Source organism: Gossypium hirsutum, chromosome A04, assembly GCF_007990345.1.
Source record: "Gossypium hirsutum isolate 1008001.06 chromosome A04, Gossypium_hirsutum_v2.1, whole genome shotgun sequence".
Lineage (NCBI taxonomy): Eukaryota > Viridiplantae > Streptophyta > Magnoliopsida > Malvales > Malvaceae > Gossypium > Gossypium hirsutum.
The window spans coordinates 50-70,511 of record NC_053427.1 but is presented as its reverse complement, the minus strand read 5'-3'; the positions used below and the strand labels follow the sequence as shown (position 1 = coordinate 70,511).

General features: G+C 34.8%; 9 protein-coding genes and 2 long non-coding RNA genes across 18 annotated transcripts in view; 6 read left to right on the top strand and 5 right to left on the bottom strand.

Moving 5' to 3' along the window:
• The window catches only part of LOC107931167 (uncharacterized WD repeat-containing protein C2A9.03), a 4,566-nt gene extending 2,325 nt beyond the window's left edge, over window positions 1-2,241 (top strand). For all 3 annotated transcript variants that reach the window (XM_016862975.2, XM_016862976.2, XM_016862974.2), the window contains exons 4-10: window positions 1-38; window positions 253-387; window positions 506-616; window positions 1,060-1,151; window positions 1,232-1,337; window positions 1,488-1,574; window positions 1,656-2,241. The exon at window positions 1-38 is cut by the window's left edge and continues 49 nt beyond it. In XM_016862975.2, coding sequence (XP_016718464.2) covers window positions 1-38; window positions 253-387; window positions 506-616; window positions 1,060-1,151; window positions 1,232-1,337; window positions 1,488-1,574; window positions 1,656-2,069 — 983 coding nt within the window. In that variant the 3' untranslated portion in view covers window positions 2,070-2,241. The remainder of the gene's footprint in view (window positions 39-252; window positions 388-505; window positions 617-1,059; window positions 1,152-1,231; window positions 1,338-1,487; window positions 1,575-1,655) is intronic.
• A 2,842-nt stretch (window positions 2,242-5,083) lies between these two features.
• Window positions 5,084-5,563, bottom strand: LOC121227829 (uncharacterized). The gene has a single exon (XM_041110636.1). It carries the CDS (start codon window positions 5,526-5,528, stop codon window positions 5,115-5,117), a length of 414 nt encoding a protein of 137 aa, XP_040966570.1. The 5' UTR covers window positions 5,529-5,563; the 3' UTR covers window positions 5,084-5,114.
• Window positions 5,564-8,954: 3,391 nt separating this feature from the next.
• LOC107931181 (uncharacterized) lies at window positions 8,955-13,112 on the top strand. 2 transcript variants are annotated; one of them, XM_016862992.2, is made up of 2 exons: window positions 8,955-9,268; window positions 9,540-13,112. In XM_016862992.2, exon 2 carries the CDS (start codon window positions 9,861-9,863, stop codon window positions 12,816-12,818), a length of 2,958 nt encoding a protein of 985 aa, XP_016718481.2. In that variant the 5' UTR covers window positions 8,955-9,268; window positions 9,540-9,860; the 3' UTR covers window positions 12,819-13,112. The 2 variants fall into 2 exon arrangements, with proteins under 2 accessions (XP_016718481.2, XP_016718480.2); XM_016862991.2 differs by having other exon boundaries at window positions 9,412-13,112.
• An 8,268-nt stretch (window positions 13,113-21,380) lies between these two features.
• On the bottom strand, window positions 21,381-26,164 carry LOC107931150 (receptor-like protein kinase BRI1-like 3). 2 transcript variants are annotated; one of them, XM_016862933.2, is made up of 2 exons: window positions 25,726-26,164; window positions 21,381-25,601 (listed from the first exon to the last, which is right to left on the bottom strand). In XM_016862933.2, exon 2 carries the CDS (start codon window positions 25,318-25,320, stop codon window positions 21,685-21,687), a length of 3,636 nt encoding a protein of 1,211 aa, XP_016718422.2. In that variant the 5' UTR covers window positions 25,321-25,601; window positions 25,726-26,164; the 3' UTR covers window positions 21,381-21,684. The 2 variants fall into 2 exon arrangements, with proteins under 2 accessions (XP_016718422.2, XP_016718423.2); XM_016862934.2 differs by having other exon boundaries at window positions 21,381-25,595.
• Window positions 26,165-36,702: 10,538 nt separating this feature from the next.
• On the top strand, window positions 36,703-37,642 carry LOC107931185 (uncharacterized). Its single transcript, XR_001693167.2, has 2 exons — window positions 36,703-37,023; window positions 37,328-37,642. It is a non-coding gene; the product is annotated as an uncharacterized lncRNA (long non-coding RNA).
• A 4,566-nt stretch (window positions 37,643-42,208) lies between these two features.
• LOC107944451 (uncharacterized) lies at window positions 42,209-44,086 on the bottom strand. Its single transcript, XM_016878277.1, has one exon. The coding sequence runs from the start codon at window positions 44,084-44,086 to the stop codon at window positions 42,209-42,211; it is 1,878 nt and encodes a 625-aa protein (XP_016733766.1).
• Window positions 44,087-49,275: 5,189 nt separating this feature from the next.
• Window positions 49,276-50,282, top strand: LOC121228006 (uncharacterized). The gene is made up of 2 exons (XR_005925541.1): window positions 49,276-49,597; window positions 49,902-50,282. It is a non-coding gene; the product is annotated as an uncharacterized lncRNA (long non-coding RNA).
• A 2,135-nt stretch (window positions 50,283-52,417) lies between these two features.
• LOC107931102 (peroxisome biogenesis protein 5) lies at window positions 52,418-54,625 on the bottom strand. Its single transcript, XM_016862884.2, has 5 exons — window positions 54,581-54,625; window positions 53,728-53,921; window positions 53,400-53,646; window positions 52,557-52,565; window positions 52,418-52,486 (listed from the first exon to the last, which is right to left on the bottom strand). Exons 1-5 carry the CDS (start codon window positions 54,623-54,625, stop codon window positions 52,418-52,420), a joined length of 564 nt encoding a protein of 187 aa, XP_016718373.1.
• On the bottom strand, window positions 54,581-58,123 carry LOC107931183 (pentatricopeptide repeat-containing protein At4g39530). Its single transcript, XM_041111060.1, has 2 exons — window positions 54,877-58,123; window positions 54,581-54,703 (listed from the first exon to the last, which is right to left on the bottom strand). Exon 1 carries the CDS (start codon window positions 57,995-57,997, stop codon window positions 55,448-55,450), a length of 2,550 nt encoding a protein of 849 aa, XP_040966994.1. The 5' UTR covers window positions 57,998-58,123; the 3' UTR covers window positions 54,581-54,703; window positions 54,877-55,447.
• An 802-nt stretch (window positions 58,124-58,925) lies between these two features.
• Window positions 58,926-66,765, top strand: LOC107931126 (peroxisome biogenesis protein 5). 4 transcript variants are annotated; one of them, XM_041111359.1, is made up of 16 exons: window positions 58,926-59,129; window positions 59,254-59,392; window positions 59,476-59,607; window positions 59,690-59,831; window positions 60,064-60,257; window positions 60,362-60,613; window positions 61,051-61,173; window positions 61,294-61,449; window positions 62,279-62,472; window positions 62,554-62,800; window positions 63,737-63,821; window positions 63,904-64,013; window positions 64,346-64,570; window positions 65,566-65,631; window positions 66,097-66,191; window positions 66,280-66,765. In XM_041111359.1, exons 1-16 carry the CDS (start codon window positions 59,011-59,013, stop codon window positions 66,356-66,358), a joined length of 2,358 nt encoding a protein of 785 aa, XP_040967293.1. In that variant the 5' UTR covers window positions 58,926-59,010; the 3' UTR covers window positions 66,359-66,765. The 4 variants fall into 4 exon arrangements, with proteins under 4 accessions (XP_040967293.1, XP_040967292.1, XP_016718392.2 ...); XM_041111358.1 differs by having other exon boundaries at window positions 61,030-61,173; XM_016862903.2 differs by having other exon boundaries at window positions 59,054-59,145.
• Window positions 66,766-67,292: 527 nt separating this feature from the next.
• Window positions 67,293-68,072, top strand: LOC121202972 (uncharacterized). Its single transcript, XM_041111362.1, has one exon. It carries the CDS (start codon window positions 67,674-67,676, stop codon window positions 67,950-67,952), a length of 279 nt encoding a protein of 92 aa, XP_040967296.1. The 5' UTR covers window positions 67,293-67,673; the 3' UTR covers window positions 67,953-68,072.
• Window positions 68,073-70,462: the final 2,390 nt, after the last annotated feature.

Sequence of the window (70,462 nt, the reverse complement as noted above, 5' to 3'; positions counted from 1 at the left end):
ATTCAAGATCTGTGAAATCAACAATACTTCATTTTCAGGTTAGCTGAATGGGAATTTTCATTCAAGACCTGTGATGTCATAGAAGGATTTATCTTTTTCTTGTTAAAGTTGTCATAGAAGGATTTATATTTTTCTTGTTAAAGTTCTTTCTCATATCTTGTAGTTTTACGGCCAGTCCTTTCCTCGTTTACTGCTTGACTGTGGTGTGATCATTATTGTTAGTGATAGACATATCAATTTGTGGTGATGCAGTTGAGGAACCTGGTATGGGCTACATCAAAACATGATGTTTATCTCATGTCACAATTTTCTGTCATGCATTGGTCTTCATTGACACACAAGAAGCGTGAAATTCTTAATGTTTCTGGGCATGTGGCACCATCTGAGGTCTGTGTTCTGGCAGTGATTTGGCACTTTATCTGACTTGTTGGTCTTCTTCCTTCTCTTTTCTTGTTATCCCCCCATATTGTTTCCTCAGATTGATTTGCGTGTTTTTCCCTTTTAGAAACATCCTGGAAGTCTGATGGAAGGTTTTACGCAAACCTTAGTCAGTACTCTTGCAGTAAAGGATAAGCTGCTAGTTGCTGGAGGATTCCAGGGTGAACTAATATGCAAGGTAAGGAGAGCAACTTTTTTCCCTTCAATCCTTCATTGAGAAAAAAGAGGTCAGAAAGAGGGATAAGCCTTTGTGCAGTGATTGCGGAGCTGCTTTTCCATGCAATATAGCTACTTTTCAGTTTTTGCAAGTCACTTGGAGCCTAACATTTATATCTTAACTGTTATAGACAATCTATTGTTGGACATATCTGTGATCCTTTAAGATGGATGTGAGTAGAAGGTTCTATTATGCATTTTAGAGCTAATGATTTTGTGCTCATTCTGTTCCAAACCTTATCTACTTGTTTGTCTTGTTTTGAACTACTTACTGCTTAAAACTTTGTGAATGACAGGTAAAAAAATGTATTTGGATAGTTTCTCTTTTCCCCTTTGCTCTTGGTTGCTGTTTTCCTGATGCCAGTTATTTAAGACTTAATTAGTCGATTTTGATCTGTAATGTAGCATTTAGATCGACCTGGAATAAGCTTCTGCTCCAGGACAACTTATGATGACAATGCCATTACAAATGCTGTTGAGATTTATGTCACTCCAAGGTATTTCTTGTTTCCTGATCTGCTGTTGACATTGATCTCAGTCAACCTGAACCTAATTTGCTTTGTTCCTGAATTACCAGTGGTGCAGTTCACTTTACGGCCTCAAATAATGACTGTGGAGTCAGAGATTTTGATATGGAGAAATATCAGCTTTCCAAGCATTTTCATTTTCTTTGGCCTGTCAATGTAAGTTACATACATTGGGATTTCATTGTTTCAGATCTGTAAACATACACTAATGTTATTTTGTGTATTATTAATTCTGATTCTGTTAATCCAATAAAGGCAAATGGTGAGAAATACTTAAAAGCTATGCTTATAATGTTGCTTTTGCAGCATACTTCTCTGAGCCCTGATGGGAAACTTCTAATAATAGTTGGAGACAACCCTGATATTATGTTGGTAGACTCTGATACAGGGAAGGTACTTGTCATCCTGCTTTTGCAATATTGTTTACATTTTTGGAGATTGCAAAGCATCAGCTGATACTGAAATTAATTGCAGACTGTTATGCCCTTGCGTGGACACTTGGACTTTTCATTTGCGTCAGCATGGCATCCTGATGGTGTCACTTTTGCAACTGGGAACCAAGACAAAACATGCCGAATTTGGGATGTTCGAAACTTGTCAAAGTCAATTGCTGTTCTAAAGGGAAACCTTGGAGCAATACGGTCCATTCGCTACACATCTGATGGTAAGTACATGGCCATGGCTGAGCCTGCTGACTTTGTGCATGTGTATGACGTGAAAAGTGGGTACGAGAATGAGCAAGAAATCGATTTCTTTGGTGAGATATCCGGCCTATCCTTTAGTCCGGACACAGAGTCTCTCTTTATTGGTGTATGGGATCGTACATATGGCAGCCTTCTTGAGTATGGCCGGCAGAGGAACTACTTATATCTTGATTCCCTAATGTGAGTTGGTTGTGATGAAGGCAAAACAAGTATGTTGGTGTAGTTTATGATATTTGAGGAACTTGTACCATTTCAAGCTGTAGAAGAGGGTTTACTGTAGATGTAAATGTAAAATGGAACGAATTATGTAACTTTAGTTGATTGCTGTTGAATTAGAATTTAGTTTTCTGATGGTATAAGATGTTAATGGGAGAGGGGAATTAGGTAGTGTTCTTAATTTGAACAAGAGTGATAGACGTGTAAGGTTTCCTTTGGGGGGGAGCTACACACTTTACAGGTTTTAAATTTGAATTTATGAACAGTGGAATTGACTCAACTAAGATTCCTATACTAGTATACCCAAATATATTAACTAAAAAATAGTGATAAATACCCAAATATATTAAATAAAAATAGTGATAAATAGTCAAAGAAGTATTTTTTTAGATTTGTCTATGATTGAGGCTTTAGCTTGGCTCAGCATGTAACCTTAAGACACAACGCTTAAGTTCGACAACCGTTCAACAATCGACAATGATAAAGGAAAAACAAACAATGCCAAAAGCAAAAGGACACACAAGGTTAAAGGCAAGATAACACTTAAAAGAGAGGATGAAAGCAAACAAGGAAGATTATAGGAGAATGCTTTGAAATTGTATTAACTTAGTACGCCCTCAAGTACTTACACTATCCTTTCCAACACATTTTCCTAGTTTACTCTACTAGACTGTTTGTGCTCTACATATAGTTGGAAGGGTGCCTCTTTATTAATAGGCAACCTTAAAATGATCCTCCGACTATTGCTCACGGATTTGGACCGTTAGGAATCATTCCTAGGCAACCCAAAATGATCTTACTATTATTACTCACCGATTTGGATTTTGGGATTCATTCACACACAAGAATCCAAGTCAAAGGTGGTTAAGACCTCTTTAGGGTGGTTACTGACCGTCCCACAGTATACGAACGCCGATCAAAGAATCAACACAAAATTATAAAAAATTAAAGCAACTTATCTGCAAGTGTGACAAGCCAATTGTAGTATTTTTGTTACAATGAAAGATAAAGTATTCTAAGGATTTGAACCCAAGAGAGATTAAGTAATAAAGTAACTAACAATGAAAATGAATGCAAATATGAACTCCAGCTAGCTACTCACTAAGTATTATAGTGTGACAAATCATCATCAAATACTAACTACACTAACTTACACTTAGAAGGACTAAATTGCAAAACAGACAAAAATGCACAAATATAATTCAATGGACTAAAGAGGTTGGTTGATTTCCATGTTGCTAGTCAATTCTTGGATTAGGGTTCTAAATAGTTCAAACTCTTAATTGGTTCAATTTTACCTTTCGGTTACTATTTTACCCAATTAGACAATTTAGTCTAGTGTATCTCTCGATTTCACTAAACTAAATTGGGACAATCTAATTGGTTCTCAATAAGCTCTCTTCTTGGTTTCAGCTATCTAAATGTTTACCTAGAGGCGTCAATTCTAGGTTTTAAAATTTATTTAATTTAGTCTAATTTTTACGATTTAATCCTTGACCAAAAAACTAAACATGCAATATTTCCATCAAACAACCACAATAAGATTAGTGACTACCCATCATCAACACACAAACATTAGACATGTAACAACCCGATTTCTAGTGATGCCAAAAATTACAAATTTGGGACCTTGTTTCCCTAAACTGAGTCCGTAAATATTAAATAGCGATGTTTACAGAGTTAATATATGGATGGATTCAGATTCGATTAGTCAATTTAGCCAAAATTATGATTAATTTGGGGCCAATAACTAAATTGTAAAATGTTAATTGATATAGATTTCTAATTAGGAAAATGTTTGTGGACTTAACAGTTATCTAAAGGGCCAAAATGGTTAGTAAACCATATTTAATTATGTTCTAGTGGACGATAGATGTTTGTTAATTAGGACACAGCCTGTGACACAACCATGTGGCCCTAATTTGAATATCCACATGAGCAAACACACGGGCTAGGACAAGGCCGTGTGTCCAGACTTCTAATATCCACACGGTTTGGGCAATGTCACACGGTCTGGCTACACAGCCGTGTGACCCCTGTTTTCAAAATTTTTAATTTTTTCTGAAATTTTCTATTTTGTTTCAAAATGAACCCCGAACATTTTCAAACTATTTTTAGGGCCCAGGAGGCTTGGATTAAGGTCGTAATTGTATTTATTCATTAATTTTATTGATGTATTGATTGTTGTTATTGAAATTGCATTTTTGAAGTACTTGTTTAGTTTTGTATTGTAATACTCTATAACCTTAATCTAGTGATGGAGATGAGTTAGGAGTGTTATAGAATTTATTAGATATAGATGAAGTAAACCTAGAAACTGTTAGAGACTTATTAATGGATAAAATGTAAATATTTTAATTAAGCATGTGTAGTTAACTCTTGAGAGTTTGTGACTTATATTGGAAAAAAAGTTAATATTTTGTTTTGTATTCACTCATGTTGATACGATTTTGAGAATAAAATTTGAGTTCAATTAGAACTCGTGCATGTGTGAAGCATAAACAATTCAAGATCTTCACATTAAAGTTATCAATACCTAATATTTCATAAATGATAATCTGTAGTATTTATAAAATAATATGATTTCAAAATAATCAAATTATATAACGTGGAATTGGAACCAATTATTAGAATCAAAGAAAAAAATACAATGATATATTGATTTCTCTACCTTAAATCTTTTTTTTTTCTATTGTTACACAAACCCTTAATCACGGTCGCTATAATTCAGTGTTTCCACTCAAATACATTATCACCCCTCAGATTTATCCAATCTGCAATGCAAATAACCAAGATTTGGCCCCAGGAGTTTAAAGCATGTTGTGACATGGAAGGAACTAAAGATATCTGATCCAAAGGAAACCAATGAAACAAAGCCAAGTGGGCATCCAAAATCTTTCTCGCATATGTTCCCTCCTTCCTACCACCACTTGTTTTTCCTATATGATTTTTCCTACACCACTTCCCCCAATCCGTCTCATCCATTTTGTTTTTGTTTTTTGTTTTTTCACTTTCACACCACATTCTTCAGTGCAGGCACCATGGCAGCTTCCTCAGCTTTGTTCACCCCTATCTTCTCCACCGTCCAAAAGAAGAATGGCATTGTCACCCCCTTCAGCATCTCATTCCACGGCCTTAGACCCCTAAGCAAGAGCAAATCTTCATCCAACGCCATCTCCTTCTCAAGAAACTCAGCTGCTAGTGCTAGGCTTGCAATCAAAGCAGAGCTGAGCACCCAAGTTGTGATAAGCGTCAGCACTGCTCTCTCCCTTTTCTTGGGTAGATTTGTGTTCTTCAACTTCCAAAGAGAGAACGTTGCCAAGCAAGTGCCTGAGCAAAATGGGTTGACCCACTTTGAGGCTGGGGACACACGAGCCAAGGAGTATGTTAGCCTTCTCAAGTCCAACGACCCTGTGGGATTCAACATCGTTGATGTTCTTGCTTGGGGATCTATTGGCCATATTGTTGCTTACTACATCTTGGCCACCACAAGCAATGGCTATGATCCCAAATTCTTTGGCTGAACATCAGCTTCGTCTTCTTAATTATTCTCTATTTTGTAAACCCTTGTGTAGTTCCTCTCGTGTTAAAAGAAATTGTTGCTTTTCTCCTGCTTTAATTTCTGGGTTTCTTTTTTTTTTTTTTGGTATGCATTTGCTAATGACTTAGTTCACAATCTAATAAGAATTCATTAAGGCAGAAACTGAATAATATGCTCCACCAAAATCCCTGTTATATATTCTCCTATGCATGTGGTAAGTTGATCTGCAACCCTCCACATGGCAGAGGGCTGAACTTGCTTTCCAGTTATCGCTAATATTAAAAGAACAATCAGAAACATGCACTTTCATATGGTTTCTTGAAATTTTAAAATTAATTAAATGGAAAATTGTAATACTCACCTTTTTAAGGAACAAATTGAAATTAAGATAAACATTTTGATTTGTTATTTTTCTATTAAAAAAAAGATAAAAATAAGGTAAAATCACAATTTCTTATAATTTTTTCTCGATAGGAGAAACTTACACCTCATTGACTGTATTAAGCATACAATAAAACATTTAGATTAAATAATTAATAAAGATAAAAAAATGAAATTGAGTAATCTATTATTCAATATTGCAAACTAATATTTTAGATAATAAAATTAAACGAAATTTCGTAAAATTATAGCTTTTTGATTAGTTTTGAGACCGCACCTAGCTCTAGTGAAATAGGTTGATCACCACAAATATCTTTAATGAAAATAAGTGGGAAACTACTATTAATCCCAATGGCATGGGTTAGAAGGTAACCACTATCTCAACCAATGACACAAAACAATTTTTTTTATTTTTGGGGAGATTAAGGTATCATCTCTGTTAGTTTTATGATTTATAGAGTTAAGCCTTTTGAGATTCACGGTTACCCCTCTCAATAATATTGTCATTGATATTTGAACTTAAATTCTCCCATTAAGTTAATAATATGTCTTACTATTACATCCAACGCTAGTTAGTAATTTATTAGTTTCTTTCGAAACATTTTATATAACAAATTATAGTTATATATAAACAAATCATGAATGTCGTGACTTTAAGTGTTGAATGCTGCGACTTTAGCTTCCAATGTTGTGACTCCTAGCTTCTAATGTCGCGACCTTAGCCACAGTTTGTTTGCCTTGTCAATGTTGCTCGAAAATCCGTCCAATTGTGTGTGTAGTTTCAATTCCGCAACTTTATGTTCTCCTTTTCTATTTGGTTCAAGTCATTTCCTGCACCACTCCATAACTTAGTTAGAACTCATTAGGCTCGAGTTGGCCTAATTGGTCGATAAACATCATATAAATGCTTGTTTTATTCAATTAAGTATATATAATATATAATTCATAAAATTATGAAAATAACATAAAAATACTCAATTACAAGCTCCTTAAGTATAAAAAAGAATATAATTTACCATATCAAATTATGACAGATCAATGCATTGGTACGGAAAACAAAGAAAATATAATTGTAACTATATTCGCAACATCACCCTCCTTTCAATTGCAGACGACATAGGATTGAACAACAACCCTGGCCTCAAGTTAAGTAACAATAGAATCAACACCTTTTATCTGGTTACTTCCAATAGTAGCACCATCTCGAGCAAAAACTTGGCCTCATGTGTTGGAAAACCATTGGATTACCTATCAAATGCTCCTCTTATTAATACCAAATCGTCTTCCCAGTATGTTGTATGCTCATGATGCTCGGACCACCTATTAAATTACATAATGTCACTACAAATATAAGACATTTAGATTATAGATATTGACTTTTCGGCTAAAGGTTCTACTGTTACCTTCTAATTAGTGAGAAAATGAAAGGTTCAGAGGGTAAAATCCCAATGAATGAAAGTCGATACCACCCCCCAAAATTGTAAAATCACTAGGTAGGCATTCACTTCCTCGTTCCTTACTTTACACCCTTTGCGCAATGCCTTGTATAGGCAAGCCAAAATGGCGATGCCCTAACTATACGTACTAGGCTATTTGGAAATTAGATAATAATGTGAGGTACATAGATGAACTAAGTTGCCAAACTTGTATGGCATTAGCACACCTCCAATCAAACGAAGATTGTACAATCGAGCATGACAATCGATCTAAACAAGTGTTGGATTTTGTGGAGATTCTCGGAGTACCTCTTCAACCAATCAAACTTCACTCGTTGGCCTTTGAAATCCAACAAAATATTGGTTCCTATTCTAAACGTTGCATAAAGGAACTCTTGTAGATTAAATTCTCGTCCACTAGTAGCCCTATCAACAAAGCTACATATTCTATCATTATTGTCACTTCACTGCATGGGAAATGAAATGTATGGATCTCTGGTATCCATTGTTCAATCAGAGCAAATAACAATGTCAGAATGTAAATAACTCTCCTAATTTAACTTGCATGATAAAAATCGACGTAACTTAATTAGGGAACTATTCTCTTATTATGTAGATCCATACTCATATTGTCGTGAAGTTGAGCGACAAGAAAATACATAATAAAGTAACATCCAAAGACATGTCCTTCTTCAAATCTTAATAAGTTGGTAACCATGACGGTATGAATGAGAATTGTAATTTGGAGGCACTTAACTAGATAGGGTTTAGGGTAGAACGTAACAGATTATTTATTTTGGATGGTTATTAAAAATTAAAATCTAAAAACCTTATTTATATGTTTTAAAAATTTAGAGTTTATATGATAAGCTTGATACCCACAGGTATCAGCTTCAACTTAATTTTCCATTCTATTATTTTAAATTCCTGTTAACATGGCACTTGTGGATATGAAAATTAGAGTTTAGACTTATGCGCATCTTTTTCAAAATTAAATTATATTGTTATTGTATACTTTTAAATTTTAACCATGAACATCATTAACGATAGGGTGCAATAATCATATTATAATAATTACTAATATCACTGGAGGGTTGATAATTTGGCGGCATTAACATGCTAACCAAACTCAATACCTTCGAGATATTTGAAAAATAATTTTATCATAAACATATTAATAAATAATATTAAAATATAAAAAACGAAGAGAGTGGACAGTCCATTTTCTTCAAAAAGAAAAAATAATAATACAGTAGACAGTAGTAGTCAGTTCTGAGTTGGACTGGTCTTTGGTCCAATTTCCGGTGCAAATGGATTCAAATTGTGTCAGATGTGATGTGTACACTGCCACATAAATATGAAGACCTGGACTGCATCAACATATAATAAGTAAATGCTTAATTATCTAATATGCAGTATTAAACCCACTCCCAACGAGTTCTGAGTGAATGGTTCCCCTTCCAATGTCCTCTTCCCTCAGTTTTTCTCTCACCAATCTTTGGCTTCCGTGACAAGGTGAGGTGAGATGTAAGGATCCACTCCCCCATGTTACATACAACACATAAAACAAAAAGAAATGGCTAAGCCCAAGGCAATCACATAAATTAATTAACCTACACCATTAGGCATTAACCCTCCCCCTTTATCTGCATCTTCTTTTTAACCATTTTATCTAATATTTTATGTCCAAAACCCCACGCCTCCAGCCCAACATTAGATTCCCCCCCACCTTCTCCACAGCTTGGTTTTGTGGGATGGCCCTTCAGGATCTGCAGCACAGGGTTTCTCTTCTTTCTCGACAGAGCTGAGGTAAGTTAATTTATGTTGCATTGCGTAGTGTACATATATGAAATGAAACTAGGCACTGCTTTACAGGCTTGTTGTATCAGGCCGGTCCTAGTAAAGTAATGTAATTGCTTTTAATTGAATCAATCAACCATTTATTGTTCCAGTGTTTGTGAGCAAAGCCTGAATGATCCTACTAAATGAATGCTGATAGCAGTTTATGAAGGTTTAATCGACTATTGTCCTTTTTGTTTAATACTAAATGAATCTACTCCACCATGTCTATGGGCAAAAGGAAACAGGTGTAGTGTGATGGAAAGCGAGGCCCACTGAGATAAATAATCTCAGAATCACATGCAAATTTCTCATTTGACATCACTGTTGCATTCAACTTGTACTTGTACCGTAGCCGTTGGTCAGAGGCAGAGGCAGTGCCATTCACTCAATTATATTAGCTTCTGTCATAGATAATTGATGCTGGAGAATCCAGGAAGGGGTGGCTCAGAGTTTTTGTCTTTGTGAACTGATGATGATAACTTTCCAAGTAATAGCTCTATTATGGTATAGGATTTAGAGGAGAAACGTTGTACAAGTGAGATCTACTGTAATTAATAGCATGGTTGTGGGTATGGGTGAAGAAGAAGAAGCATCGGTATCAGGTAATATCAAGCTTTCTGAAGAGAACCACCCCAGTGGCGGCCTAACCATCAAGACAACTGGTAAAGATGCTTCAACTTTGGTGGCTAGGGATCTGCATTCTCCAAGCTTAAAATCATCAATGGAGTCATCTCCTTACAACTCTCCCTCCTTGGTGTCTCCACCATCGTCCGCATTCGTTTCAGCTTTGCAGTCACCATATATATCACCAAGAGCCACAATCCTGAAATCCCAAGACCAAGAGAACTCTAACCCTTGTCTTGTTTCGCATCCATCGCCACCAGTCTCATCATACAGAGGGGGTTCACAATCTGATGATATACCCAGTAGTTCCTACACTCCCCCGTCGGACCAGTATGAATACTCTGATGACCCCGCAGATCCCAAGTTGAAGTTTGTAACTTGTGTTCCAGTCCCAGATCCTGGTCCACGCATCTCATTCTCGTTTCCAGTGCCTCGAATTTCCTTTGCAAAAGCTCCTGTTTCTCCGGCATCTAATGCCAAACTCAGGAGTTGTGACGTTTTCATTGGCTTCCACGGTCAAAATCCTAACTTGGGTCGCTTCTGCAAGTGGGTGAAGTCAGAGCTGGAGCTTCAGGGAATTGCTTGCTTTGTTGCAGACAGGGCCAAGTATTCGGATGGTCAGAGCCATGAGATTGCGGACCGAATCATCTGCTCAGTCACATATGGAGTTGTGGTGGTCACTAGTTGTAGCTTTCTCAACCATCTCAGCTTGGAGGAAATTAGATTCTTTACTCAAAAGAAGAACTTGATTCCTGTCTTGTTTGACACGGGGCCTGCTGAGATCATGGGACTTCTCAATTGCAATTCAATTGATAAAGAATGCAAAGAAGCAATTGAAGTAATCAAGTGTCATGAGTTCAAACTGGAAGCCAATCAGGGTAACTGGAGAAGCTGTGTAGCTAAAGCTGCAGCAATATTGCGAGCAAAGCTTGGAAGGAAGAGTGTGGCAGAGCAAGACTTTGTTGCTGAGCTGCCCTTTCCCAGAAACAGGTTTTTTGTGGGAAGAGACAAGGAGATTGTGGAGATTGAGAGTGCCTTATTTGGAGTTGCTGAGCAAGATTATTATTGTTGCTCTATGCCCATTATCAAAGGTGAAGCAAGTGGTCAATCTGAAGGGCTTGCTGATGAAGAAAGTGATAATATTGTTTCTACCAGGGGGAGGTACATTAATTTGGAATTGGGCAAGAGCAAAGAGCCTTCGTCTGAACCAGTTATGGGAAGAAGTTCAACGAAAAGATCCAAATTCAACAAGTCAAAAAGTGGCAACTACAAGAGCTTAGGCAGCAGTGTGATCTGCATAAATGGCGTTGCTGGCATTGGAAAGACCGAGCTTGCTCTTGAGTTTGCCTATAGGTATGCCCAGAGATATAAGAGGGTTCTTTGGGTTGGTGGAGAGGCCAGATATTTCCGGCAGAATATACTGAATTTTTCGGTCAATTTGGGGTTGGATGTGAGTGCCCAAGATGAGAAGGAAAGAGGCCGGATTCGAAGCTTCGAGGAGCAGGAATTTGAAGCATTCAAGCGAGTGAAGAGGGAGCTTTTCCGGGACATGCCTTATCTGTTGATCATTGACAATCTTGAGACAGAGCGAGAGTGGTGGGAAGGAAAAGACCTGCATGACTTGATTCCTAGGAACACTGGAGGGACTCATGTGATCATCACAACTAGGCTACCAAAGGTGATGACTTTTGACATGATGCAGCTTCCTCCATTGCCTTTATCCGATGCTATGATTTTAGTACGAGGTAGAAAGAAAAAGGATTATCCGACCAAGGAGTTGGAGTTCTTGACAAAATTTGATGAGAAATTGGGAAGATTGAGCTTTGGTTTGTGGATTATTGGTTCATTACTTTCCGAGCTGTCCATTTCTCCATCTGCACTCTTTGAAGCTGTGAACCAAGTCTCTACCTCACTTGAAGATGCCTCTACTTCACCCACTGATGAGCAGTTCTTCAAACACAACCCTTTCCTGATGAAAATTCTATGTTTTTGCTTCGCGGTCTTGCATCAAGTTAATGGGCGAAGGAACAATATTCTAGCCTCACGAATGCTTCTTGTTGGAGCTTGGTTTGCCCCATCATCCATACCTGCAAATTTGCTAGCTACTGCAGCTAAGTATATGCCTGTTGCTGGAAACAGATTCAGAAGGTGGACTAAGTGTCTAAGTCTCGCATTGGGCTGCTGCGGCGGATGTGGTTTCACTACTCAAAGTGACGAAGATTGTGCCAATCTCCTAGTAAAGCTAGGATTGGCAAGAAGAGCTAATGGGCAGAATGGATGTTGGATTCAGTTCCATCCTATAACTCAAACATTTGCAAAGAGAAAAGAATGCTTATCGACTGCTAAAGCTGCAGTCCTAGGCATAAGAAAAACCGGGAATCCATTGATAAATTCTGATCATCTATGGGCCACTGCATTTCTTGTATTCGGGTTTAAGTCGGAACCTCCTATCGTGCAGTTAAAAGCAATAGATATGGTGATGTATATCAAGAAAACGGCACTACCATTGGCAATCAGAGCCTTCACAACATTCTCAAGATGCAATTCGGCATTGGAGTTATTGAAGGTGTGCACAAATGTGTTAGAGGAAGTGGAGAAGTCATTTGTATCTCAAATACAAGACTGGTGCCAGGGGTCGCTATGTTGGAGAAACAAGTTACAAGGGAAGCAAAGGGTGGACGAGTTCGTATGGCAAGATGTGACATTGTTGAAGGCTACCTTGTTGGAAACCAGAGCCAAGCTGCTGTTAAGAGGTGGGCATTTTGACAGTGGTGAAGAGCTGTGCAGAACTTGTATCAGTATTAGAACAGTCATGCTGGGGCACAATCATGCACAAACATTGGCTGCTCAAGAAACACTTGCAAACTTGGTGAGAATGAGGAGCAAGATATAATACATATAATATCTTTTATCTTTTATATATAGCCCAAGCCATTCTCAATGGGATACAAGTTCAGTTTTGTTGACCGTGTAAAATACGACTTCTGTTTTTTTTTTTTTTTCACGTGGATTGGATTTGATTGGATGGGATAGGAAATTTCACTACTTTGTTTCACTTGCTGCTTATATCAGTATTTCGCATAAGCTTATGCATGCTTATCATCGAAACGAAATTAGAAATCGTTTACTAGGGTTCAATCTATTGTAAATTTTGGAGGAGTCAATATGTAATTTTACTTTTTATAAAGTAATAATTTTATAATTTTTGAATCTTAAAAGAAATTTTATAAGTTTTTGAGTAGGAATGTGCATTTGGTCGGTTGAAATCGAAAATTTTCGGTTTGGCTTAGTCGATTTTTCGGTTTTTACTTTTTAAAATTTATTTATTTACAAAACAAAAGAAGAAAAAAGTTATCATTTAAATAAAATTTAGACTTCTATTCAAGTCTAACAAAATTTTTATATTATTATATTTATAATGAAATAAAAAGTAAAATAGAATTGTAAAATAAAATAATTATTACGAAATAATAAATAGAACAAAAGAAATAGAAGAAGCAAAACAACATAGGGGTTATTTATAATACTTTTTCAAAGTCTGTATTTATAGACCTGGAAGTATAAATAATATTTGTCTTGATCTTGATAGACATTAACTTAATAATAAAATACTTGAATGTTTATTGTGTTGGATCTGGTGCCCTAAATATAGTATTTTTGTCTATATATATTTGTATTTTTCGAATAAATTGGTTTAATAATAATATTCATTAATTACATTAATACCCTTTATATATTGTCCTTTATGTTTTTGCATGCAAAGCTAAATGGAAACAAATATTAACTCACTGGTTATCTAAACATGTCCTTGATCTTTTAGGAAATGAGCAACCAATTGAAAGACTACTATGTCATCTATCAAGTCCAATTGGGGAGATACTTTGTTTTATGCATTAAAGTGGATGACTCCCAAAGGATAGAGACATAGATGTGACAGACTGGACTGACAGTACATCAGACAGAACCCAAGTAAAATAGATCTAAGATCCGTTTATGGATTTATTCACTTATGACGTTCATAGTATGACATACCTTAATCCTAAATAAATGATGGACTATGTATCTGTGACTCGTATATTTTGATGTAAGTAAAACATTGAGTTCAAATAGATAAGGAACTGAAATCTGTTGCGCTAGGTATACAACTTCTGCAATATATAGCATCATTCTCAATAATGAAATTCATAGTCCAGCCAATGAGCAAATGATATACTTTCATCGGCATTACATGATAGATGAAAAGTAAATATGACCACGAGTCATTTGTCTTTATGATAAATGACTTGATTATTATTTGATAGTAATTAACTTTTCATGAAAGAATGTGTAATAATTATCATAAAATAAAATAGGATCATATTTGAAGAACGAATTTATCCCAAATAGATTAAGAATATCTTATGAGGGTAATACACTTATGATAAGATTATTGAACGAGCACTGATTAAGTAGCTTTCATAATGGTATGTAATAAGGGAGAGCTCAGTCAAAATATTATAGTGGAATAATTTCGTGGCTAAACAAATTTATAATTAATAAACAAAAAGCTAGAATTTTATTATAAATTATTTAAGACCTAATTTTATGTGTCCAATCATCCCATCCGTTAGCTCGTTGAAATAAGAAATGAATTACATGTAGAATCAAATAAATAGGAATGAATGGAAATGATGAAGTTAGAGAAATGGGTCACATTCATAAATGAATGTGTTTTCTCACTAAGTATAGAAATTACTTGAGAATTAATTTAAGATTTTCGATTTATTATTTAATTAAATAATTGAAGTTCAAAAATGGAATTAAATTAACTAGCCATTGTGAATTCATTGAATATGGAAATTAAATATATTTTCTCATAGATTTTTTTACAGTAAAGTTATCATGAGTTTAAAGGAATTAGAATTAGGTTGAGAAAATTATTTAATTGGAAACATTAATTTATCTAATTTAATTAATTAATATTTATTTTGGAAAATAGAAAACATTTACTGGATTGGATTAAATTATAAAGTACTGAATTAAAAGTTCAGAAAGCACATATAATTAGACCCAATATAGAAGAAGCTCAATTCTCTTATATTACATATGAGGGGCAACACTCCCTAGTTAAATAAATATTACACTAGGGTTGTCTCCCCCCTCTTCTAGTTAAACTAGAAAACTAGTCTTTTTATTAAATAAATATTATTTGTATTTTATTAATTCAACCAAGATTCTCCTATCTCTCCCTATAAATAAATGGCATTAGAGGAGTTATTAACACAACAGTTTTGTTACAGTCAGTTTTCAGTTATGCTAGAAACAGTGATTCGGGGACTACAATTCCGATGAGCGAATTGTTATTTTATTATTTATTTAGTGTCTACAAGATTATATAAAGGTCATATTAAAATTTTGTTAAGAAATTTTAATGTTTAAATGCTCAATTAGGTAAAAAAAAGTTGTAAAAGTTAGTTCTATTGGTTAAAAAGGCTAAATGGCTCTAGAAATGAAAGTTAATGGACTTGAATGGTAAATATACCATCTAAGGAATTAGTGGATGTTACTGGAAAGATTTTGTGGTAGTTTTAATGAAATAAAAAGGTTAAATTTGTAATTAATTAAAACAAGTAAAGGTTGTTAAAATAAGATGAATTAAAAATATCATCTTTATTATTTTACTAACCCTAAAATTGAATAGAAATTGTTAAAAGAGGGGAAGCTTTCGCTCATGGAGTTTCTTCATGCATGGTAGGTTTCCAAGCCCTGTTTCTATTGATTTTTATGTTTTTGAGTCTGTTTTAGATTAATCTAACTAAGCCCGAGGGGTAATTTGCAAAACTGTTAAAGGTTGAGGGACTTACCATGAATGCTTTTGAATGATTTTTTAATGTTAATTGTTAGATTATGAATCTTTGTTGAAAAATAAACAAGTTTTGTTAAGTGATTTTTGATTAATTTTGGAATTAGGGATTAAATTGTTAAAGGAGTAAATCTATAGATTTTATTGTGAAATTATGGTAAATATGGGTTGTGTCAAGGTTTCTTGCATCTATGGTTAACATGGATTTAGGTTAAAATGGTTAGATTTTAAGTTATGAGCTTAAGAACTAAATTGTGAAAAGTTAAAATGTTATAGAAAATTGGTAATTTTGCATAAATATGAACAATGGATTAAAATTCTAGAAGTACTTAATTGATTGAAATTATCCATTTAGATCAAGATAAACCACGTTCGGACTTAGATCGAGGAAAAGTTAAAGCTTTAGGTTAGTTCGATCTAACTATTAAACCCCTAATTATCGAGGTAAGTTCGTATGAACTGTAATCGCTTTAATGTTGTTTAAATTGAATGTTTATTATGTTGTTTTGATGTAAACGAATCAATATACAAATATATCAATGCTATGATGAATTGACGGATATCGAGTCACAATTGAACCTTAAGAATTCTTAAGATACAAATGACATGTTATTAGAGATTTTTAATGTTTCGGGTGTTGGTCTTGAATATCCTACCGATTATCGAAGTCCTGCATTTTGTTGCTGATTCTCTACAGCCGTGTGAACAACATCTTATAGCTTACATTCCAACCCACAGCTCGTATGAGTAGGCCCATTTCACAGCTCATGTGAGCATTGATGTAAAGGAAAGGTTACGATTTTATGTAAAGGCACACTTCGTGTAAACTTTCCCGAGTATCCGATGTAATTCTTGATGGTTCAATGGGTAAAAAAAGGAAAAGGAAATGGTAAGTATGCAAATGCAATGAATCATACATTATGGTAACATTGATGATGCAAAATGTTATGTTTATACATGGTAAACCACATATCTTAAGGTTGATTTCATATATATCATGAACAAGTATACTAACTTGTGAGTTTGATGGTGTTGTATAGGCTCACACTAAGCTTATGACATTGATTTTGGTTTATACTTATTCTATGAATTGTATTATAGAAATGGTAAGTTATGTTTAAGGTTTGTACTAACTTACTAAGCACTCGTTGCTTACGTAGTTGTTTTCTTTTGTTTTATATATCATCGGAAGCTCGATTTGGTTGGAAGCTCGTCAGAGACCTATCACACTATCCAGCAATCATTTTGGTATTTTTTGAGCGTTTTGGCAAAGGTTAATAATGGCATGCATAGGTCTTTTGTGTTGATGGTTTATGGATGTATAAAATGGTTGGTTTAGCATACTTATGTCTTTGAAGTTTATGTTTAGTTGATGAACTTATAAATCTTGCTGAGTAAGGTCTTGATGACTACTTTAGGGTAATTGAAATGTATGGGGTTTTGGTATGCTTGTAAATAAGGCTCTTTATGGTATGTTTCGAATGGTTTGAAAATAGTTATATGTGGTATGTTTTGGTACCTAGTTGGAATAGGTTATCATGCATGAAATGGGGCAATATTGACATGTTTGGTAGTTGTTGTTTTGATATAATTGTGGTGCCTTTGAATGGCATTTTGATTAGTTGAATTAGGGTCTTGAAATGACATCTTTATATGTGCTTGAATGATGTTTAGGTCCCTTGAAAGTGTGCACAAATGGATTAAATGTTTATCCATGGTTTGGTTTTAAAATGGTTTGATTTTAGGTGAATTTTGGGTTCACATGGGATGTCACACGACCGTGTGTCATCTGAGGATTTTCTTAGGGTTCAAGTCAGTGAGTTATATAGCCTAGCACATAGTCGTGTGTGGCAACTTAGAATGTTACACGGCCTGACACACGAGCGTATGACATGGCTGTGTGACCCTATTCAATGAGTTACACAAGTGAAGACACGAGCTAGGACATGGCCGTGTGTCCCTTGTTCGAAAGTTACACGCCCTAGGGCTATGTCGTACGGCCCTGTGACCTCTGTTTCCAAATTTTACAACTTTTTCATAAACTTTCCAATTTGTTTTAAATTAGTCTCGAATTGCTTCTAAGCTATTTTTAGGACCTCAAGGGCTCGATTTAGGGACGAAATGTATGAGAATGAATATTTTATGATATACTTAGATCATTTAATGTTATGATGTTTAAATATTTCTGATTGTGCGGTAATGCTCTGGAACCTTAATTAGGTGACGGAGACGAGTTAGGAGTGTTACAAGTTTCACATAAGTTTTCAATATTGTTATTATGTTAGAAAATAATGAGAATTTATTTTCTAAGTATAACTTTTATTTTCTGAGAATAACAATTTTACCAGTTTCTATTGAGAGATAATTACTTCCCCACCGAAAGTAATAAATCATGTTTGATTCTATGTTTGGTTCATGATTGTTCGAGTCCACACTTGAAGCAATTCGTGGTACGAGAATAGTGGAGAAGGGCATTTTGTTGAAAGTTGGGAACATCTAAGATCTATGTCGCTTAAAGCACGTGTGCTTTTCGAAAAAAGTTTATTGCTATAAAGATCCAAAATTCGCTCGATTTTCAAAATTTTAATTATTTGCTATGATTGAAAACTTTTTGTTTAAAGTCGAAATTTCCCTACACATTAGTATATAATGTGCCTCATTAAAACCTTACTAAGATAAAAACTTTGTGGGAAAAAATTTCTTAGTGAAGGAAAAAGAGTACACATATCTATAATACGCATAACATGTTGGCTTACTAAAAACCTTACCAGGAAAATCAAATGGGATAAAACCTCAATTAAGGCAAAAAGAATACAACGCGTATTTACTCCCCCTCATGACAATATCATATTATATCTCATATTCTACGTATTTAATCTTGAATACTAGTTTTCCAAATAATCACTTGAACGAATTTGCTAAACATTTATATTATCTTTCATCTAAATGTCATAAGTGAGGAAAAATTTTGATGAAATATATTTTGATCTTTTCAGAAGTTCTAACAATAATCTTAATATAACTTTGATCATGATCATTCTATACTAATACACATGTTCAAATCAATTCATATAAATATTTACACAATTGTATTGAACAATTTCCTGAGAATTTTTGTATAATATTGTGATTCATATAAAAGTCTAAAACAATAATGATTTGGCGCATGTCAAATCTTTCATAAACTGATAGACTAAATGTTATTACATCCACCATAAGGAATATCTTTTCAATTCCAAGACTTAGTGAAATTTTTATTTTTCTCATTTTGTTTTTTGCAGAATTACTCAATTAGTACCCTATTAACTTTATACTTTTAGATGTTTGGATTACTAGTTCAAAAATATCACGAATTTAATTCCATTTGAATTGTGTCTTTCTATTTTGGTCAAGCTTTTCCATGTCTATATTTCTTAATAGATTTCTTCAAGATCATTATTTTCTTTATTATCTCAATAATATTATTGCATACAAAACTGTTGCTGACAATTTTTCTATTTTTACACGGTTCCATATTTTCTCATATTAACATAACTTATCGAGATATCTTTCTTTTCATTATTTCCATATTCAAAAACATGAAACTCTTCTGGAGTTTTGATAATTAGTTATGCCTTAGGTCTTTTCAAGAACACTCGCATCCATTATATAACCATCTTGATTTATTATTTTCTTTTATGATAATTTTTTATCTTTGGAACCAATTGATCTACCATGCTTCAGACATGCATTACTTTCATTTATTCTAACAAATTGTCCTACTTCAATTCAAGTTAAAACATTAGTTGATATATAACACTTGATTATTCTCGTCAAAATATCAAGATACCATATTAAAATTGTCGAAATTATCACTAAACACATTATGTTGTAACTCATCCAAAAACTATATTTCACATCGAACAATCATTCAAGGCACAACCTTTTATCTCTTGACAAAATCCATTTCATACATCATTTATACACAGACAAGACATTTTCATTCTTTTGTTCAAACATATATCATATTAAAGCAACATACATAGTTTATACACATTCACTTTACATCCACTTAGGTTAATCGTGCATTTAACCATTTCATGCCATCCGTTTTCCATGCATTTCCATTCACAATTCTGCTATCCATTATCTTGACCATCATTCAAACATTTTACATCGGTATAAAAGCAACATCAACTCAACTTTATACCATTTCAACTATAATCTCAAACATATCAAATATATCAAAAGAAATGGATCTCAATTTCATCTTTTTATAATCCTCTATTATCTATAATTATAGAAATTTATCATCAATTTTAAAATATTTACACTTTAATCTTTATATTCAAAATTAACAAATTAATCTTTTTTTTCATATTTAAGCTTAAAATCTAACTATTTAACACAAAAAACTTCAAGCATCCATCAATGGAAACATTTCAAAACTTGAACAGTTTTGAAAAATAAAACATGGGTTAACTAAATCGAACTTCTACTATCTCAAAAATAAAAATAAAAATAAAAATACAAAAAACGGAACCTGAATCTTTAACATACATATGGCCGAACCTTTGAAGCATAAAACAATGGCTTCTTGGCTTTCTATTTTGCATTTTCACTGAAAGATAGAGAATGAAAAATTCTGGCTTTTCACTTTATGTTTTTAGCATATAAAAATAATTTAATTAAAACTTTAACATTAATGAAAAGAAACATCCACCAACAGTCCACTATACTTGAAAGTGGTATATTTTCCTTTTAAAACCTTGGTATATTTACCATATAAATTCTTTAAACTTTTGGTCAATTAAAAATTTATATTGATTAAAAATTTTTCACTTTTACAATTTAGTTCTTAAACCTTACTAAATTACTAATTCGAGAAAATTACTATCCAAAATTCAATTCACCTATATATTAACTCCATAAATATTTTATAATATATATTTTTATAAAATATTTAAAGATAAAAATATTTACGAGCTTGGTTTACGTAAACGTTGTCCCGAAACTATATTTTTCAATACCACTGACTTTAGAATCATTATATTTGTACATTAATTAACTATCAATTATTAACATTAAACATTAAACATATGATATCTAAATAAATGAAATTAAATAATGGCGATATTATGCTACCTAAAGTCAAAAACATCATTCATTACCTTAGTATTTGCTGCTGCTTTTCAAATAAATCAAACTTTAAATTTGATTTGCCACCAAAAAGAATCCATAAATAATCAGACAAAACAAGACATCGAAAACATTGAACATTTACAAATTAAATGATGACATAACATTGCTAGCTAAAGCCTACATCTCAAGAGACATAAATAAAGAGAGAATTTCTTTTCTTTTTGACTTTATTGCCTAAAGAAATATGCTATAATATATTGTCATTCCAAAGCCTTATTTTCAACACCAATAATGCCACTGCAGCAAAGTTTATTTTAATTTTTTATTTATGGGGTTAACAATGGTTATCCAGCTGCATAGCCATTTAATGAAATCTTACATTGAAATCATGGTTATAAATGGCATTTGTGAATCAATTTGGGATCCGGTTGCTGTTATCGTAATTCACTAAACTTTACATAATGCTCTTTAATGGACAACAAATAAAAGAAGTTAGCAAAATTGTGGCTGGAAATTGAAAATGGAGCAAAGTGTAGGTGACAGATGAAGTTTAAAGGAAAGAAATTGTAATGCAGTCCGGTTTTAGAATCTGAACTGAAGACCCCACCCCACCCCCACGTTTTCTTTCAACTTTCAGTGTGTTCTATTATTTACACTAAGCAAAAACTTATGAATGAAAGGCTATCTGCAAATATCAGACCTACATCATCTGCAGACTCAACCTCACCACATATGCAGGATGGCAGGAAGAAAGAAACATCTTTTCATTTACAACTCAAGCTGTATGCTCATTCCCTCATGATTCGTTGATAATGTCGTCTTTGAGTGAGAAACCATCAAGGATATCACTCTCTGAATCAACTTGAAGCTCTTTGAACATTGCCATCACCTGTATCATGGTCGGACGCCGGAAGGGCCTATCGTCGAGACACTCAAAGGCAATCCTCAAATAATGGTGTAACTCTGCCTCACCAGATTCCTTCATCATCAACTCAGGGTCCAATATCTCATCAACTCTCTTCTCTCTGTGAAGTTGCTTTGCCCACCCTACAAGGTTGTTGTCATCGCCAAACTGAGATGGGTCTATAGGCCTCTTGCCAGAAAGAAGCTCTAGCAATATGACACCATAACTATAGACGTCACCTTTTGTCGTACACCGGAAACTCTGATAGTACTCGGGGGGAACATATCCCGGAGTCCCTGCAAGTGTGCTGACACTAAGATGAGTATCAAGGGCATTAACTAATCTTGCCATGCCAAAATCAGAAACTCTAGCCTCAAAGTTTTCATCAAGGAGTACATTGCTCGATTTCATGTCCCGGTGGATAATGTGAGGAATACAGCTATGATGAAGGAATGCAAGACCTCGTGCTGATCCTATAGCTATCTTCTTTCTAGCTGCCCAGTCAAGCCTTGACCCTCTTCCTTTGGCCTTGTCATGAAGAACAGACTCCAGACTTCCCCATTTCATGTACTCATAAACCAGCAGCCTCTCCTCTCCAACCTTGCAGTAACCCAGCAAAGGAACCAAGTTCCGGTGCTTGATCTTCCCAATAGTTTCCATTTCTGCCATAAACTCTCTGTCTCCCTGCCCTGTGATATGTATCAGCTTCTTGATTGCAACTACGCAGCCATCTCTCAGCTGTGCTTTGTAGACCTCGCCAAACCCTCCAGACCCTATCAAACTTTCCGCACTGAAACCATTAGTTGCTTCAAGCAGATGGGCGAAGGTCAGCTTTCGTAGAGGCTTCTCAAAAGTGGCAATGTTGATGCTCAAAGGCTCAGGGACACTAGAGAGTTTCCAGATACTGCTGCCTGAAGTTGGTAGGCTTTCAACATACTTCTCTCTCATTTCCTCCTTTAGTTGGTTCTTCTTCACTCGATAAAGAGCTAATGTTAATCCAAGGATACACAAAAGGAAGAATGTGATGCCAACCACCATCACGACTGCCACAGGTGGCTTCTTATTCCGAGGGTGAAGGCTTGTCAAATGGCCTCCAGTGGCACAAGAAGGCAAGGGTACCCCGCAAAGTCCAGAGTTGTTCTCATATCTGGAGGCTGGGAAAGTGGTGAGCTGACCTCCAGTAGGGATGGAACCGGTTAGGTTGTTGTTGGATACATCAAGGTCACTAAGAAAAGAGAGAGTCCCTAATGAACCTGGCAGATATCCTTGGAGATTATTATGAGAGAGATCCAAGACACCAATCGCTTTCAAGCTTCCAAAACTTTCAGGAATGTTTCCCGTTAGCTTATTGTGTCCCAAATTCAAGACCTGGAGATAGCTCATTGTACCAAAATTCTCAGGAATACTACCTGACAGATTATTATAAGAGACATCAAGGTAGATCATGCTTCCATTATTGGTAAAGGTGTATACTGTCATACCAGAGTAAATTCTAGTCGATGAGCAAGAATGAACCATGGGAAAACTTTCAAGCCTTTCTGGCCTTATTCCCTCAAACTCAACTAAACCTCCAGCACCCCTACAAGCTGTTCCACCCTCATTTCTTACAAATGCGAATTTCTTCCCCGATACACCTCCGGGCATGACTAGGCCAGCTTGGTTTGCAAGCTCTGGTGGAAGGGCACCACTGATGTCATTGCTGTTTAAATCAAGCCAAATGAGGCTCTGGCATTTACCAAGCTCCGGTGGAATTTGCCCAGTCAGAGAATTGTTACCTAATTGCAGGATAGCAAGCTTCGGAAGATCTCCAAAACCAGAAGGGATTTCCCCAGTAAGATTGTTGCCAGAAAGTGACACCCATATCATATTGGTACACTTGCCAATGGACTGTGGTATGCTTCCACTGATGAGATTATTGTTAAGAATCAAGGTCTCCAGGTTTCCTCCACTGAGACAAATGCTCTCTGGGATCTCACCGGTGATGTTATTTGCCCACATAACCAAATCAGAAAGATATGGCAAATTCCAAATATTTATGGGAATGGGACCATTCAAGCCGTTAAAACTAAGGTCCAGTGTCCTCAATTTCTTGCAGTTTCCGAGCTCCATGGGCACACTTCCTGCGAGGTAATTGTTGGCTAAAAGAATCTTTTCCAAGGCTGAGTTTGAAGAGCAAAATCCTGGAGGGATACTCCCCTTAAAGGCGTTAGAACCAAGGTCAAGCACTTGAAGCTGAGTACAGTTGGTGAGTGACAAGGGCACAGAACCGGAAATATTGTTGTATGGTACATAAAGATATCTCAAGTTGGGGAGACTGCTCACAACTGCACTGAGGAAATCTCCTGAAAGTAGATTGTTTCCTAGGTTCAAAAGTTGCAAAGAAGAGCATGATGTAAAAGCTGAAGGCAATCCACCTGTGAGTTTGTTAGATGACAGATCAACCTCCTCGAGAGCTCCACAAGCCTGTCCCAACTCAGGAGGGATTTCACCAGTGAACAGATTATAAGCCAAAGATAGACGCTTCAATTTTTTAAAATTTCCCAACAAGCCCCCCGGAATCTTGCCCCGCAGCCCAATATGGGACAAGTCAAGTGCCTCTAGAAGGTGGCAGTTTCTGAGGTTAACTGGGAACCCAGAGTCAGAGAGGGTGTTATGAGACAAGCTAAGCTGAGTGAGGTTGCTGCACTGCCCAAAATTTAGGGTGGAGAACTTGCCAGAGAAGTTGTTGTGGGAGAGATCAAGAAGCTCCAGAGAATTTAGCATCAAACTCGGTGGTATGGGTCCGGAAAAGAGATTGCATGAGAGATCAAGAACTAATAAATTCTTGCAATACAGGGGAGAGAAACCAAGTGTTCCCGTAAACTTGTTATCAGAAAAGTTGAGCAGTTTCAAGTTCTGGCAGGTGGAAAGGGAGTAGTTCAATAGGGCAGAATTAGAAATCTGATTACGAGAGAGGTCAAGCTGCAGCAAAGAAGGACCAAACATAAGACTTCCCCCAGAGATAGAATTGCGAGACAGGTTAACAGAAGCCAGACGGTTACACGCGGAGAAAAATGATTGCGCAGGCAGATGGTTTGAGATGGCGTTGGAGGACAGGTCGAGAGTTTCGAGGTTGCATGAGACAGCAGAAAGATCAGCAGCAGAAAACGAGTTTCCTTGTAAGTAAAGATGACGGAGAGAGGACAAGGCTGTTAGGTTTGGGAGGTGGAGAGCACCGACAAGGCCGGAATAACTGAGGTTGAGGGCAGTAACACGGCCATCATCAGGAGAGCAGGAGACGCCACGCCATGAGCAGGGACTGGGAGAATCTTCAGTCCAGTTGGCTAAGAAACCGTGGGGGTCAGAGGAAACGGAGATGCGCTTGAAAGCCATCAACTTAATCACATCATCATTGCTTTGCTTTTGGGCTGAAACCAGTTGTCTGGCTTGGAGATGGTGGAATAGAAGCAACAACCACAAACCAAAGATCCCAGTCAGGCCTTGTTCTGGTGATGATAAACATACTATCACCCTCCATACTTTCTTCATTTTTTTTCCCTACTTTTCCTTCCTCTTCTAAGATTTACATCAAGAAATGGCGTGTCAGGCTGACACAAATATTAAAAAGCGGCTTGTACAAAGTATCTGTTGAGTGCAAGATTGGACATAGTAATTATAAGGGTGGTTGCGAAGGAAATGCTTTTGATGGGCTTCTAACTACTTCTCTCTCGGCCATGGATCTCTTTTCTGCAGACTCCTCTGTTAACCTCACTTTTAGATCTCTTGACAATCCAATTTCTCCAAGCAGATAGCAGCTTGGAGAGCTGAATCTTGAGAAATAACGATACAAGTTAAAAAAGTCTGGAGATAGAAACGCTAACAAATACCATTGGTATAAAGGGCATAAAAATATAGTATTATATATGGTCAATGGGTAGTGAGAGAGAGAAGTACCTGGTGTGATGTAAGGAGGATAGTGAGTGAGGTCGGGACGGTGGGTACGATGTGCAGAACTGAAAGCAGGCAAGTACAAGTTGGAGATTGGGACTCGGAGGGATATAATCCTGTATGCGGACATGCAGATAAGAGATAGGAAAGACAAGTGTGGTCTTCTTCTTGTGTGTTGGAGCCTAAAGACAGACAGACTATGAAAGAAGCAGTTGGAGTTGCAGTGGTGTCAGCATTCAGCAGGTGATGTTGAGGGAGAAATTTGGCATAATCTACGAACAATACCAACTTAGGTAAAGTGGTATTATTCGCAATAGTAGTAAAGCTACAAAGAATAGGAGAATAGAAAGAGAACAAGTTGAAAGAGTAGAGAGAGGGAAAAGAGTGATTTGTGGGAGCGGAGCGGTCAAACTTTTGATTCTCCCAAGCTCTACCCCTTTTTTTTCTGGGCCCCACCTCTTCTCTACTCTCTCAAATCTCAATTGCCCCGCACGTACGTCTTTCTTTGTCACTTTTTCTTTTTGGATTTATCCCACCTACTTCCATTTTAATTTTTTTTCCTACACTAGTTTATCTTGCTTACTCCCTATACTTTTTCAAATTTAGGATTTAGTCCTCCATTTTAATTTAATTAATTTTGGTCCTTTTATTTTTTCAAATTTTTAAATCCAATTACAAATCATATACTATGCGTACAAGTGTTGATTTAACCCATGTTCTCAAATCAAATCATTCAAGTCCTTATATTTTTCAAATTTTAAAATTTTAGTCTTGATGTAAATCACAACCATCAATCTATTAACTAGATTTTTAATGAATAATATGTGAAAATAACAAATTAACATAAAATTATACATATAATAATATATTTTCTGCATCAAATTTTAAAAATAACAAAACTTAACTTAATAAATATTACAATTTTAAAAGTATAGGAACTAAATCAAAAACTTTTATCCTTATATATAGTACAAATTCCTAAAACAACTAAACAGAAACACAAAAATGCAATTTACATTTTTCTTTCTTCAATGCAGCTCTTTAACCGAGCAGGACACTAACTGACCAGCAGGCCGTTTGGTTAATTAAAATTAGTTCATCTATCTTCTTTTCTTTAAAAAACGACAATTGGGTTTTAAATGGCAAGGACAGCAATGAATTAATTACAGCCAGCATAAAACCAAGAACCGTATTTTATCACATAAAATCATCTGTATATGCATACATGCATGTATAAAGTATAATGTCTTCTCCATTTGATGATGATTTAATTAATTGGTTCTAATTTCCTGATCAAGTGGGAGTTATGCTTGTTACTAAAGGGATGAAGTTATTGGTACCCCACCCACTCCTTCCCAAAACAATATATTTTAGTTTCATTAATTATTAAAAAAATAAATAAATTAGTCACTGTATATTAGATGAAAGAATAAACTGGTTCTTTTGTTAAAGGCTTTATCTATGAACATTAGCATGAGATATACGTGACACGTTACATGTGATTGTTTAATTATTCAGTCAACCACATCAATTTTTAATCATACAAATGAATAAAATTTTCAATAGAAATGACCAATTTGCTCTTTGAGTTGTGTTTACCAAACTATGATTTCAAATAAAAAGATTTAATAAATAAACATGTTTTCAAAAACCAAATTGGGATTTTAAGCAAGCCAAATTTTTTAACTTTTGACTTTTGAAAAAAGTATTTTTCAATAAAATCACTTTTCACCCGTTAAATCTTTTATTTTGCAACATCATATCTAAAATAGATATTTTAACACATCATATCTAAAATAGATATTTTAACTTCCAAAAATGCTTATGAACAACAATGGTAAACACAATTAAAATTTTTAAAGACACTTCTCCAAAATATTTTTTCGCAACACTTTTCAATTTAATGATTCTGACTTTTAATCTAATATAATATATTAATTTATTTTTTTATAAAAAAATAAAATATAACTGTTTTGATTAGAAGATAAATCTGATTAATTAAAAGAAAATGGTTGTTGAGGTCAATGTTTTTAGGAGCATATGAATTTATGAATCCGCCATGCACTATGTGATTCAATATTCTTACATCACTGATATTGAAAGAAATAGTATAAAAATCAATTATGGGAAACAAATTAAAAGGGAATAATATTTATATAAATAGGCAGAATCCATGGATGGATGCAATATATGTAAGGGGAAGAGGCAACAATTTTATTGGGAAACTAGTGGCTTTATTTTACAAATAATACTATGTTTCAAGACGAACTTAATAGTATAATGTAATAAAATAATCACACTTATTAAAAGATGGAGTAAGTTGTAAGAGGCAGGTCGCGGGGCCTTGGGGTGTGGGATTCCACCTCTTTCCTTTTCTTATCTGTCATTTTAAAATTATAATATATATTTTTTGTGTTTGAAGCTAAAGTTTTTTTTATTGAATTAATATAAAACTTAATCAGATATGAAAAATTATATATCTTTTTATTTTAAATGATAAAAGATATTATTATTATGATGCTCTTTTAATCTTTTTAAGATTTTATATAATTATTAAATAAAATAATTAAAAGTTTGAATTGACACAAATTATTTATCACTTCATAGATTATTCTTGATAATTTTTATAAAAATATTTTCAAGGATACATAATTTAATATATTATTATCATGGACACTTTATCACTTTTATATGCGCGGTTTCTACACCAATTTATGATTAATGTCTCATTTAATATTCTTAATTTGATGTATTTATATGCTTAAATTTCATTTTACTTATAAATTTTTATATTAATATCATACATATTTTATTTGTATTATTAATTAGTTTCAAATCATATATTTTATTATTTAATATATATTATTTTTAAGAGAATAAATTATATTAAGATGATCATCTACTTTTAAAAATATAAAAATTTTATTGTACATTCATCTATATTTAATATATTCTCTAACTTAATTTAACTTTAATTAAATTAGTTAGTAAGTTATAGATGTTAATAAACAAGCATGTTTTCTTATATTAAAAAAAAACTAATCATCTTTTTATTTCTTTACTTTCAAATCATACTTTATTTTTATGTATTTAATTTTTAGGGAAGAATTTTTTTCTTTTTCTTTTTAATTTTCTATTTCTATTTTTTTAATCTTTAACCAAATTTCAAATTTTGATAAAACCTCTAATGGTGGTTATAATTTTGACTCAGTTTGTGCTTTATGATTTTATAAGGGTTTTTTTTTATTTTAATCATTGATTTAAGCATTTTCAAATTATTTTTTTTATTTTTTTCGGCATATAGTTTGAGCGTCTCCAAAATTTTAATGAAAGTTAAATTAAATTAAAAATAATATGGTATGTAATTAAATATAGAATAATATTTATATATCTTTAAAAATTAATGATGTGACATTATTTTATTAATACTTACAAGCTATATATTCTTAATATAAAATTATCTTAATATAAAATTATTCTCTATTTTAAAACACATAATTTCCACACATATATAATATTTGTGAGTTAGCGAGGTCTCTATTTTCAAGGGTGAGTACTCTTTTATTATTTGTTTAGTAAAGAAAAAGGATGATGATGGAGAGGAGAGGAGAGGAGAGGGAGTGTGTTTCTATATTCTATAAAGTTTATTTTGATCATAGTGATGATGATAATTGCGAGAATTAATGGTTTCCCTTTTTCAAATGCAGCACTACCAAATTGATGAGCATGTGATTAGAATAAAGGTTTAAGGAGCAAATTTGTTTCACTAGAAAACAGCGGAATCCTCGCAAAGAAACCAGGCAAATTTTACTGTCTGGACCCTCCCTCCCTTCCTTTTCTCTTTTTTTATTCTTTTGTTGTTTTGTGATGAAAATGTTTTTGAACAAAGTGTAAGGGGCAGGGCCCATGGAAACCAACACCTTTTTATTTTATTCACTATAGGGAGAAGGCTTGAATTTTAACTTGAGTGAAACAGCCTTAACATTTTTCCCATCCCTACTACTACCTCTATGGGTTGATGGTTAAATTTGAAATTTGAAATTTGAAATTTAAAATTTAGAAAGTAAAAAAATTAAATTGTTAATTTTTGAAAAATATAATTTTTGAGTACATAAAAAGATTTACCAAAAGTCAAGATAAGTAGGTGACAAACAAAGCTGGATGAGTCAAGATGCTTGTGTTACGTCTTTGTATAAATATCTATCTATAATAACAATATATATATTATTTATATGAATCATGAAATTCAATGGATGATATAGATTGGTGTCCAATACTATTGATGTGTATAAATGGACCATACCGAAACTTTTGACTTTTGGACAAACAAAGTTTTGCGTTTTCTTTGCTCTCTTAAAACGTGTCATAAGCCTAGGTATATGCTAATAGTCAAGTTGTTGGAATTGCACGTTAGCTTCAAACACGTTTATATTTTCTTTCAATCTTTCCCACCTTAATTTAAACTTTCTTTTATGGAGACTAGAGTTAATTTGTATTTTATTATTTTTATTTAAATAATAAATAAATTTATTATTTTTATTCTTAAAAATTAATTTCTGTATGATATCACGAGATACATATAATATCTCATGTGTTATTATTTGATTATTTTGTTAACTAACTTTTAACAATATAAGTAGATAAAATTTTTAACAAAAAAATCAATTTACTTTTTGATATAAAGTATAGGGACTTATTTATTTTTTTGAGTAAATAAGACAAAATATAGTTTAACTCCTAATAAAAATACATTTATGATACTTTTATCTTTTTAGCTCACATATTTTATATAACATACATAAAATAAGATACATTAGCCAAATTAATTTTTAACATTATAAATAAATAAAATTTTAAACATAAAAATTTATTTTACTTTTTAATATATTATATAAAAATTAATTTACTTATTTTTAAAATAAAAAAAAAGTAAAATATAATCTACGCTAATATAACGTCCACACAAATTTTGCACCCTAACATATGTAGTCAGTGTAGCTACTTACATTATTAAACAGAACACCCATGAAAAGGACAAGATTTTGCCAATACCAAGGAAACATCCCATCTATCAATCTAATTTAAATTTTAGGCTTAGTTAACTTTTTCTTTATTGAATTTTTTTGCTTTTCTGTTTGTAATATTTTACTTTTTTTCTTTTCATTTTTATTTATAGAAATAAATTTTGTAATCACCTGGGTATTATTTATGTTTTAGTGTCAAAAAGCATTTTCAGAAAACATGAAATGATTTGTATGAAAAAGCACTTTCAAGATTTTCTCTCGAGCATAAAAGTAGAAATGTACTTGAACTTATATAATTTTATATAATTTTGTATTAGTAATAATACTTATCCAAATTAAATTAAGAATTAATTGACAATTATATTTTTTATAGTTTAATATCTAAATGTAGAAAATATTTTTTTCACTAGGATATTAGAAATTTTATTATTATTCCCCAGGAAAAATTTATTTACGAAAATACGTTTTCTAAAACCTACCTCAATATTAATTTTTTATGGTGTCAATAGATTTTGTATAATAATTAATCCTCGACATTTTTGCATATGTTAAGTTTGTGGTTAGTGTAGCGTTTAAGGTGTTTTTGCTGAAACTGTAAGTCCTAACCTTAATGCAAGGAAATACAATAAACTCAACACCTTGTGGTGTTAAGATTGCAATTGACCCGAAGTGAAACACAGTTACTGAGTTATATGAATAAAATTATTAGAAACTATTATGAATAACTTTATAGGAAATTATTGGTGGAAACATTAAGAGAACCCTGGGTATATGCTACTATTGGATAGTTATAAAGGCCTTGAAAATTTCCAGATTATGAAAGAGTGAAAGGAGGTCTTTACTGTAATTAGCAATTTGTATTAGGATGGATAACCTTCTTTCTTGTGTATGGTATTAAATAAACCTCAAATCTATTTAACTCCGTCATTTTTTTATACAAAATCTATTCAAAAGCTTAACATCAAGTGATATTATATATAAGGATAGTAAAAACTGACAACATAGAGAGCGTCAAGCATTGCAATTATGTGCATCATATATTATTATGCATTTAGAGGATGGAATGTCATAAACCAGATACTCAATTACATCGTATAATTCAACACGGCTAATGTTGATAATGGCATGTACCAATAATTTACTAACTAGTGACATTCGAATGCTAAATAACAATTGATTTCAAGCAGATAATATTCCCACCAAAAGCAATCCTATGATTGCTCGGAGCTATCTGAATACGCCATTAAGTATCATATATAATTCGTAGAAGAATGAAACTATTGTAAAAATGCTCCTACATTAGATCAAATTCGTAAAAATGGTTTTGGCGGACGAAAAGTATTTTTCATTTTTCCCATCCCTTAATGAGAATGAATTAATTGATGTTTTCGATGGAGGAAACATTGTAAAAAAAAAAAAACATAATATTTTCAGTTGTGTGCCATTTCAAAACAATGAAAATCATAAACCTCTGTAATAACAGTGTTATATGATAATTAATTACATGATTTATCAACTACTAACCCGTGACATATATTTATGCTGATGAAATTGTATAAGTCGACAACAATAAGAGGCAACTATATAACATTAAACTTAACAACTACCAATGTCGAGGTTCAATAGGATAGCTTGAGTGTTAGGGTTATTGGGAATATCAGAAAAAATATTGAACTCAACACTTGTTGTTGAGGTCTGTGGTAATTTTAGGGTTAAGGTTTAGGGAGATCAAGTTTATAGAGATCTCTAAGAAAGGTATTGAATTCGACACATATGGTTGTTGAGTTCATTAGGTTCAACAATTTGAAATGACTAGTCTTGATAATTTTTTCCATTGTTCGTGACTTTCAGCAAACTTAAACTTTATATCACCCTATAAATTGTGTTTATCAGGTTTAATGTGTAACTAGAAAAACATACAAAATTGTGATGCGTCTAAGAATATTTACATCCTTAAAATTATTACAAATACCCATAACTCAACATTATGGTGCATCAACTCTGTTAGCAATTAGGGTTTTTTTTTTCATACTAGATAAAGTATTGCTACAATTGTGTTATAAGAAAAAAGTGGAACACTAACTTCTGATATGTTAGTAAAGTTTTTGTAGTTGTTGGATATGTTGTATGCATGGTTATAAGTGAAACATTAATTTCAGATGAAATGATAAATTTAGATTTTCAGTATTATTACGGGTGATTAACTTATTTCAATTTTTAGATTAAGATTAATGTTTTAGATTAATTATAGAGAGGTTTCTAAGTTTTTTGTCAAAAGTTAAAAAAAAAATCTCACACGTCATCATTCAATTGGCTAATGACTACATCAGCAATCCATTTGGATTAACGGAATTTTTAACGGCAGTGATTAGTTTAAATAACTATTTTAATTAGAGTGACTAAATTGAGAAAAGAAACTTAGAGTGGCCCAAATTGAATAAACCTTATTTTAGAGTGACCTTAGATCTAGTTTTACCTTCTTCTTCTTTTTTTTTTTTACTATTATTGAGATTAATTAGATCAGAAATTATTTTAGGATTGACATGAAAGAAAGTGAAATAGTGAAATTAGAAGTTTTAATAGTAATTTAAACAATGGAAGATTAGGAAAGTTCTAAGTTAATTTTAAGCCAAAATCACGTCCACTCTTCTTCATCGTCGCTGCTTCAATCAAAATTTTCTTACCCAAAATAAGAATACTCTTCACTTCATCTCCTTCCCCACCATGCTCGATCACCAAGTACCCTTCTTTGCCGCACTTCCCTTTTTCTATGAATTGTTCTTTTTAATTTCTCCATTCTCATTCCACCGAACAACCCATGTATGTTGCGCGTTTCAATTTTTGAAGGCGAATGAAGCCGAGGATTCAACGTTTCTAAGCAATCTCTCAATTTCGATTGCCTTATATTATAGTTAATTTAATTGCTTCATGTTTTAAAATTATTTTGTGATTGCTTGTCTTCTAAATTTATCTTGTGAAGTAATTGATTTAATGTTAATTTTCTCAAATGATGCTTTATTTAAATTGTTATTTTTATTAAATGATAAAAATGCTTAGTAAAATTAGCATGAAATTATTTGAATATATTTGGCATGCCGTACAATGTAGGGGTCTCATCTTTACTTTTTGTTCATTATGCAAACTGCATTGAACGTCTAGGAGTGTCGTCATTATTGTGCATTGCGCATTTGATGTTTGGTTGATCATTAATTAAGTCAATAATGTGATTGCTGGTGCTTGCGTCATTTTCATTGATTGTTTGGTGCTCGGTTGGACACTCATGTGTCTGAATGTTTCTCCATCTTATGTTACTTAGACTAATTTTAAAATGTGAATTTGTATCAATGCATTGTGGAAGGTTAATGAATCGTTAGTAATGTTTATTGCGAAATGTTTTATGGAAGTGAACTTGCTATACTTGAAATATTTAAATTGTTTTTAAATTTTGTTATGAAATACTTATTTTAATTATTCTTGTTATACTTGAAATGTTTAAATGGATTAAAGATTTTGCTTATTGAAGTTAGGAGTGATAACGGTTCGGTTTGATTGGTTTTTTTTTTGGATATTTTGAACTATCCATCATAATTTGGTTTGATTCTCGATTTTTACATATTAATTTTTATTTTGGATTTTTAGACTTATTTTGACAAAATTAAATTTGTTTTATGACATTTAAATATTATTTAACAATATTTTAAAGCTCTTTTCATAAATATTTCTACTATAATTTTTCAAAAGAACTTTTAAATTATTTTTACTATTTTAAATATAATTTTTTTTATTTTTATAACATAAAAAATTAAAATTAATTATAAATTCAATAAAAATTGAATTAGGTTCGATTTTGGGTAATCGCGATTTTTAAACTTACATTTTATAAACCGTCCAAATATCTTAATTCAAGTCAGTTGAAGAAATAAATACAGTGGCAAAACTGGATTGAAGTTGCAACCAGGGGTGCGTGGGCGGAGCCCCCGCGGTACGGACCATATCGCACAAGTTGAGTCCGTATAGAACTATACTTCTACTATTTCACTTTGATTAGGACAGGGTTTTTCAATCCTTATGTTCTTATTTTCTTTTCTTACTACTCTACAATCGTTCTATTGCTATTATCAACATTTATTATAACATGCTTTAAAATTAAAGAATAATCCTATAATATAATATAAAAATAAATTTACAAAATGCCTCATAATATTAAATTTTTTTAATACATAATTTTATTATAAAATAAAATTTAAGCTTATAATATCATTTCTATTTAATTCTAATATAGTATATTTTGAATTTTATATCATTAAAAATATTTATATTCTTTTACAGTCATATTGCATTTTTTTATTTTTTATATCATTATTATTTTTTAATTATTATTAATTCATGAAATTCAAATAACTTAATTTTTTAAAGCAATGGTTTATCCAAGCATTATAAAAACAATTACTGATATTTAAAAAATTCAATAATCTTAAATATTACGTCTAAGCACATGTTTATTATTTAACAGGGGTTAGAAGTACTTAATTTTATTGGGGATAGATGGAGGTTCCAAATTGCAATAATAGTTGTCGAAACCATTTTTTGAAAAATGAGAAATCGACTTTTGAAAACGAAAAGTTGGGAGTCGCCACCAATCGTTTTTAATGGGGTGTGATTGGATCACCTCAAAACACGGTCATTTTTAATAACCGGTTCGGGAGTCAGTTACGTACGGAGAAGGATTGGCACCCTCGACACGCCCAAAATTGGTACTTGATTGATTATTTAGTGTCTTAATGCCGAAAAATAAAGATTTGGACAGAATTCAAAACGTGATCCTCCTTTTATTGGCTTTTAAAACATTTAGATAAGTCAAATGTGTATCAAAGACCATCTCACCTTGAGGTAAAACATTACATCCAGTACGTTAGGACACAATATTTTTGACCCTCAAATGTGATCTTGCCTTTAAAACGTGCGTTTTTAGCTTTAAGAGGGTATTCAAATATTCAAAGCAGACAAAGAAAGCGAAACCCAGTACGTTAGGGCACGATCCCTTGAATTCTTTAAATACCAAACATTGCCTATGTTTTGAAAATTTTTGAGAGTGAACCGATAAAGGGATATTCCGATATTCAAAACAAACAAAGAAAGCGAAAAAAAAGAAAAATAAATAAATAAATAATAATTTAGTATAAAAAATCGATAAAAAAAACTATGGTATATAAAAATAATAAAATAATATAGTAGGTTTATTAAAAATTAAAAAAACTTTAGCAAAAAATATATACATATAAAAATTATAAATAATAATAGTAAAATAGTAGTAATAAACGGTAGGAAAAAATAAATAAAATATAATAAGTATAATAAACTATATTTAAAATTATTATAAAATATATATAAAAGGAAATAAAAAAAATGATTATTAGCAAAAAAAATAATACAACAAATAATGTAATACATATAATGACCATTTATACATAAAATAATTAGTTTTACTTTAAAAATATATATATACGAAGCATATAACAAATATATAAATAAATAAATAATATAATAATGTGAAACATAACTCCAATTGATTAAATTAAATGGAAATAGATAAAAATAACGAAAATGATATAATAAGTATAATAAATAATATGATATAATAAGTATAATAAATAATAGTGGAAGAAAAAAAATAATACAGTAAATAACAGGAAAATAACTAAAAAATTAAATAAATAAAATAGCAATAATAAATTAATAATAATAGTACCCAAAAATTTTAATTTTGTGATAAAAGTGTTTAAAATAAACAAAATAGGGCTTAATTGGAATCAAAACGGAAGTTCGGGGGTAAAACACAAATAAAAGGGGAAAGGAGGACCTCATTGAAGCGTGCGTGGAACAAGGGGGGTTAAAAATGTAATTTACCCAAATTCCTAAACCTAGCATTTAATATGGACCAAATTAAAAGCTGCACAAAATTGCTGGGTGAAATTCAAAAACAAAAGTGAAACAGATTTGGGCAACAAGAAAATGTACGGGGACCTGATGCAGAAATTGACCCTTTAAGGGCAAAACACGTGGGCCCCACCACTTTAAAAACTATTGAATGGTTCTGCCATTTTTTAAGGACCCATTTTATTTTTTATTTCTATTGTTTTTCAAACAAAAAGAAGCAGAATGCTTTTCTTCCCTGCTCCCTCTCCATTTTTGCTAAGAATTCAACATAGTTTGTGCCACCATGGAGGATCATCGGTGCCACGCACCTCCACCCCATTGCTGGTTCACGGATCAAAACCAGGTAAGCCCTCATTTCTCTTTTAAAACTTTGTTTGTTTATTTTCAAAAGTAAGAAAAAGAAAGGGAAAAAAATGTAGATGCACAACAAAAGGCTAAAAACCTTGAAAAAGAAACTATAATCACCTTTGAATCTATTGGATGGTATTAAAAGTTTACTTAGAAATCTGGTATATTTCTCTGTATTTCTCTTGATTCCCACGTAAAAAAACTCTTTTTTCCCCCCATTTTTTCATTGTTTACAATGGCCTTTTATAGCCTAGAGATACAATGAAAATATTCTATTGTTGTGTCTTTTCTTGTTGTAGGTATAGCTGCGAAAATCTCGGAATCGAGAGGCGTGGCGGAGTGGGACGCTGGTGAGAGGCGTGCGGCGCGAGGACTGCTGTTGTTTAGGGTTTGCTGGTACCTGGGTCAACTGATTTGGGTGTTGGGTTATTTATGTACTAGGCCTAGAGTTTGGTTTAAGTGGTTAATGGGTTTGTTTTTATATTTTGGATTCTAAATATTTGGGTCTGGACCAGGAATGAATTGGGACCAACAGCTGCCCCTCTTTACTCATTATTATGTAACAAGAATAGAGCAAAGACTATAAGGGACCAATTTTGCCTGTGGCCGACTAAGTCCTGACTTCTTTGCCGCAACCCCCCGCACCTTATTACTTTAGAATGCTCCGTTGCTGCTTTACGGAGATGTGGTCTGCTGTAATTTGATCTGCTCTACTCCTAATCAGCGAAGATAAGATCTGTATGTTTAGCCTGCTTCACTCCTGCTCAGTGAAGATAAGGCTGGTGGCTAAAATCTGCTCCATTGCCGATACATGGAGATAAGACTTGCCAAAATTTGATCTGCTTCACTCCTGCTCAGTGAAGATAAGATCTGGTATGTTTAGCCTGTTCCACTCCTGCTCAGTGAAGATAAGGCTGGTGGCTGAAATCTGCTCTATTGCCGATACATGGAGATAAGACTTGCCAAAATTTGATCTGCTTCACTCCTGCTCAGTGAAGATAAGATCTGGTATGTTTAGCCTGCTCCACTCCTGCTCAGTGAAGATAAGGCTGATGATTGGAATCTGCTCCATCGTCGGTACGTGGAGATAAGATTCATCAAAATTCGATCTGCTTCACTCCTACACAGTGAAGATAAGATCTGGTTTTTAGCCTGCTCCACTCCTGCTCAGTGAAGATAAGGCTGATGATATCTGTAATCCTGCTACATTATCCACTGGGGAATCTATCTTTGAAGAGTGATATGCTTATGCTAGATGATTAGGATGCCATGATTAATATGAATCAAATGCTCCTAACTACATGTATCATGGATGTTAAATGTACAAAATGCAAAATGTCATGAGACTGATCCATTTTTAATTTTTGGGTTGTCATCGCTCGTTGTTTACTAAGGTAACATCCCTAACATATGCCTTCTTGTTCAGCTCGGTAGAAGAGGACTTGAAGATGCGGTTAATCCTTTATTTCTCATACGTTTCTAGCCCTTTTACACTCAGTGAGTTCTAAATAACTATCCTGTTTCAGGTTCTCGTATTGTTTAGAAACCTTTCAGAGTAATATGCAAAACCTTCTTTTGAAAGCATTATTAGTTCATTAATTATTATTTCAATAAAAATACTCGAAAAAGATTATAATAATAGGTAGAACTGAAATTTATTCGAGTCAGAATTTGCGAAAGATGTATCAACAAAGAAAGCAATCATTGTTTGAGATACAAAAATAGATGAAAAGGAACAGAATAGGTCCCCCAAATTTCGCAGTTTGAGCTTCTCTGTACGAACTCCTCGAGGACCTTTTTAAACTTGGCATGCGCTCAGAGGATCTATAGCATTTTGTTGATGCCCCAATATGTAGCTTATCCCCTCTTTGTCGATTCAAGTGTAGTGAGACAGCCGCTTGCCCCAATTTGGATCGAAATTTGAATTGCCCTTTGCGGGTTTTCAACTCAAAACCCATTTGGTTTCAAGGCGCCCTTTTACGGGTTTTCCCCTTGGCCTCTCTTTTTTTTTTGGCACCCTTACGGGTTTTTACCTCGAGTGCTTCAAGAAAAATATATTTTGACAGAATCTGAATTTATCGGGTTAGGCAAGCTCTTGCCATCCATCTCTGCTAGTATCAATGCCCCTCCAGAGAAAGCTTTTTTTACCACATAAGGTCCTTCCCAATTTGACATCCATTTCCCCCTGAAATCTTTTTGCATAGGGAGAATCTTTTTCAACACTAAGTCTCCCTCATGGAACACCCTAGGGCCAACTTTTTTGTTGTAGGCTCGCATCATTCTCCTTTGGTACATTTGGCCATGACGAATAGCCTTTAGCCTCTTCTCTTCAATCAAGTTTAGTTGATCGTAACGAGATTGGATCCATTCTGCTTCGTCTAACTTCAACTCTGATAAAACTCAGAGAGAAGGGATTTCGACATCAATAGGTAAAACTACCTCCATCCCATAAACCAATGAGAAAGGTGTTGCCCCGGTAGAAGTTCTGACAGATGTCCGATAAGCATAAAGGGCAAATGAGAGCTTTTCATGCCAATCTTTGTAGGTCTCCGCCATCTTCCCCACAATCTTCTTGATATTCTTATTAGCTGCCTCAACCGCCCCATTCATTTTCGGGCGGTATGGTGATGAGTTGTGATGTTTAATGTTGAACCAACTGCAGACTTTTGCTATCGCGCTGTTGTTTAGATTCAACGCGTTGTCGGATACAATTCTTTCTGGCATACCATAACGACATATGATCTCCTTCTTCAAGAACTTGCTGACCGCCGACTTTGTGACATTGGCGTACGAAGCAGCCTCTACCCATTTGGTAAAGTAATCAATGACCACAAAAATAAATCGATGTCCGTTGGAAGCCTTTGGCGAAATTGGCCCAATGACGTCCATGCCCCACATTGAGAATGGCCATGGGAAAGTCATAACATGGAAGGGTGAAGGAGGCACATGGATCTTGTCTCCATAAATTTGACACTTATGGCATTTCTTAGCGTAATTGATGCAATCTCCTTCCATTGTAGACTAGTAATATCTGAATCTCATGATTTTTCGAGCAATTGTGAAACCATTGGCATGTGTCCCACAGACACCATCATGGACTTCCTCTAGAATTTCTTTGCCTCAACAGCGTCAACACATCTTAACAACACCTGATCCTTTCTCTTCTTATATAGGACCTCACCGTCTAAGACATAGCCACTGGCTAACCTCCTCAATATTCTGTTATCATTTTCGGTTGCTTTATCTGGGTACGCACGGCTTTTCACATATTGTAAGATATCATGATACCAAGGATGATCATCTCTCTCTTCTTCTTCATCAACATTACAGCAGTGAGCTGGGGCCTCACAAATACTCATCTGAATTAGCTTCATATCCTCCTGTTCATTTACTTTGACCATGGAAGCTAGTGTAGCCAAGGCGTCAGCCATCTCATTCTCGTCTCACAGGAGGTAATGAAAGGTAATATCATCAAACTTTTCAATTAACTCCAGGATTAACTTTCAGTAACTGATCAATTTGGAATCTCTCGTTTCCCATTCGCCTTTAAGCTGATAAATTACCAATGCGGAGCCTCCGTACACTTCTAATACTTTGATTTCGTGGTCTATAGCTGCCCGAATTCCCATGATACATGCTTCGTATTCTGCCATGTTATTTGTGCAGTCAAAATCCAGCTTGCAAGTGAACGGATAATGATCTCCATTTGGGGATATTAGTACTGCCCCAACTCCATTTCCAACGGCATTTGATGCTCCGTCAAAATTTAATTTCTAGGAATGATTTTCAGGCATGTAAAATAAAAGAATGTAAAATAAAAGAATATTGCATTTATTTTCTGTAACTTACCTCGATACAAAATGTGACTAAACTTTACAATTTAGTCCTTTACTTTTTCTTTTCCCCGATCTACTCCCGAATTTCGCTCTTCTTGATCTATAATAGCAAATTTAGCTTATTTAATATCAGCATTTATCAAAACAACCCTTTACTCAAACTTTGGAAAAATTACATTTTGCCCCTAAACTTTCACATATTTGCACTTTTGCCCCAAGGCTCGTAAATTAAACTTCATCCTATTTTCTTATGTTTTATGACATGCTGATCATTTTTCCCTTCTATGACAACATCAAATTCACACACTAACATGTACTTATGACTATTAGGTATTTTTATCGATTAAGCCTTTTTACTCGTTTTCACTTAAAACCAAGTAGCACAAGTTGTCTAGCATAATTTAAAATCTCATATTCCATCATAAAACATCAAAATACACAAATTTCACCTATGGGTATTTTTCCAAATTTGATTCCTAACTTAAATTATTGGTAGCATAAGCTTTATCGAGCTATCGGGACTTCAAAAACATAAAGATTATTAAAAAAGGGGCTTGGAATCACTTTCTGTGAAGCTTGAAAGTTGAAGAAACCCCAGCTATGGAGAGAGGTAAGGTTCGGCTGGTAACTTGAAGAAGATGATACAATTTTATCATATTTTTACCTTTTTATTAATGTTAATAACCAAATGACCAAAATGCCCCTCCTTACTAAACTTTCAAAAATTCCTTCCATGTCCTAATTTTGTCCATGAACTTAAAATTGGTCAAATTACCATTTAAGATCTCCTAATTAATATTCCAAAATAATTTCATACTAAAAACTTCTAGAATGCAAGTTTTGCAAATTATTCGATTTAGTCCCTAACCTCAACTTAAGCACTTTATGCATAGAATTTTATCACGAAATTTTCGCACAATCATGTAATCATACCATGAACCTCAAAATAATAATAAAATAATTTTTTTACCCCGAATTTGTGGTTTCGCAACCACTATTCCGTTTAGGCCCTATTTCGGAATGTTACACTTTTCCACGAAGGTGCTTCCCGAGTCCTCTGCCAGGTAACGCGCCTTTCCCAACTGTCAACTGCAGGCTCATTTTTGTAGCCCTTGATATCCTAGGTATCGGGATCATGTTTCCTTCAGCTATAAACGTTGCGTTTACAAACTCTAATGATCGAAATGAACATTCAACTGCTTCGTTGTCATTCTCTACGTAGGGTGTATCACTGGTAACTGACGCAATAATGTCCTCCTCCGCATTTATTGTTATTAGCCGACCCTCAGTAACCATCTTTAGCTTCTGGTGCAGCGAGGATGGCACTGCCCCAGCTGAATGAATCTAAGGTCTTCCTAATAGACAGTTATAGGAAGGCTTAATATCCATCACGAGGAAATCTACCTCGTACGTGTTTGGGCCAATCTGAATAGGTACTTCTATCCTTCCCATTACTTTCCTTTCTGTGCCATCAAATGCTCTTACTATGTTCTGACACGTCTTCATATGGGAACTGTCTATAGGTAAACGGTTTAATGTAGCCCACGGCAACACGTTCAATGCGGACCCATTATCAACTAGTACTCCGGGTAGCGTATACCCCTTGCAACGTGTAGTGACATGTAGAGCCTTAATAGACCCCCTACCCCCAGGTGGTATCTCATCATCGCTGAAGGAGATGAAATTGTCAGCGCTTATGTTGCTGACGAGACGATCCAATTTGTTAACTGAAATGTCATCCGCAACATAGGTTTCGTTTAACACTTTGATCAATGCATTGCGGTGGACCTCCGAATTTAACAGCAGAGCCAATACCGATATGCGATCCGGTTGTTGGTGTAGTTGTTCCACAACATTATACTCGCTGTGTTTTAGGAACTTCAAGAACTCATTGGCTTCCTTTTCCATTACTGGCTCATTAACTAGTGGTTCTGATCTCTCTGCTTCTTGCCTAAACATGACGAGTTTCCCTTTTGCTGGTTCGGCTTCTATGTTTGGCGTGTTAATCGAACCCTCTTTCTTTGAAACTGCTATACTACAGTTATAATTCCAAGGCACCCTATGGCTATCTTTATAAGGGGAAGCTGTTGGCTTCTGGATTATAACTCTTGGTGTAATTCTTGCTTCTAGTTCACTAATTCTAGGCTTCGAAATAATTATCACTGGACGGCTGGCTCTGCCGCCTTCTTCACTCGACTCTCCTCCTAGCGAGCATACATCCCCCTCTTCGACAGACTTAAAGAACTCCAATTCCTTATTATCCATTAGACCTTGTACTAGGGCTCTGAACTCAATACAATTCTGGATCTTATGATCTTTCTCATGATGGAACTCACAGTAGTTTTGTGTATCTTGGATTTTATCTCCCAACCCTTGCGGGACTAAACCTCTCTTCTGCATTTCATTCCAAACTAGCATCAATGGGGTTCTCACCTCCGCGATATTCAGCTTGACTTTTCTCCCCACATTCTCAATTATCGCGTTTACCCCTTTATCAGTATGACTGGGCAACGGATTTCCTGTACTAGATGTATCATCAAATTTTAGAACACCTGCTTTGATAAGCCTTTCCACGCACCTTTTGAATGAGGTACAGTTTTCTATCGAGTGCCCCGTAATCCCTGCGTGGTATTCGCACTGAGCATTTGCATCGTACCACTTAGGGTATGGGGGCTGCAATGGCTCTAAGTGGAAAGGAGCCACTACATGTGCATCAAACAGACTTTTGTACAACTCCCTATATGTCACTGGTATGGGAGTAAATTGAAACTTCTCTGTATTCTGTCTCATGTTAGGCTCCCGCCTTGGTGAGGCCTGCTGGCCTGTGACTATCGCCCTTGACTGATTAACAGTGGTCGGTTTTGCGTAGCCTGAGCTCATATTACCTACTTCATTCTCTCTTTTCTTCGGGGCTGACCTTCTCGTGTTCTCCCCGACTTCTATCTTACCTGATCTTATGGCATTTTCTATCATTTCACCAGACATTACTATGTCTGCAAAGCTCTTGGTTGCGTTACCTAACATATGAGTAATGAAAGGCGCCTTCAATGTATTAATGAAGAGCATGGTTGTTTCTTTTTCTAGCAACGGTGGTTGGACCTGTGTAGCGACCTCTCTCCATCTCTGAGCATACTGCCGGAAGCTTTCGCTTGGCTTCTTCTCCATATTCTGGAGTGTGATCCGGTCCGGTGCTATATCTGTTATATGGCCGTACTGCTTCATGAAGGCCTGAGCTAGGTCCTTTTATGACTTAACTTGGGTACGACTCAACTGATTATACCATTTGGCCGCAGCCCCAGCCAAACTGTCATGAAAACAGTGAATCAACAACTGATCATTATTGACATGACCCGTCATTCTCCGACAAAACATCGTGATGTGAGCCTCAGGGCAACTAGTTCCGTTGTATCTTTCAAATTCTGGTATTTTGAACTTGGGAGATAATACCAAATCTGGGACTAGACTTAACTCTCTGGCATCCATTCCGCAGTAATTATCAACACTTTCCAACGCCTTGAACTTCTCCACCAACCATTTATATTGGTCCTCCATTTGTTTGAGCAGTTTTGTTTTTTCTTTTTCCACCTCTGCTGCGTCGTCGAAGTCAGGGACCTGAGGGTTTGCTAGATTATCCTTAGGGTTGGTGCTCGATCCCGCTGGGAAGTTTACTGGTGCCGAGGTACCAGTTTGATAAAGAGGTTGGACATTAACAGACACCTTTGGTGGTTGTGTTTGCATGTTTACTGGCGCAAAACTTGTAGGACAAGTGGAATCCTCATTGTCATTTCTCGTGTCAACCATAGGGCCTTTTCCTTTGTCAGACCCTCCTTTAAACAGTTGTGTCAGCTGGCTTATCATGCTATTTAGTGATTCTAGCATGTTTCTCTGGGACACCAGCATTTGGTCTCTCATTTCCTGCTGGATCTTAGCCAGCTGCTCTTGCATCTGAGCCTGCAGTTGCTCTTGCATCTCCTTTTGCATTTGCTCCAACCTCTGATCCATATTCTTTGTCTTCCTTCGTGTGTAGTACCGGTGTTCCAGGGTAACTAGATAAATGGCCACTAATTAATAAGGTTCTTTTGTTTATATGATGTTATGCGATGCAATGTAATGCAAATGCATGACATGAATGCAAAAAGGAGACGTCGATTCGAATTCAATTTCATTTAGAAAACTTCACTGAAAAACAAAATCTTTTACATAAAATGAATTACATATACGGCCTTGCCCTAACACCCAAAGCTTTTACTTTCCTAAGAAGACAGGCTAACTCTCGCCCCCGATCTGATTCTAACTCATATTTAACTCTTAGCACATCTGCTTGGACCGCCAAAGTCTGTAAGTGATCAGCCACCTCTCGTATCTGAGCTATAGCTTTACCCATTAAGTAATCCCTATCTCGGACCTGATCCTGAGATCGGTGAAGTTGCTCCCCTAGTTGCTCATTATTTGCTTCCAATAATTCAGTTTGATTCTCACAGTTCTGAAGTGTAGCTTCAAGTTCTTCTACTTTCCCCTTCAAATTCTCGATCTTGCTTAGACTAGCTCTTAATTCAATTACTGAGTTACGACACCAATGTTGCTGTAGTGCCGTTTCTAACTCCTCCACCTGAGCTCTTAACATCTTTTTTTCATTCTGGCTATCATCCAAACTCTTTTTACATGTGACTTCTCGAGCCTGAGCATCGTGGAACTTTCTTTCCCACCAATCAGCCCTAGCCTTTTCCTCTTGGATTTCCTGCCTCCACTGTTCAGACGTTTTACCCAAACCAGCATTTCTCATTGACTTATGCAGCTGCTTGTAATCAGTCTTCAGACTGTCTAGGTCCTCCTCAACTTCTCTCTTTCTCTTTCTCAAATTCTCAGCCTCAGATTTTTGAACATCAACATCCAACTTTAAGTATACTTTTTCCTCTTCCAACTGCTCTATTTTCCTTTCTAACTCTAAGGTTTTCTTTTCGAAGACTTGCTTTATGATTTTCAATTCAGAGGGAACCATTCGCAGATATTCCTCTATCGGTCGAGCTTCTTCTAAATTCGGCCTCGAGATATTATCGTTAACCCTTCTACTCCACCATTCGTTATATTCAGGAGTTACCATTGGATTCACAGCAACTCTCTTTTTCCGGCAAGTTTGGTTCCAGGCATTATAAATCTCACGACTCTTTTTCTTGGAGTCTTTCTCCCCATACGAGAACCCGCTCTGAGCTAGCCCTTGCGTCATCGGTATAAATTGTCTTGATCTATATTGCTTCAATACCAGTAGAGGGGCGTATCCAACGGCTCCCCAAATCCCCAACAAAGGGACCCAATCATAACTCCCACATCGGTAGAGAATCTCATCAGAAACCATCCAAGGGGCCTTCCATTCGATATCCTCTTCTTGGAGATTTTGAAGTATCGCCATCCATTTTTCCTCTGTTATGTCATCTTTCTCGATATGGCCACTATCTATTTCAAATGTGAGTAATCTCCAAAAAAAAGTCGGTAAGAGGCATTTTCTACCTTCCAAAAGTGGCTATGAAACCATACTAACAAGAGTTGTGCACACCCAATAAATCTGCCTTCACCTGACCTCCGACATACACTCAAAGATTTGAAAGTCTCAGCCAGGATTACAGGAACTAGAGTCACTCCTTTACCTAGTCTGTCAAATAGATCGGCGACTGCTTCATCTACATACCTTAAAGCCTTAGGGAAAATAACCAAACCATAAATGCTAAAGGCGAAGACATCAACTCTTTTCTTCATGTCAGGGTGAGTCAGGATCAGATCTCTCAGATTTTCCCAAGGGATACACTTTTCGTTGCCTTTCTGCTGGACCCGAGCCTCAACCCACTGTTCACTCATCCCCGTAATGTTCATCAACCTTTTTACAAAAGTTGGGGTATTGACAGCTCTAGAATAAATCTTATCAACTTGAAACCTCGGACAACGAAGCAAGGCTGTATATTCCTCAACAGTAGGTGCTAGATCCACCCTTCCGAAAGTAAAACAACTGTAGGCGGAATTCCAAAATTGAGCCATAGCGCGGAACAAATACCTATCTACCTTAACATCGAGGAGATAAGGAATATCACCATAATTACAGTAGAGTAGCTGCTTCATCTCATCATCCCAGAGACTCCATATTTTTTCCAACTCCTGAAGATCGTTTTGGACCACATTAATACGAGTAAAGTCCCATAACTCTGACGTGCACTCCTTTGTCAAACTGTCACCTTTCTCTAGCTGTGCATTCTCTGACCATCTTTGGACAAACGCGTTGTCTTTCACTTTATCAAGGAATTCGTTCTTCATGGCAAAACTTTCTATTAGTCACTGAACCGTATATCGACACCTCCTTTTATGATGAAAATGATATGCAAACACTATTAGAGAAAGAAGGAAAAGCACAAGTCAGAATCATGCATAAGAATATAAATCAAAGCAATCAATAAATTATCCAAAGCCTGTTCGGGAAACCACTAGGGCTAGGTGTAATTCTACCTAAGGCGGGTTCCTACAACTCACTATATGTGATTTAGTTCTAGTGTAAAGGTACCTGAACCAGCAGATTCCTCGACCCTCGCCCATTATAGGTTCATATGGATCAAGTTCGGTTCAGGGGAATACATTTCCTTATGCCCGTGCGGAGGTGAAAACCTCACGAAGACATAAGTACGGATGTATTCCGGAAGCGATCCCCTAGCCCATGCGGAGGTGAAAACCTCACGAAAGCATAGTTTCTCACTCCCTCTTAAAAGGTGCGACCACAACGGTCATGCAAAATGATGCAAGAATATATCGAAAGACTCGACAAATAAAGTAAAACCCACATAATAAAAACTGACAAAACACAGAAAATACAATGAGAGGATCGTAGATTTAAAAACCAAATTTCCAATTTTTGACAATAAGATAGAAAACAATCAATTTACAGCTCGACTCTCTGAAACTCCCCAGCGGAGTCGCCAAGCTGTCGAAACCATTTTTTGAAAAATGAGAAATTGACTTTTGAAAATGAAAAGTTGGGAGTCGCCACCAATCGTTTTTAATGGGGTGTGATTGGATCACCTCAAAACATGGTCATTTTTAATAAATAAATAAATTTTTTAAAACGACGATTTTGGTCTGCGAAAATAGAAAACCGGTTCGGGAGTCAGTTACGTACGAGGAAGGATTGGCACCCTCGACACGCCCAAAATTGGTACTTGATTGATTATTTAGTGTCTTAATGCCGAAAAATAAAGATTTAGACAGAATTCAAAACGCGATCCTCCTTTTATTGGCTTTTAAAACATTTAGATAAGTCAAATATGTATCAAAGACCATCTCACCTTGAGGTAAAACATTACATCCAGTACGTTAGGACACAATATTTTTGACCCTCAAATGTGATCTTGCCTTTAAAACGTGCGTTTTTAGCTTTAAGAGGGTATTCGAATATTCAAAGCAGACAAAGAAAGCGAAACCCAGTACGTTAGGGCACGATCCCTTGAATTCTTTAAATACCAAACATTGCCTATGTTTTGAAAAATTTTGAGAGTGAACCGATAAAGGGATATTCTGATATTCAAAACAAATAAAGAAAGCGAAAAAAAAGAAAAATAGATAAATAAATAATAATAATTTAGTATAAAAAATCGATAAAAAAAACTATGGTATATAGAAATAATAAAATAATATAGTAGGTTTATTAAAAATTAAAAAAACTTTAGCAAAAAATATATACATATAAAAATTATAAATAATAATAGTAAAATAGTAGTAATAAACGGTAGGAAAAAATAAATAAAATATAATAAATAAAATATAATAAGTATAATAAACTATATTTAAAATTATTATAAAATATATATAAAAGGAAATAAAAAAAATGATTATTAGCAAAAAAAATAATACAACAAATAATGTAATACATATAATGACCATTTATACATAAAATAATTAGTTTTACTTTAAAAATATATATATACGAAGCATATAACAAATATATAAATAAATAAATAATATAATAATGTGAAACATAACTCCAATTGATTAAATTAAATGGAAATAGATAAAAATAACGAAAATGATATAATAAGTATAATAAATAATATGATATAATAAGTATAATAAATAATAGTGGAAGAAAAAAAATAATACAGTAAATAACAGGAAAATAACTAAAAAATTAAATAAATAAAATAGCAATAATAAATTAATAATAATAGTACCCAAAAATTTTAATTTTGTGATAAAAGTGTTTAAAATAAACAAAATAGGGCTTAATTGGAATCAAAACGGAAGTTCGGGGGTAAAACACAAATAAAAGGGGAAAGGAGGACCTCATTGAAGCGTGCGTGGAACAAGGGGGGTTAAAAATGTAATTTACCCAAATTCCTAAACCTAGCATTTAATATGGACCAAATTAAAAGCTGCACAAAATTGCTGGGTGAAATTCAAAAACAAAAGTGAAACAGATTTGGGCAACAAGAAAATGTACGGGGACCTGATGCAGAAATTGACCCTTTAAGGGCAAAACACGTGGGCCCCACCACTTTAAAAACTATTGAATGGTTCTGCCATTTTTTAAGGACCCATTTTATTTTTTATTTCTATTGTTTTTCAAACAAAAAGAAGCAGAATGCTTCTTCTTCCCTGCTCCCTCTCCATTTTTGCTAGGAATTCAACCTAGTTTGTGCCACCATGGAGGATCATCGGTGCCATGCACCTCCACCCCACCGCTGGTTCACGGATCAAAACCAGGTAAGCCCTCATTTCTCTTTTAAAACTTTGTTTGTTTATTTTTGAAAGTAAGAAAAAGAAAGGGAAAAAAATGTAGATGCACAACAAAGGGCTAAAAACCTTGAAAAAGAAACTATAATCACCTTTGAATCTATTGGATGGTATTAAAAGTTTACTCAGAAATCTGGTATATTTCTCTGTATTTCTCTTGATTCCCACGTAAAAAAACTCTTTCCCCCCCCCATTTTTTCATTGTTTACAATGGCCTTTTATAGCCTAGAGATACAATGAAAATATTCTATTGTTGTGTCTTTTCTTGTTGTAGGTATAGCTGCGAAAATCTCAGAATCGAGAGGCGTGGCGGAGTGGGACGTTGGTGAGAGGCGTGCGGCGCGAGGACTGCTGTTGTTTGGGGTTTGCTAGTACCTGGGTCAACTGATTTGGGTGTTGGGTTATTTATGTACTGGGCCTAGAGTTTGGTTTAAGTGGTTAATGGGTTTGTTTTTATATTTTGGATTCTAAATATTTGGGTCTGGACCAGGAATGAATTGGGACCAACAATAGTGATGAAGTGGTGCACTTTGTATGCATTTTCTTTTCTTCTGGTTAGTATCATATTTTTTGTTTTATATAATATAGATGGTGTCACGTGAAGGTGTAAATGAATACATCATTTAATCAACAATTCATAAGAGTTTGGTTTTTATTTATTTAAACTAATAAATAAAAAATAACAAAATTTTGCTTGCTTGTTGATACGGCTAGACTCTTTCAAGAGAAATTTTCGAAGTATCGTTTGTCAGGCAGTAGACACGACCCTCAACAATAAAAGTTATTGTCCTTGTGATCTTGTTAAAACCCCGACCACAGGAACAAGACTTTCGGTTGTTGAGGGCAACGCTGACTGCTTGGTGGACAACATTTCGAAGACTTCTTTCGAAAAAGTCGGGCCCTCTCAAAACTTGTTTATTAAACAAACCAAATACGAAAATAACAAGATTTCCTGGCTACCCGTTTACTTCTTTGGAAAGCACCCACGACGAGAGGATTAGTCATTGCTGTAGGCAGTGGATACTTGACTGCCGCTCAACATGCGAGTGTTTGGCTTAGAAAATACTGCAACTAAATATATGAATTAGGCGGTGTCCACAAGTATACGGTTTAGGTTGTAATATAGTTTTACAACGGAATATAGGAGTACTCTGAGGATCGTATCCAAGGGAGGTTTGATTAAATAGCAATTAACTTCTACACCAATAAATCTAAATAGTACTTAATTGAAATCATTGTATGACAAATCATAAATAAATATATTCAGAAGTAAAACACGCAAAATAAGAAAATAACAGAACAATCGTAAATCACTCGAATAAGCAAACAAAAGACTAACTCGTTTCAGTGTTCATAATTAACTATCAATTTAGGGTTTTAATTAATTAGCTAGTAAATAACCTAGTTATTACCTTCCAGCCTCTAACTAAATTAACTAGTCGATACGAACTACTTATTTCTCGATCTCACAGTTCAAACTGGGACAAGTTGAGAGATGCGTAATAGACTTATTCTCTCGACCTCATCTACCTAAATGACTTCCCAAGGTCATTAATCCTAGGGTTTAATTTCACTTAACCTGATCCAACTAATTCTAAAATAAACCTAAAATGTTCGTTAATTAATCTCACTACCACTCGTTAATCTCCCTAGGGTTTTAGTTACACATGAATCTAAATATAAACATCTATAATTTAATTCCAAATATTAACAACAATATTTAAAAGAGTAAAAGAGAGGAGAAGACTTCGATCCCGAGATATCAATTGCACGCAAGTGGATTAATTGGGTTCCATGGACTAAGTATTGCTACATCACCTCTTATCACACTACCCTAGGTGCCACCCCTTTCCAATTAGTATACGGCAAGGATCCACCTTGGCTGGATAAGACTCCACAAGATAGGGATGGACTTTTACAAAATGCTCAGGATAGGTTCTTGCAAGCTCAACAACGAATGAAGAACACTAATGATTTGGGGCATAGAGAGTTGAATTTTGGAGTCGAAGATTGGGCTTGGCTATGGCTTCAACCGTATTGACAGTTGATGATAACTAAATAGAAGCATCACAAGCTGCTGCCGAAGTATTTTGGTCCTTTTAAGGTCTTAAACAAGATAGGAACAGTGGCCTATTAGCTTGAGTTACCTACGAGTAGCAGGATATATGATATGTTCCATGTTTCTTTGTTCAAAGAATACAAGTAACCTCAACCAAATACTGTAAAAGACTTTCCCTTAGTATGTAATGGCAAGGCCTTACCCACTCCACAAGTTATTATTCGTAGCAGGCTCAATCGAGGCCGACAAGAACTGTTAGTGCAATGGTCAAGTTGCCCTCAAGAAGATGCCACCTTGGAACTGTTTGATTTTTTTCAAAAAGCTTATCTTGAATTTGAGCTTGAGGAAAGCACAACTCTGAGAGGGAGAATGCCTTTATTGGAAAACAATATCAGAGAAGGAAGGAATAGAAATGGAGACGGCAACAAATTAAAGTTTTATTTATTTCCTCTATTATATTAGATTTTTATTTTTGTTTCCTTTATAAACTTTAGTCTTGGTAGTCAAGATCCTCTAAGTTATTGATCTTTATTTTACATCAATCAAGACTCTTTTCTTTGTCATTAACCGTATATAAAAGGTTACCAATATTGAATAAAGAGGAACAAACAATTATTTTATTATAATGTTATTCTTGAAGGGGGTTCAGTCAAGGACAAATCTGCTTCTTTCATTAACTATAAGTCAGAGCAAGAATTCTCTCACGTCTAGACCTATGACTAGATCCTATGTCAAGGCTCATAACATTCTTCCAGGTTGGTAGGATCGGCCTCCTGAGCACGCATCATTGCTACAATAGCCTGTACAGAGATATCTAATCAGTGCATTACATTTTTCTACAAAGTCAAATATTCGGACCCCAATAAGTACCACATAAAACTGCAGATGCATTAATCAAGAATATCAGAAGTATAAAAAGGTCTTGCATAATCCATTTAAGTCTCTAGATAATGACAAGCAGATACATTAATCATACAAAACAATTTGCAATAAATGTGAAACATTACACTTCATAGGCTTGATATGAACATAGTTTAAGATGGAGCCTCATCCATTCAAATTAATCTTAATTAAGCCCAAAAGGTTTTGACATGGTTCAAGAATAAATAGAAGCGATGAGAAGTAAAAAGTAATGCACTACTAGTTCATGTGACAACAAATGATAATAGGTTAGGTCCAGAAAATTAGCAGCCAGGCAAAGACTGCGGCCTTATCCTCAGGCCACTAAGATAAACATGATACCAATCATATTGCAAACTAAAGCGTTTAAACCAAAAATATCTCCTCCTATCCCTTTCCAGTAAAAGTTTTCATATATAAGAAATGAACATTGCATGGTACACCAAAGTGGCTATATCAAGCCAGCAAATAAAACACAATGTAGCAGTACAAGAAAATAGATCCTTCGTGTTGAAAGGTTTTCTTGCTTGCTAAATCAATAGGTTGTTCTCTTTCCTAAAATATGATGGCATTCACAGGGCATTAGACAAGATTCAAAATGATTTAGATTCAGGTGGAATAGAAAGGTAAATGGTCAACCTAGCCAGGCAAAGAATCATAACCAAAGATGCTGAACAGATGGCTGAACTAGATAAGCAGTCACTTCTCTTAGTAGAAATTCTTGTAGTATTAAAGAACACAAAAACAATGTCCTTTGGTGTAAGAATACACATGAACTATCCAACTCTGACAAACTAGAGCAAAGTGGATTACCTGTTGGTCATCATCATTTTCAGCATGGGTTATTCCTAGCAATCTCCAACCTTCAGCATTCTCAGGATTTTTCATAACTTCAGCCTCTAGGGCAAGCACTGCTTCACTCAAAAGCCCTTTCCTGAATGGCTCTTGACCTTGTTTTAAAGGATTTTGATGATCAACATATGGATTCATACCAGAAAATACATAGACACCCCTTGAAGCGTCCAACCGCTGCTTAGCAGCTAATTGCTCATTAAGGAACCTACAAGTTTTCACAACCAAAACATTCATGTAGAATTAAAAGAGGTTATGAAGTGAACTTCTTCAAGGCTACCAAACTTACTCATCATATGAATTTGCCCAGTTATCAGACGAACTATCCCCCAAAGCCCCCTCACCAACTTGGCGACCAAGTTCTTCTGCCCAGTCATCAACATGCAACTTTGAGAATATATTGACCCATTGATCATCAACCGACTCTTGTTGCAATCTTTCGGCACCAAATTCATTGGCCCAATGGTCAGGTCCACGGAAAACCTATTAATCATCAAGTCAAGAACATTTAATGAAATGAAGAAAATTAGAATATTTCAAATAAGAATAAGAGCTTCGCATGGTTTAAGAGTCTCAAAATAATACATAACATGCAGAACCATTAGTTGCAGTTTGTATCCAGAATAAACAAATCAAAAGACCCTAGTTGTTCTCATACAGTAGCAAACTCCTCACCCCACTGGGCAGGTTGAAGAAAATCAAAGAGCCACCAACTTATCTAGCATCTGAAAAACAGTTGGCGGATGTTTTTACTAAAGGGCTCAACCGTAAGACTTATCATAATCTTCTTTGCAAGTTGGGCATGCAAGACATATATGCACCAACTTGAGGGGGAGTGTTGAGAAATTTTTGATTATTTGATAGCATTAATTAGTATCTTTAGAGATTACAACTGATTTTTAGAGATTTTAATTAAGAGATATTCTTTCCTTAAGTTGATTCAATCTTCATGTATATATAGTTGTACATATTTCTAAGAAATACATACTTTTGAGTGAGTTTTTCCTCAATACATTAAAGTATTCATCTCTAATTTCATCACAGCACATCAGTGCATATATTAGCTCATGCATAGTAACAATTATATCATTAAGAGCTACCTTGACACATTGCAAGTATTTAGCCAAACAGTTTTAAATAACCTGAAACTTAAGATCACTGTTTTGAGAGAGTGTATGTGCAAGCATCCTGGTCTGCTAAATTGCAGCCAAACTTTCTCTATTTCCCCTTCTCATTTGATCTACAGATGTTAACTGAGCTTGTTCCTGTATGTTGTAAATACTTCTTATTTATGGCAAAGGATACATTGCACATACGGAAAACATAAATCAAACAAATCTAAATTCAGATACAATATTTTCATGTTTTTCAGCGCCCCCCCCCCCCCACAAAAGAAAAAAAAAAAGGTCAAGTAGCAAGAAAGAGGGACAACTTTTACCTCTTATAAAAGGTTATAACGTTGAAATAGACCTGATAATGACCTAAATGGATTCCTTTAAAGCAACCCCGGGCTTAGCAATTGAACCTTGATTAGCTAGTAAAACCTTGGAAGGAATAAGAAAAAAAATGAAAGTCAATGCCTAATATGCTCTTAGCAAGATCTTCCAACTTACCAATTACTAACTCCTTAAATTCTATCTCAAATACTAAATCCATCAGCTAGTAATAATTTCAGCATCTTTGCATTCATACTACTCCAACAATATCCTGATGGTTTTGGCTACAAAGCAAGAAAGCAAAACAGCCTTTATAGCAAAACGTAAAATATTAACAAAATCCACCAGCTTATATCTCCAAACATCAACTCTCAATGGCAAAAAGATGCTAAACTCAGGTTGTCTGCACCAAATCATCTGAATTCTGTATCAGGAGTTAAGCAATATAGAAGCACATACCCAGCAGCCTTAATATGCACAATATATCCCTTTAAGCTCAAAGTTTTAGGATGAGCTGCATAAGAAAGAACTTAGAATAATCCATTGTCAATTACACAATTGCCACATCTCATCTCAATCATCTACAGGAATGGCAATATCAGGCACATATCCAGCGCCCTTAATATGCATAATCAAATTGTCCAAAACTAAACATATTAAACCAGAATCATGATGAGTTCTATCCCTTGCAATAAAGACATTATTTTCATTATTAACTTCAATCCAACTACAGCCAGGTTCTTTAAGTACACCTTCTAAGTCCATTTTCTCCCTCACCCTCTTAACATCTGCCCACATTCCCTTTGATGCAAAAATATTTGAAAGTAGAGTATATGAACCACTATCCATTGGGTCAATTGAAATTGCCCTTTCTGCTGCATATCTCCCTAATTCGACATTACCAACAATCCTACATGAACTAAGTAAGGTCCTCCATAACACTGCAGCTGGTTTTATTGGCACTGATTCAATTAAGGCCTTTGCTTCATATAATTTACCAGCATGGCCCAAGAGAGAGACCACACAAGCATAATGTTCTATCCCAGGTTCAACTCCAAATGTAGGCATTGACTCAAAGTGCTGAAGTCCAAGCTCAACAAACCCTGCATGTACACATGCTGAGAGAAGACCAACAAATGTCACATAATTTGGTTTCATTCCTTCTTTCAGCATTCTTTTAAATATCTGAAGGGCACCTTCAGCTTCTCCATGATGAGCATATGTTGAGATCATGGAATTCCAACACACGATATCCCTCCAAGTAGTGGTATTAAATGTTTTGCAAGCATCTTCAAAGCTTCCACATTTGGCATACATATCAATGATAGCATTTGTAACAAAGGGATCAGAGTCCAGACCATGTTTTATCAGCTGAGTGTGGAACTGTTGACCATGTTGGAGACTTGCTAGGTTACTCGAAGCAGTCATTAAGGCAGCAAAAGTGAATTCGTTAGGTTTTTGTCTTGATAGTTGTAATTTTGAGAAGAGTTTCAGTGCCTCCTCATTTTCCAACTGTTGTGTATAGCCAAAAAACAACGCATTCCAAACAACAATATCTTTCTCCTTCATCTCCTCAAATAAAAGTCTTGCTTCTTTAACATGTGAACACTTTGAATAAACATCTATCAGAGAACTTCTAACAAACAAGTCCAGAGATACCCCAAACCTGATGATAAGTGTATGGATCTGCCGGCTCAGTTCTATGGTACATAGTGCAGCTGACACCCCAAGAAGGCTAACAAAAGTTAAAAGGCTTGGTTGGAGTGACTGTCGCCTCATGTTGTGGAAAAGCTCCAATGCTTCAGAGAGCCTCTCTAGACTTGAGTATCCTTCAATCATCGCATTATATGAGACTACATTCTGATCACCCATAATGTCAAAAGCTCTTCTTGCGTCAATCAGAGAACTGCATTTTGCATACATATCAATCAAACCATTTGCCACAAAATCATCAGACTCAAGATTGTCTTTGATAGTATAAGCATGCACTTGTCTCCCCTGATCCAGAGCATTGAGTGAACCACATGATGTGAGAACACTAGTGCAAGCAAAGGCATCAGCTTTCCAACCCAATCTGGTCATCTCAGAAAACAGATTCACAGCTTCCCTGTTAAATGAGTTTTGCATGTAGCCAGCAATCATTGTAGTCCAAGAAATAACATTTCTAGCCGTCATCTCATCAAAAAGCCTGCGTGCAGCTTTGACCTTACCACATTTACAATAAAAATCTATTAGCACATTAATGACGGAAACGTCCATTTCATCTCCCCTCCTTAAAACATGGCAGTGAACTTGCTTTCCTCCTCGAATAAAATTAAGCACTGAACATGCACTCAAAACACTAGACAGTACATATCGATCTGGCATCACATCAGTTGCTTTCCTTTGTCTAAACAATTGTAGTGCCACCTCAGCCTTCCCGCTTTTCATGTACCCTGTTATCATTGTCGTCCAAGTCACCGCATTTTTCCCTTTTAAACCATCAAAAACCAACCTTGCTTCATCTATGCACCCACTTTTCATGTAAAAATCAACCAAACAAGTCCCCACATAAACATCTTGATCAAAACCACATTTGAAAACGAAATCATGAATCTGAACTCCCAGTTCACCTCCATCCCCCATCTGCATACAAGCTCGAATAACACTAGCCAAAATATACTCATTTGGACCCTTAGAACAATTTCTTCGAAACTCCAAGAACAAAGCCAACGCCTTCTCAACATACCCATGTCGGGTATACATAGAAACCATTGTGGACCAAGAAACCAAGTTTTTTTTAGGCATTTCATCGAACAGTTTACTCGCGTCACCTAACTTATCATACCTAGAGTAAAGATTCAAGAGAATGTTTATCAGAAAAGTGTCAGACTGGAAACCGGACACAACAATTTGTGCCTGGATTCTTTTGTAGTGTGCAATGGGAGTGGGGTAGGAAGGCAGTTTCCGAAGGAGGTTAGCGAATAAGCACCTTTTGAGTTGGGGATCTGGAGGGAAAATATATGGGTCTTTTGAAGGAAGAAGATCTAAGGCTAATGTGGATAAATTAAAGGCTTGTTTATTAGTCGATTTCTGAATGTTTTTGAGATGTATTTTTAACAGGTAGCAGTAATTGTTTCTCATTTTTCTGAGAGGGAGAATAGAGTGACATTCCAACCGGCTGATAAAAGGTCTAATTCAGCAGGGCTAGAGGCACGAAATGCCGGTCAAACCCGTTAAAGGAAGCCCAATCAAAGCATGCAAACAACAAGATCAGTTAAGAAATGGCGTATCGAGTCGAATTGAATTAAAAAAATAATTTAAAAAATAAATTTGAAAAACACAAGTAATTAAATAGGCCATGGATAATATATATTAGATTAGATTTTATAATGTATTATCTATAAAAATTTTATATACGATAAATAATTCAAACTTATCATATAAAATAAATTAATAAATTTTTTTATCATATAAATAAAAATTAATTTCATAAAAAGTTAATAGTTTTTATTTGTTATCATATAAATTCATCTAATAGAACTCTTTTAATAGAATTAAAATTATTATTTAAAGTATTATAAATTTTCTTACCAAGTAAATTTATTTAATAAAATATTTTAATAATTCTTATTACAAGTGTGATAAAATTTATTATCAAGTAAATTTATTTAAGCAAATATCCTACTAAAATTAAAATTCTTATTTATAAATCTTATACATAATAAAAAATAAAAAATTAAAATGGCAAATGCGAAATGTCATGAACAATAAAATATATATTTGTCCAAAGCTTATATAAATACTAAAAATTAAATATAATATATTATACATAACATGATACATCGTCGAAAATAACAAAAAGAAACAATATTTTGAAAAAATATCGAAGAAAACAACAATAAATGAATAAAAACCCTCATAATATATTTTAACATTTTCTGAAAGGATAATAAGAATTTTGGCAATCGTGAGAGGTCCTATCCCATTGCATCACCCGCACCACACGCAGCTGGTTTTTTTTTTTTACTTTGCACTATTATTTAAGCGAAAATTATAAACATGTTATTTTATTTTAAAATAAGTTATTTTATCTGAGAATATTTTAATATTTTTATTTTTAAAAAATACGCGACAATTGTATTTTTAATTTTATTATGAATATTTTATTATTAAAAGTTTGTAGTTATTATTATTATTATTTCCAACAATTATTAAACATAAGAAGAAACAAGAGAAGAGGGGAGAGGATAAAACAGAAGAAGAGGCAGGCAAGGTAAGGCAAGACCCAGGTCAGGCATTTTCTCTCATCCTAACCCTTTCTATTCCTTCCTTGTTTTTAGAAATTTAATTTACTTTAATTTCATTAATTCTTCCTCACTTCTCAATCAATCAATCAGAGAAAAGGAAATAAAAATGTCGATGCGTGAACTGGTTACGGGAGGAGCTGCTTGTGCCGTTCCTGGTTCTTCTTCCTCTTCCTCCAATCCTGTAGGTGCTTTCGCCAACGCTCTCATCGGTTCTTCTTCCAAGACCCAGGTCCCCTTTTCTTTTATCTTTATTATGATTATAATATCCCTTCTTTAGCACCTGCTAATATGGATGTTTTGTCTTGTGAGCAGGGGGTGTTGAAGGAGATTCCAAACGCAGCAGCTGCTTCTCCCCACGCCCAATTCTACCCCCACGCCGATGATCCCGTTGCTGCTCTTCCTGGCTCTGAGCTCGACCGCCCCTTTCTCCAATCTAATCCCCAGGTTCCTTTTAAATCTTTTTAGTATGTTTTAATAAAAATAGTAATTTCCGTTTACTATTAACAAAAAAAAAAACACCCTTCAGGGCTCCGAGTTCATCAGAGGCTTCCGCACTGCCGATGCCAATGGACTCGCAGATGCATGGGAAGAGATACAGCGCCAACCTCACTTTGACCGCGTTTACGAGGGTGCCACGCCAGCACCACCAATTCAACCCTCTCTTGATGGTATTCGGCCTTTTGATCCTCGTTACTGGGTTTTACTTTCTTTTCCTTTTGTTTAGAGGGAATAAAAGAACAAAAAACTGATTCTAGTATTCTCTGTAAACTGTGCAACATATGCTTAAAAAAGCACTTCTATTAAGGATATCAACTTCTCTACTCTTATATGTCAAGAAAATTCATCTTTCTACGTACTACTCCTTACCAGTACCCTTCTCACTCTTTGACTCTACTTCAGGACCACCTCAAAGGGTGCTGTCAAGCTTTTTGCACTCCTTTGTTGACAGTAGCCGAAGTGGAATTCCTTTACACCCCACCCCACTTCCTCTGTTAGGATTGTCTCAAGGTGATAAACAGTGCATACGTGATCGTAGCAGCATAATGGCCCGACACATTTTTGCTGATAAGAGTGAAGAATTTATCAATGCTCAGGTTGGGTGTTCTTTATTTGGTTGGTGCTACATGGTGTAATCGGTGCAAAATTACACTCTTGATTTGACACCCCATTTCATGTTTTGCTCATAACATGTTTCCAGGTAAATGCACTCTTGAGTTCATTGGAAATAGAAAATGATATCCATGCCAGGGGACCCATGCCTGGGAGATTTAGAGAACTGGAGGACTACTGGAATGAATCCCAAGGTGTCCTGAAGCCTGGTGCTCATGCTGCTGATGGATGGGTTACTGAATTCAGCCAAAATAGACCACACCATGGTGATCTGGAAGCTTGGGCTCACTCATTTGAACAAAAGCATGGTGCTGGTGGTTGGGCCTCTGAATTTGAGCAGGTAGGAAAGCAGTAATCCTTTACATTAAATGAAAACTGGTTATCAAATTTTTGGAGTGAGTGGATGATATTGTAGCTTCCTTGACTGCATGGATCCGTTTTGTAGCAACATAAAACTTGGTGCTTCTAGGTGAAGTTGATAGGTAGGTTCTTTAATTAACCAGATTGAAACTTGTGTTCTCTTCCTAAAGTGGTATATTGTCAGTTGTCTATTACTATCAAACACTTGATGGTCTTCATCCACATAGCCATCCTATTTCTATCTCCTGGACTATATTTCTGTCTTCTTGTGTTATTGCAGATGGATATACATTCCCATTTGGCTTTATCTTTCCTTTTCTTTCTGCTACAATCTCGTGCTTTGAGTAGTCTTTTCGTGAATGTCATCTTTTAGCCTGCTTTTCTTGTATAACACAGTTAATGAGCTACAACATACAGGAACAAGCTCAGTTAACATCTGTAGATCAAATGAGAGGGGGAAATATAGAAAGTTTGGCTGCAATTCAGCAGACTAGGATGCTTGCACATACACTCTCTCAAAACAGTGATCCTAAATTTCAGGTTACTTAAAACTGTTTGGCTAAATACTTGCAATGTGTCAAAATAGCCCTTAATGATATAATCGTTACTATGCATGAGTTAATATATGCACTTATGTGCTGTATGTTTTGGGGCATGCAGAATTCAAAATTTCTTCAATTTGTATCAAAGATGAGTCGTGGTGAACTTATCATTGACGATAATCAGGTCAAACCAGCATCAGAGAACTGGGCAACAGAATATCAGCAACAGTACAATGGAGGTGCTTCTTGGGCTGATGAATTTGTTCATGATGAGGCAAGTAGAGATCTTGTGGAAGCTAAAGAAGCTTATAGATTAATATGTCCTGATAATCAGTCATAAATTCCTTTTAGCAGTTTCCTCCTTTTTTTCTTCTGCCTTGCCTACATAGACTAAAATGGAACTAACATCACTGACCTTAGGTAGTAATCTCATTCACCAACCCGAGGTGGTTGAAACAAGGTTTGATGATTTGAGAATGTCCCAAATGGTAATGATGGTTTGGTTAGTGCTATTATCTATATATCTACTATAATTTAACAAATAAAGTGTGGATGACTGATGATTCTGTATTATTACATCTTCAGTTGAACTTTTAAATCAACTAAACCTGTAAATCTTATATGAGATTATCTATATTTGTTATTTATAAAATATGCTACTCACCGTTTTGATGGTTCTTAGGTTTTTTATGGGCCCAATCAATGAGTCATGGCGTTTGCTACTAAATTGAGCAGTGAGAGCTTATTGATTATAATAAGTTAGAAGATAACCTGTCACTGATGATTCTTCTAATTTTATACCTCTGTTTGGTGTTAAACCAGCTAAAAACATTGTAATATGTATAAATGTTCTTATTATACAGAATCTGCTACTCTGGTTGGTGGTTCTTTGATTTTCTTCAACCTGATCAATGGGCTGAGGAGTTTGCTACTGTATAAGAACAACTAGGGTCTTTTGATTTGTTTATTCAGGATACAAACTGCAACTAATGATTCTGCGTGTTATGTATTATTTTGAGACACTTAAACTGTGTGAAGCTCTTATTCTTATTTGAAATATTCTAATTTTTTTCATTTTGTTAAATTTACTTGATGGTTAATAGGTTTTCCGTGGACCTGACCATTGGGCCAATGAATTTGGTGCTGAAAGATTGCAACAAGAGTCTGTTGATGATCAATGGGTCAATGAATTCTCAAAGTTGCATGTTGATGACTGGGCAGAAGAATTTGGTCGTCAAGTTGGTGAGGGGGCTTTGGGAGATAGTTCGTCTGATAACTGGGCAAATTCATATGATGAGTAAGTCTGGTAGCCTTGAAGAAGTTTACTTTATAACCTCTCTTAATTCTACATGAATGTTTTGGTTGTGAAAACTTGTAGGTTCCTTAACGAGCAATTAGCTGCTAAGCAGCGGTCGGACGCTTCAAGGGGTGTTTATGTATTTTCTGATATGAATCCATATGTTGGTCATCAAAATCCTTTAAAAGAAGGTCAAGAGCTATTCAGGAAAGGGCTTTTGAGTGAAGCAGTGCTTGCCCTAGAGGCTGAAGTTATGAAAAACCCTGAGAATGCTGAAGGTTGGAGATTGCTAGGAATAACCCATGCTGAAAATGATGATGACCAACAGGTAATACACTTTGCTCTAGTTTGTCAGAGTTGGATAGTTCATGTATATTCTTACACCAAAAGACATTGTTTTTGTTTTCTTTAATACTACAAGAATTTCTATTAAGAGATGTGACTGCTTGTCTAGTTCAGCCATCTGTTCAGGACCTTTGGTTATGATTCTTTGCCTGGCAAGGTTGACCATTTACCTTTCTATTTGACCTGAATCTAAATAATTTTGAATCATGTCTAATGCCCTGTGAATACTATCATGTTTTAGGAAAGAGAACAACCTATTGATTTAGCAAGCAAGAAAACCTTTCAACACAAAGGATCTATTTTCTTGTACTGCTACATTTTGTGTTTTATTTGCTGGCTTGATATAGCCACTTTGGTGTACCATGCAATGTTCATTTCTTATATATGAAAACTTTTACTGGAAAGGGATAGAAGGAGCTATTTTTCGTTTAAACATTGAAATTTGCAATATGATTGATGTCATGTTTATCTTAGTGGCCTGAGGCTTCAGTCAGTGTACCAGATCTAAGGCCGCAGTCTTTGCCTGGCTGTTAATGTTCTGGATCTAACCTATTATCATTTGTTGTGACATGAACTAGTAGTGCATTACATTTCACTTATCATCCGCTTCTATTTATTCTTGAACCGTGTCAAAACCTTTTGGCTTAATTAAAATTAATTTGAATGGATAAGGTTCCATCTTAAACTATGTTTATATCAAGCCTATGAAGTGTAATGTTTCACATTTATTGCAAATTGTTTTGGATGATTAATGTGTCTGCTTGTCATTATCTTGAGACTTTCATGGATTATGCAAGATCTTTTTATACTTCTGTTATTCTTGATTAATGCATCTGCAGTTTTATGTGGTCTTTATTGGGGTCCAAATATTTGACTTTGTAGAAAAAATGTAATTCACTGATTAGATATCTCTGTACAGGCTATTGCAGCAATGATGCGTGCTCAGGAGGCCGATCCTACCAATCTGGAAGTACTTCTTGCTCTTGGTGTGAGTCATACAAATGGTTAGTGAATGCTTATCCCTTTAATCAAGATGAGATTAAAATTTTGGAGTGTCTAACAAATAATACTGTTTGAAAAGTTCAGAATTGGAACAGACTGCTGCTTTAAAGTATCTGTATGGATGGTTACGTCATCATCCAAAGTATGGTACTCTTGCGCCACCAGAGCTTGCTAATTCTTTGTATTATGCTGATGTAAGTATACTAGGGTATAATTCTTTCTTTTTTTGGTTGGTTTTTGTCTTTTGGAACAATGCCTTGATACTGCAATCTTGGTTTGAGTGTAAGCCGCTTCCTCTAATGTTACTGTGGGATTGTTTGCTTATGTTGTGAATGCTGTGATTACAAGAGTGTCTTTTTGCATATGATTTCCATGACTGCAGTGATTATATTTTGGACTTAGAGTTTTACATATGGTGACAGGAAATAATTTTCCTTAAGATTACTAGAAGCTTATCCCTAACATTACATTTTGGAAATGTTATTGTTATATTCTGGTGTTAATCAAAGTGTTTTCTGCCATGCAGGTTGCTAGATTATTCAATGAAGCTGCTCAGATGTCTCCTGAGGATGCTGATGTACACATTGTCCTCGGTGTTCTGTATAATTTGTCGAGAGAATATGATAAGGCCATTGCATCTTTCAAAACTGCTTTGAAACTTAAACCTAATGATTATTCTCTTTGGAACAAGCTTGGTGCAACACAAGCCAACAGTGTGCAGAGTGCTGATGCAATATTAGCTTATCAACAGGTAGCCTCTTCATGATTCCCCCTTGAATAGTGGTGGTCTATCTGTATACCACATGATATGCTAATTTCATAGTTACTTTTTTTATAAATTAAAATTTATTTTCCCTATCCTAAAATTTTGGGGTTCTTTTTACCAAGTTGGAGTACCTATAATGTGTGAAATTCAAAATATATGAGTACTAGGATTTTACTAAGGATCAATTTGTATGGCGTGTTGCTCACTATTTTGCATGTTAGGCCAGAATAAAAAAAAATGAATTATGAAGGTGTTGACAATGTTGGCAAGGCTGCTGTAACTACCTGAACCATTTGAAGTCCAAGATGTAAAAAAACCACTTTTTTGAGTAAATTAAGGTGAATATGTAAATTTGTGCTTCTTGTATCAAGGGGGTTTTGTCGCTTCTATACAAAAAAGTGTGCCTAGGACTTGGCTTGTGCTTAATCAATTGAAAGGATGGCATAAAGAAATGCAAAACATGTGATAACCCAACATGTCAATCTTTTGTGTGCCAAACTCATATGGGTTGCATCATGTTTTCCTCTATTTCTCTTCTTTCTTATCTTTCAATGGTAAAGTGATGCATTGGTGTGTTATACAGCTCTCTGATAGGGTTGAATTATTTACTTGCTCCATCGTTGTAACCTTAGGCTGCTAAAAAGATTCTCCAAATAACATGTTGCACCTAGTTGGACCTTAGAAGACAAACTAGCTCTTCTATCAAGCTCCATGTAATTAGTTATTTGATTTGTTGAAGCTATTGGTTAATTTAGATGATTTGATCATGCACTTCCTCAATTTACATATACCCTTGATCATCTCTTTCAAAATGCCTTTTTTAATGCATTCAGATCTTGCATATGCAGTTTGATTTGTTTAGCCTCTGTTTCTGAGATTGTCCATTTGAAATTATTTGATGATAAACTTCCCTTTGCCTGTGGTGGCCATATTTTCAGCACTATTGAATTTAGTCTTTTGGTCTATGTCTGGATCTTTAGGCACTAGATTTGAAGCCAAACTATGTTCGTGCTTGGGCAAACATGGGTATCAGTTACGCCAACCAGGTTTGTTAAATCCTGCACTGTTCTCTCGTTGTCTTGACATTCATGAAAAGGGAACTGCATTTCGTACTTTATGTCTTCATTTCCTTTTGCATATTTCTGAGATGGTCAATCCTTCTAAATGAAAATTTACTAGCATACTCAGGTTCCACAAATTTACTACGCCATATTAAAAGGGGAAAAATAAATATTCAGTAACTAGTTCTTTGGAAAATATGCTCTGCAAGAAATCTTTGTTCTGTATGAACCATTGTTCTTGGTTGGAGTTTTGAAGTGCTGCATGGAATTGAATGGCTTCAGGAAATCTTTAATTGTTAAGAGTATTGTTGTGAATCACTAAATTTTTCCCATTGAGAAAAAAAGAAAAAGAAAAAGATTTGGATATCATCCGTCTGAGTATTCCTTTTCTCAATTGAGGGCTGCAATGCAGTTCAATCTGATTGAGCATGTAAACAAATTTGCTTCCAGGGTATGTATGAGGAGTCGATCCGATATTATGTTCGAGCACTGGCAATGAATCCCAAGGCTGATAATGCATGGCAATATCTAAGAATATCTTTAAGGTATCATCCTGAAGTAGAGAATATGTCTTCTAATCATGCGAACTAGTTCCACTTACGTATCTTCCATTTTTCGTTTTCATTGTTGCAGCTGTGTCTCGCGGAATGATATGGTGGAAGCTTGTGATTCCAGGAATCTTGAGCTTTTACAGAAGGAGTTTCCTCTATGAATAGAATATGATTTCGAATTTTTAAGTAGGATGGGTATCATGACTAACTGAAACAGGGGCAAAATGTTACTGTCAAAAATCAATTCAAAAAGCTGTAGATGCTGATGTACCCCTGACAGTTTGCAGCTAGGGCCATGCTGGTAGATGGTATCTGGGGGGAACGAATAATGTTTTGTATATTTTATTTATGTCTCAACGCCATGAAGCATGTAATTTTGTTAAACGGGGTATGGGATGGTTGATAGCGAAAGATAATGTTTGTTAGGTGAGAGGAAAGCAGAAAAAGAAATTATGGACTAGTGATTAGCTGCAATAAGCTACTTTTTCTCTCACTTAAATGTAATTGCTGATTGTTGAAAATGGTACGGAATGACGAACAACTGGTCTACCAAGTGCAATTTGCATCATCTTTGACTTGATTCAGCATCTCCACATCCACCCTACTTGGGTTAGGGTATTAAAAACTGCATAACCAAAATTACAAAAATACTGTCTGCTGCCGTAACGGTTATGGACACATTGTAGTTTATCTTTTATAGCCTTTTGGATTGAAAATATTTGGAGAAAATTCAAGCAAAATCGAAGTGTTCCGTATGAGGTGATCATTCAAAAAATTAAGATGGGTATGTGATTAGGGATTAAACCTTGTTTTCAATTTATAGGTCTGAACAAATTTTGAAAAAAGAATTCGTTCGAAATAACACTAATCTCGATGGAAAGTTGAAAGCTTATTTGATTGGTCAGTAATAAGTTTTTATGGTCTAAAATGAAATTAATTTATTTTTGGTAAGGATACTCCCTTATTTGACACACTCTTTACCATGTACATACCTCACAAATCATCTTGTAAAAGTTGACGTGAGATATGTATTTGTATCAAGAAAAAGCAGGTTGGGATTGAATTGAATAAAATGAAAACTACAAAAACAAAAAATTATCATCTCCTATTTCCTTATTCCATGGAGAAAGCTGTCCGTTTTAAATAATTATACACTATTTTAACATATAAATAATTATATATTATTTATATATTAACTCATATAATATCAATAATTATTATGTTAATATAAATAATAATGTTAAAAATCTCTTAGGAGAAAGCTGTCCGTTTAGGAGAAAGCTGTTCGTTTTCTTCAGCCTTTTCATATCCCGCTTCCTTCCCATTCTCTCTCTCTGGGTCTCATTTCAGTATTTCCTCTCATTCTTTTTCGTGAGAGGGAGAAACCCAAAGATTTTGTCTGCCGTTTCTAAATAAAACCTTCTTCAATTTCCTTTCTCCAAAAAGTAAAACCCTAGAAGTTCGCAAAACCAAACCATGGGTCTTTTCTCTTGGTTCACTGGCAACTCCAAACCTCAAACCCTAACCGTACCCAAGCCCAACGACAACCCAAAACCCGTTCCAGGAATGAACGGAGCCGTTGAAGTGCCCCGACCGGAGAGTGTTACGGTGTTTGAATTCGGGTCCGTAGCTGCTACTGCAGATAAGGTTACTTTAGCCGGATATTGCCCTGTGTCTGACGACCTCGAGCCATGCCGCTGGGAAATTCTGCCTGCCAATGGATCCGATGCTCCTCAGTTTCGCGTCGTCTTTTGACAACGAAAAAAAGTGGATTGTAAGTGGGTAAAAACAAAATTGGCTTCAAGGAAGTTGAGCGAGACACTTTGCTGAGATTATTGTAATTTTAGTTAATGTGAAACGCGTTATTCTTATGAATTTTGATTGATTGGTCTATTAGATTTATGAGAAGGGAAATTTAGAGTCGAAGAAAACGCCCAATAATGAGACTGCATGAAATGGAATTCAAAATTAATCAGGTTAGGTTTTGGATTCATTAACTTTGAATTCCATTTCATGCAGTGTCATTATGACCATTTCATACGGAAGACTTTGATTTTGCTTGAGTTTTCTCCAAATATTTTCAATCCAAAAGACTATTAAGGGGATATCCCGCTAGAGGTATATCCCATTCTTTGGATATCCCAACTTCGGTTTAGGGTTTTTTTTTGAAGAAAAATATTGGTCTATTATTAAGACAAACCCAAAAATGAAACAGGCACAAAGGGAAACAAAAGCCCCGAAAAAGCAGACCCATAAATATTTAAGAAAAGATTGTATTTTCAATCCATAATGATTGAATGGAACTTTTCCATAGCTTAAACGTAGTTTAAAAATTTATTTAAAAATTTAAAACAAGTTCCAATCTTCCATAACTGGATAAATATCATAAAAAATTTATGAGTCTTGCCCGACCCGGCACCGAATTAAATGCCTAATGACCTACCCTTTGTTTTCTTTTTCTTTTCAAGTCACTGCGTCCAATTTCTAACAGCTAATGCTTATATCCCTAACCCTAACAGAATAACTTTGCCTTCTCCACTCCAACACCCTACGGCCACCACCATTGCCGTTCACGAGTCAGGCAGTCACCACCGGTCCACCATCATCGTTCATCAGTCAGGTAGTCACCATCGGTTCACCCGTCAATCTCTTTCAAGTAAGAGCAAAATTAAAATTGTATTCCTTTTTTTTTTCAAGAGCGAGCAAACCTGTTACCACTCAACTATAATTCGGTAGAGTTTTTGGCATGCAAGTGGCTCATAAAACCCAATAGATTTATATGATAGGAACATATATGATGTTCTAATCAACCCAATAGACTTGGTCTTATTGACTTTACTCAACTTGACTTGGCATAGGAATATAGCTAATGAAAAAAAAGATTAACTTAGCTAGATATTGGAAAGGTCTAGTTAATGCCATTAAATCTTGAGTTAGTAATTACTTAGACTGAACAATTGAATCTGTGATAATTGATTAATTGAATTAGTTGATTAATTGCAGTATTTGGGCAGTTTTTTTTTCTTTCATTTTTTGTTTTTCTCTCAGTAGCTACCAGCCATTTCGTCTAAAATCTGGTCTTATTTTTCCTCTTTGTCATTTTTAGGTTTTGCTTCACTTTCTTTGTTCTTTCTTATTGTCTTAGATGGAAAGTGATAATCTTGCATACATGGAACTTGCAATTCACCAGGTAATCCCAATCATTCTTTTTCTTCCTTTTCGTAATCCAATTTTCGTAATTTTGCTACTGTAATTCAGCTCTTCCCCCCCTTTCTTTTTCCAGGCAAAACTTGCTTCGGAAAGCCTTGAAGTGCCTGTTGGGTAATTATTAACCTCATAAATTTCGTTTCTCCCTTAACCAACCTTCTCCATTTATTGGATGAAAATATGAATTTAGCTTCTCTTTTGTTACTAATGTAGATTGGCATTGCTTTGCACGACCTGGGAAAAAAAACTAAAAATGTTATATGAAGTACAACACGACACAAATACATAAAGATTCCAAAATCTATATAACAGAAATTATGAACTTATTAGGTTGGTTATAACCTATATAATTAACATTATTAGGATTTAGAAACACTTGAAAAAGTTTTGAGTTGAGGAAGTGTGGGAGCGAAAGCCACTCGACTGTAAGGAGAGGAGCGAAAAGCTGCTTTTTATGATTAATATGTTTGGATGAAATCTGCTTGCAATGGTAGACATAAAGAAATATACTAAGGTGAACAAAGAGCTGAAATACCCTAAAAGGTTTATGAGGACCTATTTATAGTACATTCCATAGGATTAAAAATGGAAATCTGTAATAACTTAAACAGATTCTAAACAATGTAATTATTGCCTTCAAGGTTCACCTAATTTGAACATTTAAATTAAAAAGAAAAGAAGTAATGGCTTTTCCGACGGGTGCATTAGTTCTACCTAGAAGATTGCAAAATTTAATGACACAAAGATTTGACCAATAAAAAGAACAAGTTATAAACTTAAGACTAAAATAAAATAGCATTGTCAAGCACATAATTATTTTTTTGGTCTCATGATTAATCTATAAATCAAAATATCACTAAGTTCTTGGTCTTCATTGGTTGCACCATGTCATTGACTCGTGGGTTAAGTTTTATATTGTTGTGTGTTAAAGCATAAGCGATTGTTAACATTCTTGTAATTGATTACCAAGTTTTGAATCATGTAGCAATTCCTCTATTGCTACAACCAGAATTTTGTTGCTGTAAACTTCATCAGATATCTGTTAACATAAATAGTTC

What these genes read in the sequence shown, in the direction of transcription:
- LOC121227829 (XM_041110636.1), bottom strand. Translation starts at nt 5,528, where the DNA reads ATGTTGAATCCCACAGGGTCGTTGGACTTGAGAAGGCTAACATACTCC.
- LOC107931181 (XM_016862992.2), top strand. Translation starts at nt 9,861, where the DNA reads ATGGTTGTGGGTATGGGTGAAGAAGAAGAAGCATCGGTATCAGGTAAT.
- LOC107931150 (XM_016862933.2), bottom strand. Translation starts at nt 25,320, where the DNA reads ATGAAGAAAGTATGGAGGGTGATAGTATGTTTATCATCACCAGAACAA.
- LOC107944451 (XM_016878277.1), bottom strand. Translation starts at nt 44,086, where the DNA reads ATGAAGCAGTACGGCCATATAACAGATATAGCACCGGACCGGATCACA.
- LOC107931102 (XM_016862884.2), bottom strand. Translation starts at nt 54,625, where the DNA reads ATGCTTGCACATACACTCTCTCAAAACAGTGATCTTAAGTTTCAG. An exon ending in ACAGTGATCTTAAGTTTCAG is followed by an intron (nt 53,922 to 54,580) that starts GTTATTTAAAAC and finishes GATGATTAATAG; the next exon opens with GTTTTCCGTGGACCTGACCA. An exon ending in TGGGCAAATTCATATGATGA is followed by an intron (nt 53,647 to 53,727) that starts GTAAGTTTGGTA and finishes GAAAACTTGTAG; the next exon opens with GTTCCTTAATGAGCAATTAG.
- LOC107931183 (XM_041111060.1), bottom strand. Translation starts at nt 57,997, where the DNA reads ATGAGAAACAATTACTGCTACCTGTTAAAAATACATCTCAAAAACATT.
- LOC107931126 (XM_041111358.1), top strand. Translation starts at nt 59,011, where the DNA reads ATGAATATTTTATTATTAAAAGTTTGTAGTTATTATTATTATTATTTC. An exon ending in ACAGTGATCCTAAATTTCAG is followed by an intron (nt 61,174 to 61,293) that starts GTTACTTAAAAC and finishes TGGGGCATGCAG; the next exon opens with AATTCAAAATTTCTTCAATT. An exon ending in ATTCTTTGTATTATGCTGAT is followed by an intron (nt 64,014 to 64,345) that starts GTAAGTATACTA and finishes TCTGCCATGCAG; the next exon opens with GTTGCTAGATTATTCAATGA.
- LOC121202972 (XM_041111362.1), top strand. Translation starts at nt 67,674, where the DNA reads ATGGGTCTTTTCTCTTGGTTCACTGGCAACTCCAAACCTCAAACCCTA.